General features: G+C 41.2%; 4 protein-coding genes across 4 annotated transcripts in view; 2 read left to right on the top strand and 2 right to left on the bottom strand.

The window, feature by feature from the left end:
- Positions 1-14,161: 14,161 nt before the first annotated feature.
- On the top strand, positions 14,162-15,055 carry LOC308100024 (serine/threonine-protein kinase pim-3-like; the record flags this gene model as incomplete). The annotated part of the gene is made up of 1 exon (XM_080448925.1): positions 14,162-15,055. The coding sequence occupies one exon, from the start codon at positions 14,162-14,164 to the stop codon at positions 15,053-15,055; it is 894 nt and encodes a 297-aa protein (XP_080305051.1).
- A 9,803-nt stretch (positions 15,056-24,858) lies between these two features.
- Positions 24,859-32,031, bottom strand: LOC308100902 (uncharacterized protein). Its single transcript, XM_080450080.1, has 3 exons — positions 31,988-32,031; positions 26,844-27,235; positions 24,859-25,408 (listed from the first exon to the last, which is right to left on the bottom strand). The coding sequence occupies exons 2-3, from the start codon at positions 27,185-27,187 to the stop codon at positions 25,177-25,179; spliced, it is 576 nt and encodes a 191-aa protein (XP_080306206.1). The 5' UTR covers positions 27,188-27,235; positions 31,988-32,031; the 3' UTR covers positions 24,859-25,176.
- Positions 32,032-36,276: 4,245 nt separating this feature from the next.
- On the top strand, positions 36,277-37,653 carry LOC308100903 (MARVEL domain-containing protein 1-like). The gene has a single exon (XM_080450081.1). The coding sequence runs from the start codon at positions 36,586-36,588 to the stop codon at positions 37,150-37,152; it is 567 nt and encodes a 188-aa protein (XP_080306207.1). The 5' UTR covers positions 36,277-36,585; the 3' UTR covers positions 37,153-37,653.
- Positions 37,654-50,479: 12,826 nt separating this feature from the next.
- The window catches only part of LOC308100899 (uncharacterized protein), a 15,766-nt gene continuing 2,037 nt past the window's right edge, over positions 50,480-64,208 (bottom strand). The window contains exons 3-6 of the mRNA XM_080450075.1: positions 59,483-59,608; positions 58,803-58,880; positions 57,259-57,372; positions 50,480-52,043 (exon numbers count right to left, since the gene is read on the bottom strand). Of these exons, the coding sequence (XP_080306201.1) occupies positions 51,635-52,043; positions 57,259-57,372; positions 58,803-58,880; positions 59,483-59,608 (727 nt within the window). The 3' untranslated portion in view covers positions 50,480-51,634. The remainder of the gene's footprint in view (positions 52,044-57,258; positions 57,373-58,802; positions 58,881-59,482; positions 59,609-64,208) is intronic.

Raw genomic sequence — 64,208 nt, 5'->3', positions numbered from 1 at the left:
TTAACTACTGTAAGTGATATTTTTAGGTTGTTGTTAAAAAGGTTAAAGTACTATATTGTGATAGTAATCATTGCTACAGAGCGTTTGTTGGGTCACAGGGGTCTCTCCAGCTCTTTAGTAAACAGAATATAGTACATTTTCAGGTAGGTGTCAACATTTAAGCCAATCAGGAGAGAGCACTGAAAATGCATTAACTGTTTAATAAAGAGCTGTAGAGACATGGAGACTCCTTTTACTGAACAAACACTCTATTAGCCTGGTTCCAGACCATAGGCCCCACCCACTCTCTGAGCTTCAGTCTGATAATCAGGCTAACACTCTATAGCAATGAGTACCATCAGAATATAGAGCTATTTAACACTTATTTTAAGTACATTTACTTAAGTACACTTTTGAGGAATTTTTACTTTACTTTATTTCCCATTTTCAATACTTTTACTTCTACTCCATTACACCTCAGAGGCAAATATTGTACTTTTACTCCACTACAAATGTTGCAGATCTGCTATTTTCTAAAGATTTGTATACATGTTGAACTTTTACTTTTGGAACTTTGAGTATATTTTGATGCCAATACTTTTGTACTTTTACTCAAGTATATTTTGATTAACAGCCTTTTACTTGTAAGAGAGTATTTTCACACTGCAGTATTGATACTTTTACTAAAGCCTTTTAGTACTTTTTCCACCACTGTTGAGTGGTTAACTTAAATACACATTACCATGAATCCAACAACGCTACACATTGAGTCTATGAAGCTATCTATTAAATCTATGAAAACATTTAATCTGCAAACAGAATGTAATACAAGTAGTGGGGGTCCCTTCTTCATCTGTGTCTCAGCTAAGGGGTCCTTGGCCTGAAAAACATTGAAGACCCCTGACTTAGTGAACTAAGACCCTACAGTAGATGTATTGAGTCAAACTCAGTCATCAGAATACCACTAGAGCTACATAAGTTATCATCTCTGTTGGGCAGAAACATCTCCATATTTTAACTTTTTATGTTTGTAAATTAATGCCCTATATGTTGTCACACTACAGTGTCACACAAAAGGAACAAATATAGCAGATCTACAAGCTCAAAACCTGGCGCATCGCAACATGTTTTGATATTGTAGATCTGCTTTTATGTTGTTGCTATTTATGAATTTGAATTGTAGAAAATAACAGTTTTGGACATAATGATGTTTCCACCTGACAGCATCATTATATAATATTCTGCTGTATTTAACACTGCAGTAATATAACAACTGTTTAGTTTATTCTGCTCTGTATTTAACACTGCAGTAATATAACAACTGTTTAGTTTATTCTGCTCTGTGTTTAACACTGCAGTAATATAACAACTGTTTAGTTTTACTACAAAGACTTGATTGACAAAATGTAATATTGTCGGCCCAGATCTGATCTTAGTCTAAAGTCTCTCATCTTCTGAAATGTGTGCAGACAGCCTGGCTTTAACTGATACTAAATAATTGAACACATTTCTCTCCTCCTAGCATGACTACACTGTCTGTCTATCTCTTTTACAATGTATTTAAAATGTTACTCATCACATTGAACACTCTGGTCTAGCTCTGACACACAGTTCAGTTCAGGACCAACACAGCCTCATAAATCTGAGACAAATGTAGAATCAATAATTGTTTTATTTGTCACTAACTTATACTGTACAAGTATGTTGTTGCTATTTATGAATTTGAATTGTAGAAAATAACAGTTTTGGACATAATGATGTTTCCACCTGACAGCATCATTATATAATATTCTGCTGTATTTAACACTGCAGTAATATAACAACTGTTTAGTTTATTCTGCTCTGTATTTAACACTGCAGTAATATAACAACTGTTTAGTTTATTCTGCTCTGTGTTTAACACTGCAGTAATATAACAACTGTTTAGTTTTACTACAAAGACTTGATTGACAAAATGTAATATTGTCGGCCCAGATCTGATCTTAGTCTAAAGTCTCTCATCTTCTGAAATGTGTGCAGACAGCCTGGCTTTAACTGATACTAAATAATTGAACACATTTCTCTCCTCCTAGCATGACTACACTGTCTGTCTATCTCTTTTACAATGTATTTAAAATGTTACTCATCACATTGAACACTCTGGTCTAGCTCTGACACACAGTTCAGTTCAGGACCAACACAGCCTCATAAATCTGAGACAAATGTAGAATCAATAATTGTTTTATTTGTCACTAACTTATACTGTACAAGTACAAGCAGCAAAATGTAACCAAATGGACCCACACAGGTGCATTTGGTCACATTTTCCACAGAGTTACAGACCCGTAAGGGTCCATTTGGTTCCATTTGAACACTCTAAAACACTGTTCACACTGAGCACTATAACGATAACTATAACTATATCATTCATCATTGTATTTTTTTATAGTTGTTGTGAACTCTGCCATCCACTTGACTTAGAACCATTTTGAAAACTATATTTTTATAGTTATAGTTATAGTGTTCAGTGTGAACGGCCCTTTAGAGTTAGGATGTCAGTGGCAGGTTAGGATGTTCTAAATCTGTTTTGAAGAAGTTGTAAAGGTACAGGATGAAATGTGTTTAAAATGTTTCATAGTTTAACTTGTGTTTCTCTGTGATATCTTTCAGTCATGGCTGCCAAACTGACTGCCTCCGAGACCCAGGTCAAACAGCTCCAGTCCAGACTCGGTACCAGTGAAGGCCACATCCAAGACCACCAGACCAGACTCAGTACCAGTGAAGGCCACATCCAAGACCACCAGTCCAGACTCAGTACCAGTGAAGGCCACATCCAAGACCACCAGACCAGACTCAGTACCAGTGAGGGCCACATCCAAGACCACCAGACCAGACTCAGTACCAGTGAAGGCCACATCCAAGACCACCAGTCCAGACTCAGTACCAGTGAAGGCCACATCCAAGACCACCAGACCAGACTCAGTACCAGTGAAGGCCACATCCAAGACCACCAGTCCAGACTCAGTACCAGTGAGGGCCACATCCAAGACCACCAGACCAGACTCAGTACCAGTGAGGGCCTGATACAAGTCTTGAAGGAAGAAAGTGAAGGTATAATTTGAACAGGAGATGTTCAGTGAATGCAGCTAGGAGAGGATGGTGTTGAAGAGTGGTGGAAAAAGTACAAAAAGTCAGATAATTCAGAATTTACTTGAGTAAAAGTACAAAAGTATTGTTATCAAAATGTACTTAAAGTACCAAAGTAGAAAGTACTCCTTATGTAGAATGTCCCATTTCACAAGTTTTCAAATGTATGAAAACTCTTTTTGAAAATATCTACAAGCTCACAATGCGTCGCACCGTGACGCATTGTGAGCTTGTAGATCGGCTATTTTCAAATGGCCCAAATGTATAAAGGGCTGAAGTGGGTAATGTATGTTTTGTAATAATAATCAAAATCTACAAAGTAACTAGTAACTAAAGTTGTCATATAATTGTAGTGGAGTAAAAGTACAATATTTGCCCCGGGATGTAGTGGAGTAGAAGTAGAAGTACTGAAAATTGGAAATACCCAGGTAAAGTAAAAAATACCTCAAAACTGTACTTAAAGGTTGGGTAAGTGATATTTTTAGGTTGTTTTTTTGTTGTTGTTAAAAAGGTCAAAGTACTATATTGTGATAGTAATCATTGCTACAGAGCGTTTGTTGGGTCACATGGTCTCTCCAGCTCTTCAGTAAACACAATATAGTACATTTTCAGGTAGGTGACAACATTTAAGCCAATCAGGAGAGAGCACTGAACATGCATTTTCTGTTTAATAAAGAGCTGGAGAGACATGGAGACTCCTTTAACTGAACAAACACTCTATAGCAATGAGTACTATCACAATATAGAGCTATTTAACACTGTTACTGAACACACACTCTATAGCAATGAGTACTATCACAATATAGAGCTATTTAACACTGTTACTGAACAAACACTCTATAGCAATGAGTACTATCACAATATAGAGCTATTTAACACTTATTTTAACCAAAGTAAATCACTTACCCTACCTTTAAAGTACAGTACTTGAGTAAATGTACTTTTTGTTGTTGTTCAAAAAGAAACAGCAGGAGTATTTGTGATGGATCAGACTTAATGCTAATGTTGTGGTTTCAGCCCACCATGCTCAGCTGTCCACCGTAGAAACCAGGCTGACTGCTGCTGAGGGTCAAGTTCAGGAACTGTTGAGTAAGTATGTTTAACACACATTAAGATTATAGATTCAGGAGGGTTGTATTAAAAATAAATACATTCAAAGACTTCCTACTTGATTGAAGCTTTGAATGATCTAACCCCTCAGTGTATCAGAAGCGAACGGCCCTGTGTCAACAACACAGCCGTCTGTGCCTTGACTTCTGTGCACTGACTGCGCTCGCCAGGCTCCCCCCCCCCCCCCCCGCCCCCTTGGCAAAAACTCCTCAGGAAAAGGCTGTTCGCATTTCAGAATGCCTGTCCCACTCTTACTGAACTTAGTAGGGGTCTTCAACAGGGGGTACGCGGACCCCTAGGGGGTCCTCAGAGTTACTAGAGGGGGGGAGCCAAATCATTGTGCGATAGGAACATATTTTTACATGAACCACTTGAACCCTAGCATCCCTTTTCTGAGGGGAACATTAGCAGAACATAGCAGATCTACAAGCTCTCAATGCCTCGTGCTGCGAGGCGTTGAGAGCTTGTAGATCGGCTATTTTCGTTAAAGAGGTTTTGTTTAGGGGGAAACATTTGTATTGAGTGGCAGTGGTGTAAAGTAACTAAGTACATTTACTCAAGTACTGTACTTAAAGGGATATTTCACTTTAAAAATAAAAATTTGGTCACTTTATCGTCTAGGCTACTCAGGCTTTTGGGAGCACCCGAGACAGTTTTTAAGTTGCTTGATTCAGTATTTGGATATTTGATATTCATTTTATCAGACACGCCCTATACAAACCCATTGTGATTTCAAACTCCATTTTAACCATGTTAGATTAATTGGAAACACCCGTCCTTGGTTCTGGTGACTGATGTTGTCCTTCTAATACGTGAGGAGACAGTGTTTTTTCAATTACTTTTTTCATGTATTTTTTACATGTTTTGGGAAAATGAAAATGTTTTATTACAATAAAAATAAAAATGAAAAAAATGAAAAGAGTAAACGAAAAAACACGCCCCCTCACTTATTAGGAGGGCAGGATGAGTCACCAGAACCAAGGACGGGTGTTTTTGATGAATCTAACAGGTTAAATATGGAGTTTGAAGTTATAATGGATTTGTATAGGAAGGGGGCGTGTCTGATAAAATGAATATCAAATATCTAAATACTGAATCAAGCAACTTAAAAACTGTCTGGGGGGCTCACAAAAGCCTGAGTAGATGATAAAATGACCAACATTTTTTTTTAAAGTGAAATATGCCTTTAAGTACACTTTTGAGGAATTACTCTACTGAAGTATTTCCCATTTTCAATACTTTTACTTCTACTCCATTACATCTCAGAGGCAAATATTGTACTTTTACTCCACTACAATTATTTGACAGCTTTAGTAACTACTTACTTTGAAGATTTAGATTATTATTACAAAACATGCATGAACCACTTCAGCCCTACATATACATGGCCTGTATATACATTTCGGCCATTTGATTATAGCCGATCTACAAGCTCACATTGTGAGCTTGTAGATCTGCTATTTTCAAAAGATTTGTATACATGTTGAACTTGTGAAATGGGACATTCTGCATGAGTACTTTTACTTTTGGTACTTTAAGTATATTTTGATGCCAATACTTTTGTACTTTTACTTAAGTCAATTTTGATTACCGGACTTTTACTTGTAACAGAGTATTTCTACACTGCAGTATTGATATTTTTACTTAAGTAAAAAATGTAATTGTTAGTAGTTTTTCCACCACTGTTGAGTGGTTAACTTAAATAGACATTACCATGAATCCAACAACGCTACACATTGAGTCTATGAAGCCATATCTATCTATCTGCCATAAGGGGTGGCCATAGCTGAGTGGTTAGTGAGCCCGCCTAGGGAGCCAGAGGCCCTGGTTGCCCCAGGTACGATTCCAGGCCACGCCAGCAAATGTGTCGATGAAATGAAATTTGTCCCTGAGCAAGACTCTTAACCCCTAATTGCTCACAGGCCCTCATTGGAAACAAGACCACAAGGACTTTCATGAATGGACCTGTTAAAGGAATGATCCTTATCCTAAGCTCAAAATGCGTGCGACACATTGTGAGCTTGTAGATCAGCTAATGTATGTTTTGTAATAATAATCAAAATCTACAAAGTAACTAGTAACTAAAGTTTTAAAATAATAGTAAAAGTAAAAGTAAAATATTTGTCTCTGAGATGTAGTGGAGTAGAAGTAAAAGTACTGTAGATTGGAAGTACTCCGGTAAGTAAAGGTACCTCAAATTGTACTTAAGTACAGTACTTGAGTAAATGTACTTAGTTACTTTACGGCACTGGTCATCAGAATACCACTAGAGCTACACAAGTTATCATCTCTGTCTGGTAGAGACCTCTTATCTCCATATTTTAACTTTTTATGTTTTTTGTTTAATTAATGCCCTATTTGATCATACTACAGTGTCACACAAAAGTAGCAAATATAGCAGATCTACAAGCTCAAAACCTGGCGCATCGCAACATGTTTTGATATTGTAGATCTGCTTTTATTTTGCTGCAACTTTTACATTTGAATTGTGGAAAATAACAGTTTTAAACATAATGACGTTTCCACCCGACAGCATCGTTATATAATATCCTGCTCTGTATTTAACACTGCAGTAATATAACAACTGTTTAGTTTTAATACAAAGACTTGAATGACAAAATGTAATATTTTCTGTCCAGATCTAGTCTTAGTCTAAAGTCTCTCATCTTCTGAAATGTGTGCAGACAGCTTGGCTTTAACTGATACTAAATAATTGAACACATTTCTCTCCTCCTAACATGACTACACTGTCTATCTGTCTCTTTTAGAATGTATTTAAAATGTTACTCATCACATTGAACACTCTGGTCTAGCTCTGACATACAGTTCAGTGGTTCTAAAACTCCAGATTGGTTCAACAACTCATAACTCTGACAGTTTACACATTTAGAATCAAGAAGGTTTTATTTGTCACTAACTTATACAAGTACAAGCAGCAAAATGTAACCAAATGGACCCATACGGGTGCATTTGGTTACATTCTACATATAATTACAGACCCGTAAGGGTCCATTTGAACACTCTATAAAGCACCGTTCACACTGAACACTATAACTAGAACGATAACTATAACTATATTGTATTTTTTTTTATAGTTGGTGTAAACTCTGCATTCCACTTGACTTAGAACTTTAAAACTATATTTTTATAATTATAGTGTTCAGTGTGAACGGCCCTATAGAGTTACAGACCTGTAAGGGTCCATTTGGTTCCATTTGTACACTCTCAGAGTTACAGACCTGTAAGGGTCCATTTGGTTCCATTTGTACACTCTCAGAGTCACAGACCTGTAAGGGTCCATTTGGTTCCCAACCATCAATCATTAGCTGGGGTGAGGTTTCTATCTGTCTCCTACTCTGTTGTTTACATGTGTATGATAATGATGAAGACCAGTTGTGTTGGAGTCCTCAAATGTGTTTCTGGGTGGGGAGGAACTTGAACTTGTCCCAGAGTTCAAGTACCTCGGAGTCATACTAGACTCAACCCTAACTTTTAAAAAACATGTGAAGAAAGTCACAAATACGATTAAATTCAACCTTCAAAATTTTAAACAAATTAGACCCTTCCTGACAGTTGGAGCTGCCAGATCGTATCTTCACTGTATGATCCTATCACACATTGAGTACTGTTTTACAAACTGGTCTTGCACAGGCGTGACGATCCTAAAACCCATCGAACAGCTCTACAAAAGTGCGCTCAAGGTGTTTGACAGGAAGCCTCACTCTTATCATCATTGTAACATACTCAGGAGGCTCAATTTTTTTAGCTTCGACAATTTCAAAAAGTTCAAACAGGTTGGGGTCATATACAAGACCTTACATGGTCTGTGCCCGCCCCCCCTAAGGGAATTCATTAAAAGGAAGCCTGAAAGAGGAATCAGTACCAGAGCAACCACTCGAGGAGATTGTGAAGTGCCGCACCGGCAAACAACCTTCGGTCAAAATGTCCTCTCAGTACAGGGTTGTGTAGCATGGAATGGCCTTCCTCTACATATAAGGGATTGTGCTACATTTCCATCTTTTAAATTCAATGTGAAAAGATGGTTGCTTGAAAACCAAAGCTGCAACCATCTGTGATCATATTTTAGGTTTTTTTAGGCTATGTGATGTAATGTAATTGTATTTCACCGTTTGTCTGTTTTCTGATGTTATTGTTTTTCTGTTTTTCTGTTTTGTGTGAGGACTGCGGATGAAAATTAGCATCTTTGCTAAATCCGGTGTATTTACGTTCATGTGACGTTCATTAATATGCTCTGTCCTGTCTAAATAAACAAATAAAGTAAAGTATGATGATGATGATAATATTATTATTATTATTATTATTATTATTATTATTATTATTATTATTTATTTGTCTAGATGTAATACATTTGATTGGCTTAACCACATGAACCTATAGTGTCTTCAAACATTCTGACAAATAGCAGATCTACAAGCTCACAGTGCATTGCGTTGTGACTCGTTGTGAGCTTGTATCTGCTATGTTCAGTGAAGAGATTTGGTATTGAGGGAAAAGAGGAGCAGAGTATAATACAGTAGGGTTAATAGTATATTATTATGATTTTATAATATTATAAATATGATAATGCTCTGTGTTGACAGACAAACCAAAGGTTGCCTTCTCTGTTGGTTTGGGTGATGGAACAGTTGGACCATTTAGTTCTGAAACCACTCTGATCTACAAGAGAGTTCACACTAACATCGGCAACGCATACGATCCATCTACAGGTAGGTGGAGATTACATTATGTTAATTAACTTTACACAATCAATTACCACCAACTAATTACACAACTCATCTATCAGGCTATCAGACATAAATAAATTACAGTAATCTAAATAAATCTTCAACTGTGTAATTCCCATTGACATTAACAGGCAGGATGAGAGAACTTTAATATCATTGTTTTTAAAACAATGTTAAAAAAGTGTCATCATGATCAATGAATGAAATATTGGTTGAAACCACTGGCTTCTGTCCACAAGATTGATTGATTGATGTAATACTTTATTAGTCATAAATGTAAACAGCATGTGGTACAGTAAGACATTAAAGCTAAAACACAAAGAAGTCCTTTGGACTTGTTTCCATTGTGGTCCTATATGATAAGAGGGTTTACTAACACATTATTCACTGTGTGTGTGTGTGTGTGTGTGTGTGTGTGTGTGTGTGTGTGTGTGTGTGTGTGTGTGTGTGTGTGTGTGTGTGTGTGTGTGTGTGTGTGTGTGTGTGTGTGTGTGTGTGTGTGTGTGTGTGTGTGTGTGTGTGTGTGTGTGTGTGTGTGTGTGTGTGTGTGTGTGTGTGTGTGTGTGTGTGTGTGTGTGTGTTTTCTGTCTCAGGTCTCTTCTCAGCGCCTTTGAAAGGAGTCTATCAGTTCAGATTTACTGCAGTTGGATATTTCGGTTCAGAGCTAGTGTACGTCTACATGTATAAAAATGAGCAGACACTCATTTCTAACTTTTCAATCAATAATGGTAACAGTAAAATATATGTGTCTAATGGAATGATCCTAGAGCTGGAGCAGGGAGACAGAGTTTACATGCGTTTACCTGGTTCCTACAGGCTCCATGATAACACATCCAACCACGTCACATTCAGTGGTGTTCTGCTCTATTCTATGTAACACTGGGACTGATTACTTTAAAGCATTGGTTCTCAAAGTGGGGTCTGGGGACCCCCAGGGGGGAGGGGTTCCAGGGGGTCTCCAGCTAAATGAGTTAATATAGTGTCACAATCATGTTAACCACTTTATCCATATATTATACATTGGACATTCAAAAATAGCAAATATACAAGCTTGTACATCTGCTAATATAAAAAAAATAATTGAATAATGTTGTTTTTTTAAACGCAAATCTTCTCTTCTGGGGGTCCCTGGCACAACACATTTTCATATGAGGGTCCTTAACCAAATACATATTAATGTAGGGATCCTTGACGTAAAAGTTTGAGAACCAGTGCTTTAAAGAGCTCCCATAATGTTCATATTCAGCCTCTCAATAAACTCATATTCAAAACTTAAACACTGTTGTCAGTGTCTATTTAGTTTTTCTGATTATTTTAATATAATACATCTAGAAGACCAATGATGATGTGTTTATATCCATATATGGAACATGCAGTATTATGAGAAAAAAAACATTAATGTGCATCACAGAATATTAATGGATCATTTATCTCACAGACATAATGTCTGGGTTATTTATCTATTATCTATTTATTGTATTAGTGAGAGACTATTTATTTCATTTTGTATTCAGTGTAGGTGTAGATACTTCACTTCATTCAGGGGTGCAAAAGCCTTTTGCTTACATCTTTTTTTTTTTTTTGTAAGCTCAAAGATGAGCTTACAATGGGTTAAAACATCTCTGGGGTCAATACAAACAGACAAAAAGAAAACCAGGAAAGATACAAAAAATAAAAAAGGGGGATATTTATGCCTACATAATTATGTTCTGGAAACAGTGCTGCCCTAAATGCAGTGTTATTACCACTAGGGGGCACTAGACTTCAACTAAAGAGGGACTGCTGTCTTTGCCTCTAAACCAGGGGTCTTCAAGGTTTTTCAGGCCAAGGAAGGACCCCCTAGTTGAGAGAGAGATGAAGCAGGGACCCCCACTACATTGTTTACTATTGTGTTGCAGATTAAACTCTTTCATAGATTTCATTGATAGAGTCATTGACTACTATCATTTAACCACTTAAACCTTCAATACTTAGTACTTGGTCTGCTCCTTTCCCCCCCCCCTACATCAAACTTCTTTGGTGAAAATAGCAGATATACAAGCTCACAATGCCGTTGTGAGCTTGAAGATCTGCTATTTTCGGCTAACGTTCCCCTCAGAAAAGGAATTCTAGGGTTCAAAAGGTTCCAATCTCACAAAGATTTGGCGGCCCCCCTGTAGTAACTCTGAAGACCCCCTAGGGGTCCCCGGACCCCCTGTTGAAGACCCCTGCTCTAAACTCATTCATGAACATTCCCTTGCCTGTCTTGAGGCCATTTTTATGTATGAAGTTATAATATTACTTATTAGTATTTTATTGTACTTTTCATACTGCCTTGTGTCTGACTAAAGTGGTGCTAAAGCACTATAAGTGGTTCTTTGGCTCATAATCATATAGAGGAACCTCTTTTGGTGCTACAGTATCCTCTGGTCCTGGACCCACCAGGGGACCAAATGGACCAAATGGACCCTGACAGACAAATGGACCCTGACAGACAAATACATATTAATTTGGGTCCTTCATTATTGCTTAAACAATAATTAAAACATTAGGAAACAAGCCCAAATAAGCAACTACACTACACAAAAAATAAGCCCAAAAAATCGCACTCCGCAACTACCAATATTTACAAGCAACTTTACAGAAAAACAAGCCCAAATGTCGCTTATAATAAGCAGACATGGCAACACTGAGGCTAGACTCTCCACTCCATACACAATATATATATATTAATAGCCAGTAGCCACTGTGTAGCTAAATCAATGCACTATGCTACTACTGCGTTGACTGCACTTCTCACAGTCAGTGTTAATGCTAAAGTATTTCACTTCATTTACAATGTTTCTTATGCTCTAAACCTTTTGCCTATAACCACATTTAAAACGACATAAAGACATAAAATAAATATGAACAACTGATTGAAATGCATAAATAGTTCATTAAAATCACAAACAATTCATTAAAGATACACAAGTAATTCATAAATACAAAATTGACAAATAAGGGTTAGAATGGAAATGGTTTGATATTGTTTAGAGTCAATAGTAAAACTGTAGCTGTAGAAAAAAACATCCATATAAGGCAGGAAGGTGACATTACTTCCCCTTTAAGAACACACTGTGTGTGGAGGCTGTTATTAATGAAGCTGAAGAGACAGAACGTCAGAAAGTAAATAAATTGATCACAGAAAAAGAAAAAACTGTTTTAAAGAAAGATAACGTTTGATTCAAACCTAAAGAGTGTCTAACACCATTGTGAAGAATTTGGTCAGACTAAGGAGCAGCACCTACCCAGTTAGTGTTTGTGTTTCTACAGAACAAGTGTTTTGGTGAGTTGATCCCTGCACAACATGTCTGTGTTTGCACTTTTAAATGTACAAACGTTTTGGATTATTTTGAAGAGTGTATTGTCTCCATTTTTGATGGCAAGATGTCAATATTTATTCATGAAAAACGAAGCTGTGTATTGTGTAATCAAGGCTGCTGATCTGGGCAGCCAGGTGACAGCAATCAGCCATCCATTTGGGTGTAGTTGTGTCCTTTCAGTGTTGTTCATTACTGCCCTCTTGTGTTTACTTGGGGTAATTCTGTTCATACGGTATAGTCCAGTTATAATATAGCTTATACAGTCATTTGAGATAATCTGCTCCAGAGCCATATTAAGTATTATAGTGACGTGTCCTTCTGGTAGTCTAACCTCCATAAGTAATGCACTTTTGCTTTTAACTTAAAAATATTATTTAATCATTGTGACGATATGTATTGCCTGGTTACAATTTTAGGTTTAAACACGTAGGCCCTATTCAAATTCTTTCTCAAATAGCCGATTTACAGGCTCAAAATGCAATGGTTGTGAGAGATTGTAGATCAGCTATTTTTTAACATTTGTGAGAATATTTGAACATTTTGTGAAAATGTTCACTACAAATAGTTACCATCAGCATAATCCTCACCATGTCACCATGACTCTGCCATAACCATATAAGGAGTTCCCAATGCAGCTACATCCAAATATGGAGTGTGTTGTCTAATCTCAATGTGTCGTCATAATAAGTCAGCTCCATATATGGGCACAAAAGGGGACATGCCCATATATGGGCATATACTGATATCAGGGATCTCCATATAGGCCTATGGGCATAAAAGGGGTGTGCCCATATATGGGCATATACTGATGACAGCAGGGATCTCCATATATGGGCATAAAGGGACATGGACTGATAGATACAGAAATCTCCATATATGGGCATATCAGTCGGATCGGAGGTGCGATGTAGGTATGAGGGCCGTGTAGCGGCCCGAACCTCTAGTGACGGAAAAGAATAGCCAAATACAATCAAGCTCATATATTAAAAAAAATTATGCAAAAATCAGCCTCATGGTGGCGCTATAAAAGGCCAATGTGAAACATTGCCTATCTACAACTGTCTACTCTACAAGCTATAGAGAGGCTATTTGCACAATGTTTACCTTTTGGGGGCGGGGGGATTATTTCTCTAAATTGTGCCCAGAATATGGACGCCGAGATAAGAGTGGGGAATAGGCTACCTGTTAAAGCCATTCCAGGATTTGTCTGCTGCAGAAATTCAGAATGCATGATCACCCACTGACGCACATACATGTCTTTAGCCAACTTGGATGAATGAATCCAAACTTCTTTCATTTCAATGAAAGAGAGAACAGCAGAGAAATAATCCACTAGGTCGACATAGAACCGCACTCGCACTGGCAGTGATCTACCATGTCCATGTGATGTTAACTTGCCAATAACATTAGTTTCGTCAGGAGAGTCAAGTGTCATCAAAATTCAGCGGATCCAGCAGAGCCACATATATATATTATACATATATTATAGAGAAAAACGTGTGCAAAATTTGCAAAGGAGAATGTTACGTTTTAAATGCCAGATTAAATCACAGACAAGACAACAAAGATTGTGTGAAAGTAGCAAAACTGTTAATCTTTCCCACAGCTGCGGGAAGTCTGCGCAAATTGGGGTTGCCAAGGAAACCGTTTGTATATGTGACATCAGACCAGACGTTAAAAGCTGCAGAATCGGCGTAGTCAACAAACAGTGTGTGCACGTGTGATGTCACGGCCGGGGGGGAGTGGCTGAGAGAACTGACTATAAAATGCACTTGCAGGGCTGAAGATGTCAGCATTTGAACTATACAGAGGAACAGAGGAGGGAAGGTCAGTGGTTGGTTGGCCACCAAGTTGATTATGGATCATTTGAGAATCCAGCAGCAGCTCCAGCCTGTCAAGGTGGAAAAGGAGCCTTTTGAGAGGGTTTACCAGATGGGCTCGGTGCTCTGCAAAGGGGGATTTGGCACTGTGTACGCGGGCAGCAGGATATCCGACGGCACCCCGGTCGCAGTGAAACACGTCTCCAAGAAAATGGTGTACCACTGGGGAACGATCGCTGACGGCTCCACGGTGCCCCTGGAGGTCCTGCTCCTGAACAAAGTGAGCGCCACGGGGTTCCGCGGGGTCATCCGCCTGCTGGACTACTACGAGCAGCCCGACCGCTGGCTCATCGTCATGGAGCGGCCGGAGCCGTCCAAGGACCTGTTCGACTTCATCACCGAGCGGGGCCACCTGGACGAGGACACGGCCCGGGGCTTCCTCCACCAGGTGCTGGAGGCGGTCCGGCACTGCCACGCCTGTGACGTGGTGCACAGGGACATCAAGGACGAGAACCTGCTGGTGGACCTCCACACCGGGGAGCTCAAGCTGCTCGACTTTGGCGGCGCGGCGGTCCTCAAGGACACCGTGTACACGGATTTCGGCGGCACGCCGCAGTACAACCCGCCCGAGGCCATCCGCCACGGTAGATACCACGGCCGCTCGGCGACGGTGTGGACGCTGGGCGCGCTGCTGTACAGCATGGTGTTCGGGAACTGCCCGTTCGAGTTGGACGAGGAGATCCTCAGGGGAGAGCTGCACTTCAGAAGGAGGGTTTCTCCCGAGTGCCAGGATTTGATCGAGTGGTGCATGGCCCCGAGACCCTTTGACCGGCCCACGCTGGAGCAGATCTACGACCATGCCTGGATGCGGGCCGTCGCTGTCATCGTCCCCTCCTCCGAATCGGCAGAGTCCTCACAGGAGGAGGAATGAGCGGCGTGCCTGTCACAGACCTGCGCAGAGCAAGTTCTGTCAGGGAACTCAGTGCAGTTGTTGGTGGCCTGCCGTTGGACCGCATCAGCTCCACGTTCACATCCACTCATCCACTCATCCACTCACAGTCATTTCATTCTCAGACCGCTCTATTTAAGCTGGAAGTCTGCACTTCTCATCCTGCTGGTTTTTGCTGCACACTGCTGCTGCTGCGCTGCTGTTCATGACTGTGCTAAATTGCTGCTCACCCTTCACCACCCCAGCTACCACCTGTCGTTTTGGATATGCTGTTTATGTACGGGGGATTCCGGGGTCCCTATGGTTGGGAAATGTTCTTTATCAGAGTACCTAAAAGCAGATCCAATTAATTGCCAAACCATAATAAATATATTGCTAATTTTATATTCAATAAATATATCTTAGCCCCGCCTCCTCCATATGAAGCGACACTGATGGGGGGAGGGGGGTCTGGTGTTCATAGCATAGACATATAAAGGTAGACGCCTCCTCTGGCTCTGAAGCGTCGGCATCTCGGACGCACTTCCGCTTCCTCTATGCTTCCGGGGGGGCAGCTGGAAATTTCCTTGTGCGTCACAGAAGGGGGCGTTCAGTAGGCCAATCAGAGGCAGGTGGGGGCGGGACAACTAGATTCTGACAAGTCCTGGGAAAGACGCGCTGTGGTTGGCCAGTAGTCAACACGCTGTGATTGGCCAGTGCCCGTTCCCCCCGGAAATATGGCGGCCACCATACCAAACGGGTCGCTCCAACGAACTGCAGAGACCAATGAGGTATCTAGGTTTCTATATCTATGGTTCATAGAGTCAGATTCACAGACTTGATGAAAAGGCCCTCAGCATCCTCTTTACAAAGCCCTCCCCTGTCAGCAGAACCTATACGTCTGCTGGTCGTATAGGTTGAAACAGCCCTCTTTTCTATTCCTCGTTTTGTAAGGGATTTATGTTCTTTCATTATTTTATTTTTTGTAAGGGATTATTTATAATTTGTTCAAAAACGAAATAGGATATTTGTAGTAATTTTCTTTTCTTTTTGAACAAATTATAAAATCATAAAAAGAAAAGAGTTATTATTGTAGTCTTTTTCCTTTTTCAAATGAATTATGAATAATTATCATAAGATTGCTGGACTGTGTGCCATCATGTAATCCCTTCAACACTCAAATTAACCAGGATAGTTTGCTGAGATAAGATAATAACTGTCAGTAACTTTGTCCATCATGCAGCTCTCAACTGAGCAGTTAGATAGGATTTGTATTGTTATAAAAAACTGCACATTCTACCATCAACTTTTCATTCATGCATCTTCTCATAAGAAATATAATTGAAACAACATGCTTCTAATGACTTATACCATATATATATATATTATATAATATCTACAAGCTCACAATGTGTCGCAAATGCAACGTATTGTGAGGTTGTAGATGTAGAGGTTGTAGATCTGCTATTGTTACAGAAGGTTTTTACTAGTTTACTATATTCTGCCATTAGTTTAGTCTATCTTTCACAGTGTGACAAATTGTTCTAGTCATATTTTAGTTAATTAATTAGTCTACTCTAATACTTATATACTGCCCTTTATGCCATCTGGCATGTAGGGCAACAACAAAAGATTTCCACTCCTGTCTGTTCAGGGACAGCAGACTCTAATTGCAAAATTACTCTTCAGATGATGGTAGCCACTGTCAATGTCAGGGTAAAGGATAAAGGATAATAATATAATATAATGTATTTGGGTAAAGTGATGATAATGTAATGTATTTAATATAATAATAATATAATATAATGTATTTGGGTAAAGTGATGATAATATAATGTATTTAATATAATAATAATATAATATAATGTATTTGGGTAAAGTGATGATAATATAATGTATTTAATATAATAATAATATAATATAATCCTGAAACAAGAGGACATTTTGACCATAGAATAGAATAAAAAACAGAGGTTATGGCGTCTCTAATTCTATTCTATGGACTGTGTCGCCCTCTAGTGGACAAACTCTACTCTCGTCTACTCTAGGTATAATATTTATTACTATGACGCAGTGACTAAAAAAAAACTATTTATGGATATTTAGTCCATTTAATCATTTTAGAAATGGCATCATCATAATAAGATGATGATTTGTATTGTTGATTCCTCCTCCACTCATTTGTTTTGAGCATAAAGCAGCTGCTAGCTGCTAGCTAGCCGCTAGCTGCACATAAACAGACCTTAGGGCTACACTACATTTAAGAACTACATGTTCCATCCACCATGGGTGGCTAAAAAAAACTACAATCGATTACTACATTTCCCATACACCATGGGTAGCGATGAGGACTACATTTAAAGAACTACATTTTCCATCGACAATGGGTAGTTAGAAAAACTACAATCGAGTACTACATTTCCCATACACCAACATGGGTAGCTGTGTGGACTACATGTAAGGAACTACATTTCCCAGCCACCATGGATGACTAGAAGAACTACACTAGAATGGACTACATTTCCCACACACCTAAGTGTCACGCTTCACATAGAATGCCACATGAATGCTTCCGTTTTCTCTTCAAAATAAAATACTTGACGTGTCAAGCCTCACACAGAACGCAACGCGAGTGCTTCCGCTTATTTTTTCAAAAAATACAACCGTTTTAACGCTTACAAATACAAATACTACGACGGTGTCGCGCGCTGAAAATAGCCGATCTACAAGCTCACAATGAGTCTCATTGTGAGCTTGTAGATTTGAACAGCTTCATGTAGAAACCAGCGCCATGTTGCGTCATCTCGTGTTTAATATTTTGATGATTAAAGTGATTTATTGACGACATCCACTTGTATTTACTCATTATGTCCACACGAGGGCGACAAAGGCCCTTGAATACAACCAGATGAACGGAGTCAGAAGTATTGTAGTATATAAGTAGTAAACATTTATAACATTATTAGTTCAATGGATTTACAATAATGTTGTTTTTACAGTTAGTTAGTTAGTTGGTAATATAATGTATTTAATATAATAATAATAATAATAATAATAATAATAATATAATATAATGTATTTGGGTAAAGTGATGATAATGTAATGTATTTAATATAATAATAATATAATATAATGTATTTGGGTAAAGTGATGATAATATAATGTATTTAATATAATAATAATATAATATAATGTATTTGGGTAAAGTGATGATAATATAATGTATTTAATATAATAATAATATAATATAATCCTGAAACAAGAGGACATTTTGACCATAGAATAGAATAAAAAACAGGTTATGGCGTCTCTAATTCTATTCTATGGACTGTGTCGCCCTCTAGTGGACAAACTCTACTCTCGTCTACTCTAGGTATATTATTTATTACTATGACGCAGTGACTAAAAAAAAACTATTTATGGATATTTAGTCCATTTAATCATTTTAGAAATGGCATCATCATAATAAGATGATGATTTGTATTGTTGATTCCTCCTCCACTCATTTGTTTTGAGCATAAAGCAGCTGCTAGCTGCTAGCCGCTAGCCGCTAGCTGCACATAAACAGACCTTAGGGCTACACTACATTTAAGAACTACATGTTCCATCCACCATGGGTGGCTAAAAAAACTACAATCGATTACTACATTTCCCATACACCATGGGTAGCGATGAGGACTACATTTAAAGAACTACATTTTCCATCGACAATGGGTAGTTAGAAAAACTACAATCGAGTACTACATTTCCCATACACCAACATGGGTGGCTGTGTGGACTACATGTAAGGAACTACATTTCCCAGCCACCATGGATGACTAGAAGAACTACACTAGAATGGACTACATTTCCCACACACCTAAGTGTCATGCTTCACATAGAATGCCACATGAATGCTTCCGTTTTCTCTTCAAAATAAAACACTTGACGTGTCAAGCCTCGCACAGAACGCAACGCGAGTGCTTCCGTTCTTTTTTTCAAAAAATACAACCGTTTTAACGCTTACAAATACAAATACTACGACGGTGTCGCGCGCTGAAAATAGCCGATCTACAAGCTCACAATGAGTCTCATTGTGAGCTTGTAGATTTGAATAGCTTAGCGTAGAAACCAGCGCCATGTTGCGTCATCACGTGTTTAATATTTTGATGATTAAAGTGATTTATTGACGACATCCACTTGTATTTACTCATTATGTCCACACGAGGGCGACAAAGGCCCTTGAATACAACCAGACGAGTCAGAAGTGTTGTAGACATGAACACATTGTTACATTTATAACATTATTAGTTCAATGGATTTACATTAATGTTGTTTTTACAGTTAGTTAGTTAGTTGGTAATATAATGTATTTAATAATAATAATAATAATAATAATAATAGTATTATAATATAATGTATTTGGGTAAAGTGATGATAATATAATGTATTTAATATAATAATAATATAATATAATGTATTTGGGTAAAGTGATGATAATATAATATATTTAATATAATGATAATATAATATAATTTATTTAATATAATAATAATCCTATCCTATCCTACTACTTTAATTGAAATGACCTCCAAAATATGTCCGGGGTCGTAGAATAATAATATAATATAATGTTTTTGGTATTTTGGGTAAAGTATTTGGGTAAAGTGATGATAAAGTATTTAATATAATAATAATATAATATCATGTATTTAATATAATAATATAATTTAATGTATTTGGGTAAAGTGATGATAATATAATGTATTTAATATAATAATAATCCTATCCTATCCTACTACTTTAATTGAAATGACCTCCAAAATATGTCCGGGGTTGCTCAACACATGATCACTCCATTTGCCCCGAAACTTGCCACAGACTGTTGATCAGAGCTCTGGCTATAATATAGGCTTCTATATAGTCTAAGTAGCCACTTAAACTATATAAGTAGCCACTTAAACTTATACTTGTATTGCATGAATAGTCTTTGACTCAGGTACATACTGTTACTTGACATGTGGAGTCATAACTTGGGGGACTAATGAGTCAAATGAAACAACAATTTACAGTAATCAAGAAAGGTATTAATAAGCCCATCAGGTGTCAGAACTATACCAGATTAAAAGTCACTTGCACACTTGTTGTTCCAACACAGCAAGCAAACAACATCTCAACCATGTCTGATCTTCCTCAGGTGAAAATAATTAAAGTCACCCCTGACCCTTATGTAGGATACTGATGACATCAGGGACCTCCATATATGGGCATGAAAAGGGACCAGGACTGACAGATACAGAGATCTCCATATATGGCCATACTTCTGTTCTGTAGCCCAGGAATTGCACAAATTAGCAGGTAACGTAGTATAGGGCCTGCGAGGCCGCTTTGATTTCAGCGCAGATCGAGGCTACAAGCTCACAAACAAGCTTGCAGATGAACACAGATCTGCTTTCTTTTCGGCCCACGAAACCATCGTAGACAGCGTATAAATTAAGAGTAGACATTTTTCACCAGAGTGACTGCCTATGTAGAGGTTAAAGTCAGGTGGCGCTGCATTGATTTGAATAGTCATTTGCAGCCAATCAGGAACGAGGTAACAAAGACATATTTAAGATCTGCACACCTGCTCAGCGTGCGGCGGTTTAGCTCAATCGATAGTGACCTTGAACGGAAGAGAACAAGAGCAGACTCACTAGGTTAGTTATACAGTATATTCTTTGTCAGTGTGACATAGATTAAATCATCTACACATTTCCAGCTATTTAGTAAATCAATGTCAGCACAGTTGACGAGGACGAGGAAGATGAGAGGCCCAACTTGTGCACCTTGGGACATTCCCCCGTTAAGCTCTGCCCAGTTGGAGTGGTGATAAGGGTTTTTATGCCATTGCTCATGTTTGATATTTCTTTATGGCAGTGTTGATTTTCACAGCAAATTTTGTTTTGTTTTGGTCAGACTTTTGAATAAAATTCAATTTATTTTTTGTCATATTTTACTCAACTGAAGTGTTTTAGTTTTTGTCTAGTTTTAGTCGACTAAATCTACAGTTGATTTAGTCGACTAAAATGTAATTTGGCGGTGCCTTGATGCCGTCGTAGTGGCTGATTTTACACTTGGTTGAATGCTGAAAATAGCCGATCTACAAGCTCACAACGTGGCGTGCTGCGGTGCGTTGTGAGCTTGTAGATCTGCTATTTTCAGAGCGAAACACCCGAGCGCAACCAAACAAAAAATGACTTGTCTTTTAGTTCTACTGGATCTCTTCTCCACTAGATCCCTCACTAACATTTTAATCTAGTTTTTATTTGTTGACGGAATTGTCAATATATTTAGTCATAGTTTTAGTCATCATAGAGTGAAAATAGTTTTTATTTAGTTTTCATCAGTGAAAAAAGGTAGTCGACGAACATGTTTCGTCATAGTTTTAGTCGACGAAAGCAACACTGCTTTATGTTGGGAAGAAGTAATCAAAGCCAGTCGGTGTCAAGTGGTTTGTAGAAAGCATTTGTCTTGCAGGCTGTGTCTCTGGCCACATATACCTCACTGCATGTGTGAGAGTAGCAATCCATTTCCCAAACTGGAAATAAATGTTAGAGGCACGAGCACAGGCCTGAATGGTGTCAAAACTTGGTTCATCAGGAATACAGAACTCCACTGTGTTCAACTGTCACACAATGCAGAAAGTCCAGATTAGCTGCTGTAGACTCAGATTCAGATTAATTGTATTTGTCATATTCCCTGTGTACTTGCATACTGTACAAAGACAATGAAATGCTGAAACACTGAGGTAGTGTGGGGCAGAGGAGGGCTTGCAGAGCGATTCACTTTCTTAAATGGGGAAGATGCTAGTCGTTTGGTGTAAGTCTTGCAGGGGTCATCCCTCATCTATAGACGTCCACACACTGTCTACCATGTCATTCATTTCATCAGCTATACTGTCCGAGCTGGCTGCCCTCTGTGTCACCCTATGAAGACAAGTCAACTAGGTTAGACACAAAGCTGACTTGCCCTATGGGGCCTCCCAATGGTCCTAGTCTATTAGTATGGGGCCTCCCAATGGTCCTAGTCTATTAGTATGGGGCCTCCCAATGTCCTAATCTATTAGTATGGGGCCTCCCAATGGTCCTAGTCTATTAGTATGGGGCCTCCCAATGGTCCTAGTCTATTAGTATGGGGCCTCCCAATGTCCTAATCTATTAGTATGGGGCCTCCCAATGTCCTAATCTATTAGTATGAGGCCTCCCAGTGTCCTAATCTATTAGTATGGGGCCTCCCAATGTCCTAATCTATTAGTATGAGGCCTCCCAATGTCCTAATCTATTAGTATGGGGACTCCCAATGTCCTAATCTATTAGTATGGGGCCTCCCAATGGTCCTATTGTATTAGTATGGGGCCATCTCATTCACAACGATTCTGTTTCTTGACCAGCAGGTGGCAGTAGTAGCAGCTGCTACAATATATAAGATATGTACAAGTACATGCCTTTCCCCCTTTCTTCTCCCAAGTTTTGGTTGTATGGGCCGTTTGTAACGTTTTGGACAAAAAGTAAGACTTGACACCAGGACATATACATTTGCAAAAGGCCAGACGGAAGGTGAACAAGCTAATGTGTGGTCCACCCATTGATTGTATAAAACAGGACCCATTGAAGAAGATTCAGAATAATTAAATTGACAACCAAATGGTTCACATAGAAAAGAATGACAAACATTTTCAAGACGGCAACTGTGGATGTAGCTATTCCAAGTCATTTAATCAAACTGCAACCAAATCATCAAGACATTGATTGGATGATTTGGTTTTTGACCTTTTTAAGAGAATTGTACAAGATTGTCAAACACAACCAATTACATAGAACAATACCTAACATTTGCATGAACTAAATGTGATTAAACAAAAATGTACAAAATAATTGGCATCAAAATATACTTACAGTACCAGGGTACTCAAATTCGAAAATTGTCACGCTTTTTAAATAGCAGATCTACAAGCTCACAACGTGGCACACTGTAGATCAGCTTTTTTCGAATAGCCGAAGTATGATGTAGGACTTAAGTGGCTAATGTATGTTTTGTATTGATAATAAAACCTGAAAAGCAACAAGTGACCAAAGCTGTCAAATGCTGTAATTGTAGTGGAGTAAAAAGTACAACATCTGGCTCTGAGATGTAGTGTAGTAGAAGTAGAAGTAACAAAACTTTGATAGAAAATTACAGCATAGCGAAATGTAGTGTTTTTGGACTGCCAGGCAAGTTTAAACGTCTGCAAGTTGATTTTCATACCGTACTGAAATAGGCTCTGTGTATAACTGTAGTTCCAGGTTTCCGGAAGGTGGCATACCCCGTCTCCTGTTCCGGTTCAGTGTCCCATAACTTGGTACTGCAGCAGATTTGAACAGGAAAGACAAATAACACTTCTTTGTGTGTGTTCCTGTTCAAATATGCTGGCGAGACAAATATCAAATGAAGCTATGAAGGGAAACTGATCTGGAAACGGGTATGGCACCTTCTGGAAGCCCAGGACTACAGTTATGCACAGAGCATTTTACAGTCGTATCTAACGAACCACCTGTATGCTTTGGTAAATGGACAGCAGTAATGTCATGTGTACGATGATAATCAAAAGCTAAACATGTCAGAACACTGGACTGGTTTGGTCCTTAAACACTGTGATGACCCTGTAACTGCACAGCACTCCTGTTCTAGCTGACAGATATCCATGTTGCAACAGCTGCGCGTCCTCTTTCTTTTTATCGCTTTTCCCAACATAAAAGGGGTTTTATTAAAGCAATGTTGAACTTTGGCAGAACCGTGAGCGTACTGTATACAATAGCTACCTGTATATATGTACGTCACAATATTGTCCATCATCTTTATGCTGCTTTTGTGCCAAACCAGAAGTAGTGATTTTGTGACCTCTCACTGAATGGCAACAAACCCAAACAAGATTCTGCCAATACATTAACCACTTAAGTCCCATACACTTTGACATACGACCAATTGCAAAAATAGCTGCATCTACAAGTTCACAACGTGTTGCATCGTGATGCGAAATGAGTTGTAAATTAGCTATTTAGAAATTTTCCAAAAATCAATATAGGTCAGCAATATCGGTGTAATATATATCTATTTTACCAACCGGCAGTTTGCTAACAAACTGCAGATTTTGACAGGGTGATATAAAGGCATTTCTCTAGTGCAAAAAAAAAAAAAATATATATATATATATATATATATATATATATATATATATATGTCACCAATATCACTGTAAAATCTATTTTAGTTGGCAAAATAGGTGGGAAAATAATTGCATACCAGGACTGGTCTTGTATCATACAGGTAGCTGCATAACCAACATTCAAGTGGAACATGGCTTTATGTTCAGGTATTTTAGCTATTTGTCTTCAGCAGAAGTAAATAGGGCTTCAGTGGTTTATGTGTGCATACATAGCATCTGAACAACGTTACAGTACAGTGTATCTTAATAGTGTTACAGTACAGTAACCTGTATCTGAACAGTGTTACAGTACAGTAACCTGTATCTGAACAGTGTTACAGTACAGTAACCTGTATCTGAACAGTGTTACAGTACAGTAACCTGTATCTGAACAGTGTTACAGTACAGTAACCTGTATCTGAACAGCGTTACAGTACAGTAACCTGTATCTTAACAGTGTTACAGTACAGTAACCTGTATCTTAACAGTGTTACAGTACAGTAACCTGTATCTGAACAGTGTTACAGTACAGTAACCTGTATCTGAACAGCGTTACAGTACAGTAACCTGTATCTTAACAGTGTTACAGTACAGTAACCTGTATCTGAACAGTGTTACAGTACAGTAACCTGTATCTTAACAGTGTTACAGTACAGTAACCTGTATCTTAATAGTGTTACAGTACAGTAACCTGTATCTTAACAGTGTTACAGTACAGTAACCTGTATCTGAACAGTGTTACAGTACAGTAACCTGTATCTGAACAGTGTTACAGTACAGTAACCTGTATCTGAACAGTGTTACAGTACAGTAACCTGTATCTGAACAGTGTTACAGTACAGTAACCTGGCCGTTTCAAGTATAGACACAGTTCAAAACGAGACAGAGTTCCACCTCTCTGGAGGTCTTAGGTTGTCAAACGTCAATGCAGGATGCGGTGGAGGTATCTCTCTGGGTCTTTCTCTCTCCCTCTCCTTAACCCTGCCCTGGATGGTCTCTCGGCGGTCCCCACTGGTCCCTGACCGTCCGTGGCCCCTGCACCTCCTCCCTGCGTCCATGCTTGTGGCTCTGGGCTGCCGTGTGCTCCTCCCTCTGAGGTACTCTCCTCCACGGGGGCCTTAGCCTGGCTGCTTGGCGAAACGTCACCGCCGATCCTGAACAACAGAGAGACTTATTTAAACCTTATTGTAATCAAGAGGCTTTAAAAGCCACTGAGTTCAGGGCAGGTATATGGAACTCAAAGCCGCTGAATGGAACAATCTAACCCTGACATTGAGTTCAATATACCTGCCCTGAACTAATATACCTGCCCTGAACTCAGTGGAACATAAAGCCGCTGCTGGATGGAACAATCTAAGCTTAACATTATGTTCGCAATTTCATGAGGTTTACGTAAGTTTTCTGAAGATCTCACGTATTTGCTTGGCTTTACTCAGCAGGCATTTGTGTGTGTGTGTGTGTGTGTGTGTGTGTGTGTGTGTGTGTGTGTGTGTGTGTGTGTGTGTGTGTGTGTGTGTGTGTGTGTGTGTGTGTGTGTGTGTGTGTGTGTGTGTGTGTGTGTGTGTGTGTGTGTGTGTGTGTGTGTGTGATTCTAATTCTAATTAGAATTCTGCATGCATGAGCATGCAGAAGCTTGCTAGGGCTGTCAACGATTACAAACTTAAGTTTAACGATTTAATTGTGTGTTTGGCATTGAACATTGGAACGAATTATTTAATCATTTTATACATTTGAAAATAGCAGAAATAGCCGATCTACAAGCTTACAATGCATCACAAATTGACATGTTGTAAGCTTGTAGATCTGCTATTTCTGCTTTTTTTTAACTCTTTCAGTGCCAAGAGTATTTTCATAAAGTACTCCCCCAGTGCCAGCAATTTGCGTTTTTTTTTGTTGTTGTAATTTTGTAATTTTTCATTCAAATAAATGATCTGATTGGGTTTTTAAACCCATAATACAGTTCTACCAGTAGAGAGCAACAAATCGACACATTGATGACCTCGCTGGCTCACTCACCCCCTCCCAAACAGGCTCACGTCATATCCGGTCATAACCGGATGTTGACATTTTTTCGACAATCGTTGATTGGGCTAAATTACGATGCGATACACGACTACGATGACTGATCGTCACCCAGACCAAAGAGAGTAGACGTGGACCTCTCCGTTCGCTTTTTATACCGTGTGAAAAACCGTGACTTTCCCTATTCTAGCCGAAAATCACCGGAGAAAAACAACGTGACCCGGAAATGAATTTTTTTTTTTACATCCGGCTCCGGGTGAGTCTGAAGGAGTCAGGAAGCGAAAGTGATCATGAAAAATAAACAGAATAGCGCGACCACAGTCAAAAGTAAAAACTCGGGATTTCTCGTGCTGGCACTGAGGGTACTCGGGAAAAACTCGGGATATCTCGGGGCGTGGCACTGAGAGAGTTAATATATATTTGAAAATGTGTGAACCATTTTCAACATGGAAACAATTATGATTATGCTAAAAATAATTGTGATTAAAACGATGATGTAATAATTGTGACAGGCATAAAGCTTGGATGCACAATCAGTCATGGACCCTCCCAGGCCAGCGTTTCTACCTGAGGTGATTGAAGGCTTGCAGCCAGCGTGAGCCCAGTGCGTCTCTCCCCCCCCCCACGGCTCGGAGGCCCCGCCGCCGGCTCCGGGCCCTCAGCCCTATCAGCGCCTGGGCCAGCTCGGCCTCGTCCCCGTGGCCCCAGACCAGCTGGGCCCTCTGCTCGGCGTCCTGGTCCCCCGCCGCTCGGAACAGCCTCTGGAGCTGCCACAGGTTCACGCCGCCGAAGATGTTCCCCGAGCCGGCCTTCCTGCCTCTCCGCTCGGCGGCCAGGCGCCACGTCACCACGGCGGGGGGGCCCGCCGCCACCGAGGAGGACGGGTGAGAAGAGGCCTGGTGGGCGTCCATCGTCCAGAACCAACGCACCGGCTCTGCTCTGCTGGGGAGTGAGTGAAGCTACATAAAGACATTTTAACCCATTAAGACCTGAAGCCGATTCTACATGTCTCCTAAATCTCAACAGTTTTCTGAAAAACGTATGTTTCTATATCAGTGGTGCTCAATCTTTTTCATGTCCAGGACCCCCAAAATGATATGTATTTGGCCGCGGACCCCCATCAAAATATTTTGTTCCAGGGACCCCCAGAAGCAAAGATTTGAGTTAAAAATGTTCGCTTTAAAAATATATATATTCAAAGATTTGCGCACATTTTTCACGATTTTTCAAAAATAGCAGATCTACAAGCTCGTAGCGCGGCACTCGGTGCCGCGCTATGAGCTTGTAGATCTGCTATTTTTGAATAGCTCAAAGTGTAAAATAATGCTTTTTAGCTCAAATCTAAAAATGACACAGTTCCAGGTCTTAATGGGTTAAGAGGAGGTTAGTAGGTTCTGTTCATCATTGATAAGAACGGCTGAATGGACCTCCAAGCTCACAATGAGGTTGGAGGTCAAAAGGGGGTGGAGCCTGGAGTCAGCAAAACCAGCTAACTCCACCCCCCCTTTGATGGAGTTAGCTGGTTTAGCAGAAAGTTTGAGGATCCAATGGAGTAGAGACACACGGCCGGAAGCGGAAGGCCTACAAATCCACGCCCACTTTTGACACTCGGGGTCCGTTAGAACGATGAACTGCAGCTCTCAATGCAATCTCTATGAGAGGCATTGTAAAATACCGTCATTTCACTGGTTAACTACTGAGGCTGTAGCGATTTTTTTTGTGTTCTAATAATCTGTCCCATTTGTTTAATTTGTCCTTTTTAATGTCCCATATCTTTCATATCGATATACTACCCACAATATACTATAATATACTCCATCAGTATGTCAAAACCGCTAGCATCGGAGATCCAGACTTTAAGTGGTCGCATGGTATATACGTCACGGACGCATCCCTTGAGGTTTTCAATACCCAGAAAACTGGCGAAAGTGGCCGTTTTCAATAGGTTTTGGTCATTATCTCTGGAACAGAAGGTCCAATCTGCTCAGTTCAAAGCTTGTTGGATGCGTGACTTTGAGGACATTAAGCACGCAATGACACATTATCTGGTTATGTTTTTTTTTTAGGGGAGGCGAGATCTTAGTTGGGCAGGCGACCGCCTCTCCTGCCTCTACAGTGGGTACGCCACTGGTCGGCGCTCGGCGCTTGTAAAGACAGTGATGTCACTGAAATGCGACAACTTGTCTGTCTGCTGTCTACCCTCTGCTGTGTTAGCATTATGGGTAACTCGTTAAAGTGGCAAATTAAATGTGAAACACATCAACTATTAAGAAAACAAGAAGATATGTTGACAAAGACACTCCATACATTTGGAAACATATTTTTATTTAAATCAATATCGTCTTCAGTTAATGCAGGATAATTTTAAAAGTAGGCTAACTTTCATATCCTCTCATAGGGAATGCATTGGCAGCTGCAGTTCATCGTTCTAACGGACCTCGAGTAGCGGCGCTGTCTCAAAAGTGGGCGTGAAATTTGTAGTCCCCGTGTGTCTCTATGGAGTTAGCTGGTTTTGTCAGAAGCGCTTTTTAATACTTTTCATTGGTTCAATATTTTTAACCAACGCACAGACGTAAAGGGTGTTCAATGGCCCTGATTTATGAAAAAATAAATAAAAGCTGAAAAACGGAGTTAGCTGGTTTCTGCCAGACAGCGACGATATGCTGTTGGTACCACTTTCAACCTTGCATCAAAAAACAAAAACAAAAACTGTCCACAATTGCCAAAATAGCAGATCTACAAGCTCACAGCGTGCTGTGCGCTTGTAGGGCTGCAATTTTCGCTGTTCGCCTTAGGACAAAGCATATAGGGTTGATAGTAAGTGGTGATGAATACAAGTATAAATGCTAGTAGAATTCCTCCACCCCAACGCGGTCAGGACAACAAGCCTTTTCATGGAAGATGAACGACCACATAACATATTTCATGGAAAATCTGACTTGTACGTTTGATGGTGTAGGTGAGTCTCAATTTTTAGAACAGGACTACAGGTTGAGAGAGAGGGAAGTTATAGTGTAACTAACTATTATGCAACAACAGCATGATAGATGTAAATGTATGACAGAGGAGGAGATAGCTAATTGTGCTGGGAAAAACCTACTGTATACAGTAGTCACAGAGTGACTATCTGCTCCATCTCTCTGCTCTGATTCTTTAATCCTACTTTAAATTAGGAACTAGGAGAGCTGTGCTTTAAAGCCCATTAAACTGCAGATGGTTGCTTGCTCTCTTGTTGGTTTACGTTACAATGTAACATAACAATGTAACGGTTCCATGGTTTGAAGTGGGACGGTGACAGACAGGTGTTTGCCGAATAACTAGGATGGTGATTGCTGTTTTTTCTGGTCATGTGGGTCAACAGCTGTTGGACTACAACAGCTCTAACTAATCTAGGGTCAGGTAGATTATCATGCTTTCTTCTTGTGACCCCGCAGGCCTATAGATTTGACAAAATTCAAGATCACTGCAACTAATTAAGAGTTGCAGATTGCATCTGAAACTGGTTTACGACGGACTTTCATTAACTTCGATTTGGTTTGACATGTGTAAAGGCTTTAGATCAACCTTTTTGACATGAAGTGCCATGTTTTCATTTTCTTGATAGTAAGTGTCAAAATTAAGTTTAATTATGACACCACATCAAAAATGTAATATTATAATATCTGATTTTGAATGACCATAGGCTATACACAACCTTCAGAAATATGTTCTTTCACATCAGGATGTAATGATCATTAGACTCAATGGAGCAATAACCCACCATATCTCCCACACTCCCTCCTCAGTCAAAGTTTGAATGTAGAGTTATGTGCAGGATTTCATTTGTATATAGATGTGAGGAGACTTAACCCTTGTGTCACGTTTTGATTTGAGCTAAAAAGCATTATTTTACACTTTGGCTATTCAAAAATAGCAGATATACAAGCTCATAGCTTGTAGGAACTAGGAGAGCTGACAGCAAACATTTCTAACTCAAATCTTTGCTTCTGGGGGTCCCTGGAACAACATATTTTGAGATGGGGGTCCGCGGCCAAATACATATACATTTTGGGGTCCTTGACATGAAAAAGTTTGAGCACCACTGACATAGTAAAAAAAACAGTTTTTAGAAGACATTCTAATAACAGACATTTTATAGAAGGTCTTAATGGGTTAATTTAACCGACTAAACCCTTTTTTGAATTTTTCATTTGAAATGAAAAAAACTCTCACTCACACACGTGTGCCAGGGTGCCAGTGATCGCCCTCTCCCTCTGCCAATGTTGGCACCCGTGCCTAAGGTTCCCTCGCCCTGTTTTAGATCATTGCTGCTATTTGTTTCAAAAAGCTTTTGAAGCGACCCTTACCTGCACGGCTTATAACGATTTATACACAGAAAATGAACATTTACATATTGTGTAAGCTAGTCTTCCATGTTGTAATGTGAGAGACACGACTCTGTTTGTTTACACATGATTTCTTCTTAGTTGTGATGGTTTTTATTTGACACTTGCTTTGGCAATATATAAAACCAATGTTTTCTCCTGCCAATAGAGCTCCTTTAAATTGAATTGGATTATTGACTAACCCCATCTGTGACCTCCCTATGGGGGGGGGGGGGCAACATTATTGACATGAGTTTGTGCAGTGGTGTAAAGTAACTAAGTACATTTACTCAAGTACTGTACTTAAGTAAAATGTTTTTTTACTTTACTGGAGTATTTCCAATTTTTTCAGTACTTTTACTTCTACTCCACTACATCTCAGAGGCAAATGTTGTACTTTTTACTCCACTACAATTATTTGAAAACTTTAGTTACTAGTTACTTTGTAGATTTTGATTATAATTACAAAACATACATTAACCACTTCAGCCCTATATACATTTCGGCCATTTGGAAATAGCAGATCTACAAGCTCACAATGCGTTGCCATGTGACACATTGTGAGCTTGTAGATCTGCTATTTTCAAAATATTTTCATACATTTGAAAACTTGATACATCAGCTATTTGAAAATAGCAGATCTACAAGCATCTGCATATACCTTGAAAAACAATGTGAGTACCTTTTTCCACCACTGCCTATTCACAACCCTCTGCATGCTATATTATATTATATTATATTATATTATATTATATTATATTATATTATATTATATTATAATATAATATAATATAATATAATATAATATAATATATTATATTATATTATATCATGCAGCATGACATAATATTCGGGTCAAATCGGAACATGTCTGTATTAAGTATTGGTATCACAATGTACTTACAGTACCAAAAGTAAATGTACTCATTATGCAGAATGTCCCGTTTCACAAGTTTTCAAATGTGTAAAAATCTTGTGAAAATAGAAGATCTACAAGCTCACAATGAGTCACGATCGGCTATTTTCAAATGGCCTAAATATATATGTCTGAGTGAAGTGGTTCATGTTTTGTAATAACAATCAAAATCTACAAAGTAACTAGTAACTAAAGTTTTCAAATAATTGTAGTGGAGTAAAAGTACAATAGGCCTATTTGCCTAGGTGTAGTGGAGTAGAAGTAAATGTATAGACAAATGGAATTGCCCCAGTAAAGTAAAAATACCTCAACATTGTACTTGAAGTACAGTGCTTGAGTAAATGTACTCCGTTACTTTACACTGGTCACGCGAGGACTCGACGTAATAACAAATGAATCAGTAACAACAATGTAATAGATTATAGACTTACCTCCTTCTAGAGGAACTTCTATGATAAAGGAACAGATCTCTCCTACAGCATTGTTCTTATACACGTTATAACGTTACTCTCGTCCATGTGTGTGTGTGTGTGTGTGTGTGTGTGTGTGTGTGTGTGTGTGTGTGTGTGTGTGTGTGTGTGTGTGTATGTGCTAAAGGTGTGTGTGTGCGACAGACAAAGTGTGAGTCCACTATCATGACCTGTAATCTGATCCGGACTGGCGGGTGTCCGTTACCACGGGCGACCGACTGGCCAATGAGAGCGCTCAAACCGTCCGTTGACTCCGTTCCCTCCCCTTTGTGGGCGGACACGGACTTTATCCCCGCTGACTCCCACCAATCACCGGGGGGCTGGGAGGGCTTTGCTCCGCCCCTCGGCCACGTATGTATGCCCGCTGAGTGTCCCGTGCCGAGAAGAATAGCCCAGATCTACAAGCTCTCAACGCGTCGCGTTGCGACGCGTTGAGAGCTTGTAGATCTGGGCTATTCTTGAGTCGGCCCGGCGGAGTGGAGGGACTGAGGGAGGGGAATAATCCATTGACGTCAATCGGGACAGAGGAGGGAATCGAGCCTCCCGGCGGGACGTCCCGCGTCAGGCTGCAGGTCCATGTATGTGACGTCACAACATGTCCCTGTGAGCCAGTGGTGGAAAAAGTACTCAAATTCTTTACTTAAGTAAAAGTACCAATACTGCAATATAGAAATAATCTGTTACAAGTAAAAGTCCAGAATTAAAAATTTACTTGAGATTTACTCATGGAGCTCCATGCGGATTATACTAGGGTCAGTCCACTCTAGGTGGACACGCACTGACCTTTTGCACCTTAATCCCTTGTATAACGCACTGACTTTTTTTGGGTCTTTTTTTATTGTGCTCCTTAAGCACCTTAACGTCCTTGTCTATCATGCACAGTATAAGTATAACATGCACAGTACAATACATTGCTGCTATGCTCAGGCACCTTAGTTTAGTTTTTTTAGTTTTATTTATTATCTCAGGTAATTTGTAAATATGTAGATAACTTGTCTGGCCTTCTGTTGCTCTCTTGTTTTTGATCTCCTTCCCACCTGCCCCCCACCCTCTTCTTCTCCCCCCCCCCTCTTCTTTCTATGGAAACTAACGTTGCGATGGGAACGATGTACAAAAAAGAATTTCACCCACTTTTTTACCTTGTAAACCTGTGATGTGACAATAAAACTGATTCTGATTCTGATTCTGAAGTACAAAAGTATTGGCATTAAAATGTACTTAAAGTACAAAAAGTAAAAGTACTAAAATATTTGAAAATAGCAGATCTACAAGCTCACAACGCGTCGCATCATCGCGACGCGTTGTGAGCTTGTAGATCGGCTATTTTCAAATAGCCTAGGTATAAAATAGGGCTAAAGTGGTTAATGTATGTTTCATTATATCATAATTTATATCTGAAAAGTAATTAGTAACTAAAGTTTTCAAGTAAATGTAGTGGAGTTAAAGTACAATATTTGCCTCTGAGATGTAGTGGAGTAGAAGTAAAAGTATTGGAAATTGGAAATACTCAAGTAAAGTACAAATACCTCAAAATTGTACTTAAGTACAGTACTTAAGTAAATGTACTTAGTTACTTTCCACCACTGGCTGCATGTCCATGTATGTGACGACACAACATGTCCCTGTGTGAGCAACACGTCTCTACACACACTACACACTGTGACGTGTGAGAGGATCACTAATCTATATGTTTAGCTGATTTGATAGACCTGTTAGTATCCTGGGAAGGGGCCAACCACTGTATATACATTTATTATTTAAGAGATAAATCAGGCTGGATTTCCAGGCTATGTTGAATTAAATAAAGTCACTGAAAGTCAACATAAGATGAACACGATTTTTGTTTTTTAAACAGACTTTGACCTGCTCTATATAGGCCTACCACAGTGGTTCTCAACCTTTTCAGGCCGTGACCCCCCCCACAATAATCATATTTGAACTGAGGACCCCCTAAAATAATCACATTTCAACTGGGGACCCCCCAAAATAATCACATTTCAACTGGGGACCCCCCCAAAATAATCACATTTTAACTGGGGACCCCCCCAAAATAATCACATTTTAACTGGGGACCCCCCAAAATAATCACATTTTAACTGGGGAAACCCCCAAAATAATCACATTTCAACTGGGGACCCCCCAAAATAATCACATTTTAACTGGGGAAACCCCCACCCTGATAAGCACTTGGAATTGTAGGAGTTGAGGCATTACATTTAGTTTGACTCTGTTCCACAGATAAATAGTGAACATTGCTGATCTACAAGCTCACAACGCCTCACAGCGCCACAGAGGTATAATATAACGCACAACACGAGGTGTTGGGAGCGTGTAGATCGTCTGTTTTCTCTATTTTTTGCCTCTTTCCTATTTGACGATTTGGCCATTGTCTGACCAGTTTTTATAGCATAGTTGATGTTGATGACTTTGAATGCAGCAATGGTATTAAAAAGGTGTTAAAAGTCCTTAAATTGTCACTTCACTGTCGGGGACCCCCCAAAATCGTGTGGGGACCCCCCTGGGTCTCTCAGTTCAATTTAATCCAGAAGGGTTTTTATTATTGTCAAGTGTGAAACAAAAATAATTAAACTCATAAATCTAAGTACAATATGTATACATTTAAAATCTAGGCCTGCCACCTTAAACATGAAGACATGTGTAAACAGAGCTGTGTGTAACATTGCAACTTTGCAATCAAATGGAACATAGGCTATGTATATGTATAGGCTATAATGCTTAAAAACAAACGTGAAAAATACAAGGCTATATAGCAGGGGTCTTCAACGTTTTCAGGCTAAGGACCCCCTAGCTGAGAGAGAGATGAAGCAGGGACCCCCTACTCTATATTGTATAAAACTGTGTTTCAGATTAAAGTTTTTTTTTACTTAGTCTGCTCCTTTTCCCCTCTACACCTATAGCCTCTTTGCCAAAAATAGCCGATCTACAAGCTCTCAACGCCTCGCAGTGAGAGCTTGTAGATCTGATATATTTGGCTAATGTTCCCCTGAGAAAAGGAATTCTAGGGTTCAAGTGGTTCATGTAAAAAAAACTAAATCATATCACACAAAGATTTGGCGGACCCCCTGTAGTAGCTCTGAGGACCCCCTAGGGGTCCCGGACCCCCTGTTGAAGACCCCTGCTATATAGTATAGGCAATTTTACAAATGTATTTAAAGATCTCTCTCTCTCTCTCTCTCTCTCTCTCTCTCTCTCTCTATTCAAATCAAACATATGTATAACATTACAAAAGCAATTCTGAAACAAAACAAACATCTCTCTCTCTTTGTCTGTGTGGCTCTCTGTCTGTCTCTGTCTCTCTCAGAGGGGCCGTTGTTGTTATCAATCCAGTAGTATATTATGAAAAACAATGACCTTAGAAAAAATACTGTGACCCCCCCTCTGTCTCCTCCCCCTCTCTCTCTCTCTGTCTCTCTCTCTCTCTCTCTCTCTCTCTCTCTCTCTCTCTCTCTCTCTCTGTCTGTGTCTCTCTCTCTGTCTCTCTCTCTGTCTCTCTCTCTCTCTCTCTCTCTCTCCTCTCTCTCTCTCTCTCTCTCTCTCTCTCTCTCTCTCTCTCTCTCACTCTCTCTCTCTCTCTCTCTCTCTCTCTCATCTCTCTCTCTCTCTCTCTCTCTCTCTCTCTCTCTCTCTCTCTCTCTCTCTCTATTCAAATCAAACATATGTATAACATTACAAAAGCAATTCTGAAACAAAACAAACATCTCTCTCTCTGTCTGTGTGGCTCTCTGTTTCTGTCTCTCTCTCAAAGGGGCCGTTCATTTGGCATTGCGGCAAGCCAAGGTAAACATCATGTTTACATCGGGAAAGCAAGATGTGAAAAAAAACAATCAAACTAATACAGTAGCCTACATGTAAAAACAGTATAAAGACATGCGTAAACAGAGTTGTTTGACATTGCAACTATCAATCCAGTAGTATATTATGAAAAACAATGACCTTAGAAAAAATACTGTGACCCCCCTCTGTTTTCTCTCTCTCTCTCTCTCTCTCTCTCCTCTCTCTCTCTGTCTCTGTCTCTGTCTCTCTCTCTCTCTGTCTCTCTCTCTCTCTCTCTCTCTCTCTCTCTCTCTCTCTCTCTCTCTCTCTCTCTCTCTCTCTCTCTCTCTCTCTTGGACAACCCTGGAACTACACTACAGAGATGTTTTAGATGGTTCAACTCCAGCTTCCTAAAGGAGGAGCAGGCATTGAATTACAGACCTCCCCTTCCTCCGTCTCCCTGCCCCCGACGACACACACACTACAGACGCTGCATTCACACACAAGAGGAAACGGAAAAGACGAAACAAGAAGAAAGAAATTTCATTTCAAAACCCCGGGGTTGTTGTAAAGAAAGAACAAGCAGTTCTTTCTTTTTATCAGACTTTCCCCCAATTCTGCCCCCACATTTGAGGCAACGACACAGACTTTCCTATTTTCTCCTGTTCCCCCCCCCCCTCCCCTTTTTTTCCCCAGCTGTTTGCAGCTGGCAGAAGGCACCCACCACCCGCCCTGTTTGGGAAAAAAAAAAAGGGGAAACCGAGAGAGCGTTGAACGGATGAGAGATGGCACCCCAACCTCCCCAGCCGCCGCCGCAGGTGAGAAGGAATTTCCTGGGGTTCCTGAAGAGTTTCATGGGGATCATCCGCGTCCTGCAGATCCTGTGCGGAGCCGGGCTCTGGGTCACCATCGCCGCCAATAAATACGAAGGATCCATCCACTTTGTGCTGTTCGTGGCCGTCCTGTTCTGGCTCCTCACCCTCGCCCTCTTCTTCATCACCCTGCTGGACAAGCAGGACCTCGTCCCCATCCTGGGCGGGGAGCGCTGGATGCTCACTAACTTCGCGCACGACGTCGCGGCCGCCGCGCTCTACCTGCCGGCGATAGGCGTGATGATCTACAAGACCAAGAAGAACTCCTATTGCAACCTGGAGCAGTACAAGCACTTTTGCCTGTATAAGGTCTACCTGGCCGCCTCGGTGTTCGCCTGCCTGGGCGCCGTGGTGTACCTCGTCGGGGCCGTCTACGGGGGGTGCAGAGTGGGGTGCAAGTGTCGGGGGGGATCCCCCCCCACCCCCAGTGCACAGACACAGCATGGCAGGAGAGGCATTCCGGTGGGACAACAGGCATGATGATGCCCCCTTTCTTTTCTACAAGACAGAGACAAAGACAAAGAGAGGACAAAGTTTTGTCTTCTTGTAGTCCGTGCTTCAGGCTTTTAAAGTTGTATGTATGTGTAGTAGGCTAATTTAACACTGTTCATTCTTTTCAGTGGTTAAAGTATATATATTTTATGTATGTTTTTATATGACAGCAGGTATTCCAGTTATTATTGAAGCGTGACAGACTTGTGCACTAAACTAGTGTACATCTCTTTGACAGCTGGTTTCATCTAATTCAAACATCCCAAAGCTTATGTTTTGTAAACTTGTCGAGGCATGAACGTTCTTTCTATCAGCGCCTTCTGTCTACCAGAATGCTGTCCAAACAATGTTTGAGCCGCAGCAACCCAAAACATGATGGTACTATATGGTAGGCACTGGTGTTTGTTTTTTTTGGGGGGAAAAAACGTGCCCTTATTAAGTGTTCTTTATGTAAAACCAAATGCAAAAGAATAAACGCCACCAAGTCAGTGCTTTAGTGAGAGGTCTTATTCTTGTTTGGTTTCACTGCTACAGCAGGCTGAAGAAACGTCACCTGTAGCAGTGGTTTTCAACCTTTTTCATACCAAGGACGCCTAAATTGATATACATTTGGCAGCGGACCCCCCATCTGAAAATATTTTGTGCCAGGGACCCCCCAGAAGCAAAGATTTGAGTTGAACATTTTCGTATATATATATATATATTCAAAGATTTATTTAAGGTTTATGTCCAACTGAGAAAAGGACAGACGAGGCTCTCAATGCGCTCCGTTGCCGTTAAGTGTCCTCTCCAAATGAGACACAGATTTAGAGAGTCGAGACTGTGGAGCCCTAAGGAACTTCCTGTCAGGAGATAAAAGACCCACAGCCAATCAGCAAGGATGATTTATTTGGCACATGACCCACATGAAAGACACGGATTGGCAGCCCTATGTCTGTGTGCGCTTCTATGATGTCATCGCAAACAATAATGTGTAGTATGTGTTAGAAGTTAGAGAGAGCGTGTGTGTGTGTGTGTGTGTGTGTGTGTGTGTGTGTGTGTGTGTGTGTGTGTGTGTGTGTGTGTGTGTGTGTGTGTGTGTGTGTGTGTGTGTGTGTGTGTGTGTGTGTGTGTGTGTGTGTGTGTGTGTGTGTGTGTGTGTGTGTTAGTTTGGGAAGGGGCCTGTTCTTACCGGAAACATTCTGCTGGGGAGGTTGTCTGGTCTTCGGCCAGTGAAAGGAAAGCCAACCAAAGGGAGATGAGTCAACGTCTAGCCTGATCCAGAGAAAGCGTAGACACACTAACTAGTAGACAAGATGCTCAGACATCCCGCGAAGCCACACTATATCTATATGTGACATATTATTTTGGTTCCTGCCTGCCAGTCAGCTCTATACGTCTATGTCTGTCCGTGTCCCACAGTTTTGGGAGTTTACACTGTGAGCACTTGTTGTTGTTGCTGACAGGAATGTGTTGTGAAAGAGGCAGCGCTGTTTTTAAAACCCGATTAAGACCTGGAACGCGTCTGTGTCACTTTTTGATTTGAGCTAAAAAAGCATTATTTTTAACACTTTGGCTATTCAAAAATAGCAGATATACAAGCTCATAGCCGCGCTTTGAGCTTGTAGATCTGCTATTTTTTTTTTATCATGAAAATGTGTGCACATCTTTGAATATATTGTTTTAAAGCAAACATTTGTAACTCAAATCTTTGCTTTTTGGGGGGTCGCTGGAACAACATATTTTGAGATGGGGGTCGGCGGCCAAATACATATCATTTTGGGGGTCCTTGACATGAAAAGGTTTGAGAACCACTGATATAGAAACATACGTTTTTCTTCAGAATACTGTTTTAGAAGGGATTTAGAAGATTTAGAAGACATTTGTAGAATGGGCTTCAGGTCTTAATTGGTTAAATCTGCAAGCTGCAAGTGTTATGTTCTCTGCCGACAGAGAGAGAGAGGTAACTGTAACTGTAAACTGAGAATTCATTCTGAAATCTTTAGAGATGTCTCACCTACAGTATAATAACATGCCCAAAATAGAGAGGGACGCAGCTTTAAAGTGGTGAACGGAGAGGAAGGCTATACGGAGAGGGTGGTTTTGGACTCAAAAGGTGAAGAAGACACAGTATGCGTGTCTTTGCTCAAAGACATGGTTTTTGGGCTCCATAGTAAAGGAAGGGGTCAGGCTAATGTTCAACAGCTGCAGGGACATATAAATCTAAACACATCTGAGGGGGGACCCAAACCCCCCCAAACCCACCCTCCGCATTCTCCCAGAGACATTTCCATAGATGTGGTGTCCTGTCCACATGTGGAGAAACAGACCCATGCACCATTCTGGATAAACAAACAGTCAATATTCAGCTTGATGTGGATTACTGAAAGATACTTTTGTGTCACTTGAATTACTTTGTTGGTTACAATCAACCTCATGAACCCTAGCGTCCCCGTTCTGGGTTTGGACATTCTGTGAAAAAAAAGCCGATCTACAAGTTCACAATGCATTGCAACGTGACGCCTTGTGAGCGTGTATATCGGTTATTTTGAGAGAAGAGATTTGGTGCAGAGGGAAATACAAGCAGGCCTCGTATAGAGCCTTGGGGGATGCCACTCAACTAAGTAAGTGTATAGGGTTTATGTAGCCAAAAACAATGCTTAACGCTGACTGAGTCTTTTCCAGCAAAGAGTTGTGAGCACATATAGTGTATAGCTACCTTTATATTGACTATTCACACTTGTGTTTCTTCATGTTTCATGTTAGAAAATGTGGCCATTTAGTGTGCATCCATGTCCATAAAGACGATCACTAGTAGGGCAAGAACAGGTAATAACATGAATTTGGGCTCAATAGCTTTGTTAAGACTTTCACAAATCTGATCCTGAGTGTCCAGTGTCCACACTGTTATTTGCAACACGTGATCAGATCCGAATTGTTTGTATTCATATCATCAACCTATCTGCATTGGTTGGCGTGGTAACAATAACGACAATAAGGTGTGAGAAATCAGAAACACACTGGGATTTTTACATGGAAGCACCATTAGAATGGTGTCTGTGTTTTTTCACTTACGGGGACAGAGAGAGAGGGACATTGTGAAGCTAATAGCAAGGCAACTTGGCAGAAGGGCACTTAAACACACATAAAGCCAGGCGCTATGCTGAAGTGCCAGCTGAATGATATTTACTTTGGCTACTCAACCAAAGAGACATTTCCTGTATGCAGTTTCCCACCCGTCTGCAAGCCTTCCAACAGTCCTCCTATCCCCTCTAAAGCTCTAACGGTCTTCCTGGCCCTCCCCAAAAGCATCATGCATTTTTCGTCCATGGAATTATTTAAATTATCTGACAGACAGAAAGTCCAGTGTTTTGCGTTCTGAAGTTCAAATGAAGTAAGATTACTGCAAGGACACGAAAAACATTGTAATCTGTCAGGGTCTCTAATTCAGAACTCCTTTTCATGTTATCATTCATGTTTTTCTAAACTGTCTGGAGTCTGATCTGACCTCAACATACAGTGCATGTTGATTCAGTTTTAGTCATATAGTCTTTTGGATAAAATTCCATTTAGTTTTAGTCATATTTTAGTCATCTGAAATGTTTTCGTTTTTGTCTAGTTTTAGTTGACTAAATATCATGAGATTATAGACGACTAAATCTACAGTTGATTTAGTCGACTAAAATGTATGTTGACGGTGCCTTGATGACGTCGTAATGATTTTACACAACAAGCTCACAACGTGTCGCAGCACGATGCGTTGTGAGCTTGTAGATCTGCTATTTTCAGAGCACAACACCCGAGCGCAACCAAACATAAAATGACTTGTCTTTGAGTTCTACTGGATCTCTTCTCCACTAGATCCCTCACTAACATTTTAGTCTAGTTTTTGCTTAGTTTTCGTCAGTGAAAAAAGGTAGTCAACGGACATTTTTGGTCATAGTTTTATTCGGACGAAATCAACACTGCAGTGCATAGATCAATCTGCCATCTAGTGTGGGCATCTAAATAAACAAGACTTTACATATAGGCTAAAACAGGGTGCCGTTTGCAAAGTGAGGTGTGTTTTGGCTTTCATAAAACACACCCTCTGGGACTGGAAGTGTCATTTGTGTTTACTGTAACATGCATTATGATTCCTGCACCGCTCCAGGATAACTTCTTCTCACTCCTGCCTCCAGCTGCTTGACATTCATGAGCACACAGACCAGACCCTGTTAACCACACTTTCATCACAGACTTGCTGAGATGCACACATTCCACTGTAGGAAAGGAAGGGGGGGGGTTGGAACAGAGGAAGAGTGACACAAAGAACAAGTGATTAGGAGATAAAAAAAACAGGATCCAGGGAGAAACAAAAATAAAAGTAAAAGGCGGTCAGATCCCAGAAGGAACTTTGTATCACTAATGACATAATGTCCGGACGGTGTGTCAGGCATGAAAGCGTCTCAGGATGAGGTCATGCCTGTCTTAGTTTGTTTGTGACACTGATGGAAAATAAGTGATGTTTGGTTGTTGTGTTGTTGTGTGTGTGTGTGTGTGTGTGTGTGTGTGTGTGTGTGTGTGTGTGTGGGGGGGGGGGGGTTTGAATGGCCACTCTGTCCAACGGTTTTGTATGCAGTCAGTGGTGGGAGCTATTTATAGGAGCCTGAAAATACCACCACTTCCTATTCTCTGCCAGTTGCAAGCAGATGGTGAGAATGTGTTACAGAGTGGAGGAGTCCGTATTTAAACTCTTGTTTAGTATACGTTTTAAATCTGAGGGCGCTGGGGTAGCGGGGGGGGGGGACAGTCACCTTTTACCATTTATGATGGTTGGGAATGTCTTCTCTGTTCAGTTTCACCTTAAAATAATGCTGGTTATTCTCGTACCGTCCTGTATCTACGTTGCAATTTTAACGGAATAGCAAATGATGGTTTATGTTTTCCAAATTTACACTTTAGTTATGTCACTATAGACAACAAGCCAAGGGACTGCCATGCACCACCAGACACAATACACACGATAAGGAACTTTATGAGAAGCAAAACAAACTGTTCCTTAAACACAGACACTGTGTGCTTGATAATGGCTCAGGCTTTGCACAGTAAAATCCGTAGTGTTCATTTAGCTCTGTGTGTGTGTACAAATGTAACCAAATCTTACAAATGTAACAGTATCAAGACAGTGTGTCCATTGTTCCAAGCCCTTAAGGTAGATCGAGGTGCCATGCCAGTGTCCATGACAACACGTGGTTCTCAAAGTGAGGTCCGGGGACCCCCAGGGGTCCTTGTGATGGTTCCAGGGGGTCCCCAGCAAAATGAGTTAATCACACACTAATTAGTTAGTCACAATGATTTTAACCACATTAACCACATTTAATACTTTGGCTATTCAAAAATAGCAGATATACAAGCTCATAGCATGTCACTTTGTGCCCAGGCTGCCTCTAGTCGTGGCTTCCTCTGAACACGGAAAAGTAAGGGCAAACCTAAGGATTGTTTTCAATGTGGCTGATGTAACCAACATTTCTACCAACAAGAATGTGATTAGTGGATTAATTATTATATATATATTTTTTATCTCGTCTCCTGCTGGCAGGGCCGGACGGGGCTATCCACAAGTTTCCTAGGGCAACCCTGTCCATTGCTAGCTATATTTGGCACACCATCAAATCCTTAACAATTCTCGAATCGAAAGTTAGAGATCATCGCTTTTGCAACTCTCTTGGCGAGAAGAAGAATATTACTAGCTTGGAAATCTCCAAAACCACCCTCTCACTCAATCTGGCTAAATGATGTGATGTACTTCTTCTTCTTCCAAAATGTAATTCTCTCTCAGAGGAACCACTGAAGCTTTTTTGAGGCATGGAGACCTTTCATTGAATATTTTAATAACCAGACCTCTCCAGAATAGAATGCTCTGTGGGCTCACTGGGCTGTAAGTGTAGAGGACATTGGATTTCAGTGTCTCTCCCATGGGTGTATATGACACAATGACAATGGCTGTGACCCATGATGTGACCCGTGACCCTGCTTGTACTTTTAATTTGTTAGTACTTATTTTCTGTTACGTCGTTGTCTTGTTTTGTTGTTTTGCTTATTTGTTGTTTTTTTGTTTGGGAGGGATTGCATGTTGTCTTTTGGTTTGTCTTGTGATGTGTAAAACAAAAAAAACTGGGGGTGACTTTACATGCAATGACTTTTGTCATATGCTATCCCCAATAAAAAAGTATTATATTAAAAAAAAAAAGTTTCCTAGGGCGTTGTGGGCATCACTTCCTGTCGATTTGATCAGGTATCAGGGATCAAATCGACAGGAAGTGATGCCCACAACGCCCTAGGAAACTTGTGGATAGGTTCCATGACCCCAGGACAATATTTCGTGGATATGCTGCTGACAGGTTTCGCTTCATCAGCAGGGTGAGGGGTGCTGCTACTAAACATGCTAACTGTTGTGGAAATTCAACATTTCCTCGGTGAGGGAATGAAGAGTTGTTACTAATATGCATTTTAGTAGATTTATTCAATACAAAAGATGACAATAATATGACAATAATAATGTAATACAATAATGAGAAATATATCAACGAGAAAATAAGAGTAAAGAATAGAAAGGAACAAGGGAGAGTGATAGAAGCAGATGGAAGAAGGAAAGGTGGACAGGGTGGCTCCGGTTGCCTCGGAAAGGCAACGGGAGTCTGACCCCGATGTGGATGTTGTTGGGGCAGCATACAGATCCTACAAGGACACATACACATTGTTAGCATCATTCTGAGGACTGACATTCCTCTGTCTGACCAAAAGATGTGTTCTCTCAGCACCTCAGTTTGGAAGGTCTGTTCTGCCTGACTAAAGGTGCTGCTCCCCTGATCAACTATGAACATGTGTTCCATCCTCAGTGGTGGAAAAAGTACTCAAATTCTTTAATCAAGTAAAAGTACCAATACTGCAATATAGAAATACTCCGCTACAAGTAAAAGTCCAGAATTAAAAATGTACTTGAGTAAAAGTACAAAAGTATTGGCATCAAAATGTACTTAAAGTACCAAAAGTAAAAGTACAAAATGTTTGAAAATAGCAGATCTACAAGCTCACAACGCGTCGATCCATCCTGTAGCGACTGGGAATGGAAGGCCTACTGCTACACGCCGAGGCCATAGTCACGGCCTTCATAGACAGAACACTGGCGCCTGATATTGACTCAGTTTGAGCCAGTGCCTTCTTTCTTCGTGATGTGAAGTTGTCTCATGTTCTTGGTTGACTTCTAGATAATTATGTAATGAGGGTTATACTGTGGTGGTGGTGTTTACACGTACTGTATGTACGTTACAAATTTGTATTATACAATAAATAAGAAATCCCATTTATGACAGCTGTAGCTGAGCTGTTGAATAAACTCCATCAGGGTGGTATTGCCCTGGGCCTGTAGCAGTGTGAAGGTCTTATAGAACCCAGTGAGTCCTGGAGTGTGGAAGTCATGGAGCTCCAGCACCACCAGCTCCCGTCCAGATTAGAGATAATTATGATATTCATCATCAACATAGAAAATGGCTGCATGTCTTAAGCTGGGCTCACACTCCAGGATAATAACCAGGCAGATTTTAAAAACTCCCCCAATAGTAAGGAGTACAAAGAGTACATAGTAAGGACACACACACACACACACACACACACACACACACACACACACACACACACACACACACACACACACACACACACACACACACACACACACACACACACACACACACACACACACACACACACACACACACACACACACACACACCAGACTCCTTACATTATTTCCCCTCATTTTACAGCTCAATTTACAATATATCGGCACAATATAGGCTTTGCTTCCACCTTGTGGTGACAATGGACAATTGCAGAATACATAAACCTGTCCAGACATTAAATGAGTGATTTGCTTGTAGAAACAATGGCCCTCATTTATCAACGCAGCTTATAAACCGGCTTATATTTTTCCATATATTCGGCCGTACACCAACGTCGAAGTCACATTTATCAACGAATCCTACACAGCTGATCCAGCCTACATTTGGTCCCAGGCTTGATAAATGTCACGGCTGGAACCTAGCGTCATTTAAATAACACGCCCTTAAATATTCTCAAAACGCCCCGACCAAAGACATCAAAAGCCAATGAGAAAGAGTTTCCCCCGCCTGCCACGCCACACACGCACACGCCCCCCCCTCTCTCTCTCTCTCTCTCTCTCTCTCTCTCTCTCTCTCACTCACACACACACACACACACACACACGCCCGCCCAGCTGTGTTTTTCATGTATTGTAATCGTACCGTAGCGGTACAATCTTTGTCACGTAGGCTTGTAGCCTACATGAATGACATATTATGATACCAATCACATCGCCATGAATGGAATACGTTTGTATATTAATTTATTTAACCCATACCGAGCAGTGCACAAGCAGTCATGTAGGATATTCCCCGTGAGACGGCTGTGGTTTCGGTCCGTCCCGTTAATAAGAGATTGGAGCGTCGGGTTTATATCCTTAACCCATCCAGGTTGTAGACTTCAAAACTCTCTATGACATAACTCCATAACTAAGGACAAGCTACTGTAAGTTTGTACACCTCACTGTCCATGAAAAGATCGTCGGCAGTCCCGACCGCGGGACTCCCGAGTCCCGACGCAAAAGCGCTCGTATATTTTGAAAATAGCAGATCTACAAGCTCACAACGCATCGCGATGCGACCCGTTTTTGAGCTTGCAGATCTGCTATTTTAAAATAGCCAATGCAACTGAATGACTGTTAAAGCAGTTTGTTTAAATTACTTTATAAAATGTTATATTTTCACAGGGATTATTTATTAGTGTAGATATACATTTAGGAGTGGATTATGTGTCCAGATGCCTGTCAGACAGTCAGACAATGCTGCTCCGCAGGTCTAGAATGGAATAAACGGGCGCAGCCAACGTCAACAACTGGTCTCGACCAGACGTGAGATCTCAGCGTACGGTAGGATGAAGCCCACGTCAGGATATATTGATAAATGCCGAAAGGTGCGGTGATCTCGCCCTACGCCCATTATTTGGGCTGCACCGCGTTGATAAATGAGGGCCAATATAACTACAAATCCTACTGGCGTTTATAATGAGAAACAATAACAAAAATACATGTTGATGAGTTGTACTTGTTCTTAAACATCATTCTGGAACGCAGAATAATATTTAAACTCAATGTGGGTCTGTATTTTAGTGAATTGTTCTGGAACACACTGAGGTCAAACACAAAGGTCAAATGTCACACTGAGGTCAAATTCAAAGGTTTAAGGTCACACACCGATGGGCACGATGATATTTATAATCTTTTACAACAGTGTGATAAAGTTAACCTTATTCCCAATGGATATTATCCATTGATGGCTAATAGATATAGTGAAATAGGCACAGTAAAACAACCCATCATCACAGAATTGTCTTAAAGGGATATTTCACTTTCAAAAAAACTTTTGGTCATTTTATCATTCTACTCAGGCCTTTGTGAATCCCCCAGACAGTTTTTAAGTTGCTTGATTAATTATTTAGATATTTGATATTCATTTTATCAGACACGCCCTCTTCCTATACAAACCCATTGTAACTTCAAACTCCATTTTAACCATGTTAGATTCATTAAAAACACCCGTCCTTGGTTCTGGTGACTCATCCTGCCCTCCTAATGCGTGAGGGGGCCGTGTTTTTCCGATTACTTTTTTCGTTATTTTATTTAAGTTTTTTATTGTATTTCATTTGTTTCATTTTCCCAAAAAAATATTTAAAATAAATGAAAAAAGTTATTGAAAAAACACGGCCCCCTCACGCATTAGGAGGGCAGGGTGAGTAACAAAGGCCTGAGTAGATGATACAATGACCAAAAGCTTTTTTTAAAGTGAAATATCCCTTTAAGTGTATGTGTTTGTATTACTAAGACCAAATGTCTCCACAAATATATAGTCAGGTGGCTTAGCAAAATTACTGATACGGAGCAGATAAAAGCACCACATTTAGCAAGATTTTCCGCCATTTTGCATTTCTTCAATACACACTTTTTGTTAATATTCTTACAGATTTTGTCCAAAACTCAATAAATTGGTAGGTCATGTGACCAAGGTGTATCAGTCAGATCTGGTGGCGTAACTCTCTAATAAATGGCTCTGGGGCAGTGTAATGATGCCTGACATGATTCTCACAGTAGGAGGCGCGACACGTCACACAGATCCTGATGGTTTCTCGGCGTGTGATGCTGGAGCAAACATCACAAGCTACATCTCAAGTCCCTGGGGGTCCCTGGCACTAAATCTTTTCAGATGGTGGTCTGGCCTGCTACATTTGAATTTTGGGGTTCTTGACATTGAAAATGTTTGAGAACCACTGCATTAGAGGAGTAATTACCAGATTGTCCTACTTAATTCTAACTTTCAGACCGGTGCTGGGCTATACAAGAAACTAAGGCTGAGCCAATCATCAAGGACAAAGTTATTACTGTGCTTCACAATAGTGTTACATATCGCTGCTGGCGGGCAGAAACCGCCGATCTCCATATTTCACCCCCCCCCCCCCCCCCCCCCCCCCGGAAATTAAGCAGAACTTCGTCATGCTACAGTGTCACACAAAGGTAGCTTGTAGATCTGCTATTTTTGCTGTGTGTGTGTGTGTGTTTTTTTTAATAAATATTAAACCAATGAAAAGTATTGATAATAAGAGCTTGTGACTTTTTCTCTCCATTTTCTGAAGGTTTCCACCTGACAGTGACGATATATCTCTGGTCAGCACAATAGGGCTGATCAGAGCACATTTAAAAAAGCACAGTAATGACCATTGCAATGAATGCTAGAAATGGTTTCGGTCACCGGTCCTAGTCCTGACTTTATGCATGTGAGATAAACGTGTCCTTGTGCACAAAGATGTGACATGTCATTACAGTCAAAAGCTGTAGGACATGTCATTACAGTCAAAAGTAATTATCAGAAATAAAACACGTTTTTGTACATATTAAATATGTATTTACAATATTAACATATTAACATATTAACATATTTACATATTTACATATTTACATATTTACATATTTAAATATACACAGACTGGTATTTTTTGTTAACACACTAGTAGACATGTCATGAACGGACATTTCATTACATCATATACACACATAAGTTCTCTCTAATCTCCATTCTCCCAGTCTTTTATATTCATTGATCTGAGTGTGTTCCTGCTGTCCTGCAGTCCTCGGACAGTTTGTCTTATCTCTTTTATCTCTTACAGTTTATTGTCTTATCTCTTTTATCTCTTACAGTTTATTGTCTTATCTCGGACAGTTTATGGTCTTATCTCTTACAGTTTATTGTCTTATCTCTTTTATCTCTTACAGTTTATTGTCTTATCTCGGACAGTTTATTGTCTTATCTCGGACAGTTTATTGTCTTATCTCGGACAGTTTATTGAAGAAGCCCGGATGTGGGGGCGACAACTGTCCATGATATGTGTCCGTGGGGGGGGGGGTACACACTGAACTGAACTGAAGGACGACATAGCGACTCCTAGTCTGTGTGGGGGGGGGGGTACACACTATACGGACCTGAAGGACAACATAGCGCCTCCTAGTCACACTATACGGACCTGAAGGACAACATAGCGCCTCCTAGTCTGTGTGGGGGGGGGGGGGGGTACACACTATACGGACCTGAAGGACAACATAGCGCCTCCTAGTCACACTATACGGACCTGAAGGACAACATAGCGCCTCCTAGTCACACTATACGGACCTGAAGGACAACATAGCGCCTCCTAGTCACACTATACGGACCTGAAGGACAACATAGCGCCTCCTAGTCACACTATACGGACCTGAAGGACAACATAGCGCCTCCTAGTCACACTATACGGACCTGAAGGACAACATAGCGCCTCCTAGTCACACTATACGGACCTGAAGGACAACATAGCGCCTCCTAGTCACACTATACGGACCTGAAGGACAACATAGCGCCTCCTAGTCACACTATAAGGACCTGAAGGACAACATAGCGCCTCCTAGTCACACTATACGGACCTGAAGGACAACATAGCGCCTCCTAGTCACACTATAAGGACCTGAAGGACAACATAGCGCCTCCTAGTCACACTATACGGACCTGAAGGACAACATAGCGCCTCCTAGTCACACTATACGGACCTGAAGGACAACATAGCGCCTCCTAGTCACACTATACGGACCTGAAGGACAACATAGCGCCTCCTAGTCACACTATACGGACCTGAAGGACAACATAGCGCCTCCTAGTCACACTATAAGGACCTGAAGGACAACATAGCGCCTCCTAGTCACACTATAAGGACCTGAAGGACAACATAGCGCCTCCTAGTCACACTATAAGGACCTGAAGGACAACATAGCGCCTCCTAGTCACACTATACGGACCTGAAGGACAACATAGCGCCTCCTAGTCTGTGTGGGGGGGGGGGGTACACACTATACGGACCTGAAGGACAACATAGCGCCTCCTAGTCACACTATACGGACCTGAAGGACAACATAGCGCCTCCTAGTCACACTATACGGACCTGAAGGACAACATAGCGCCTCCTAGTCACACTATACGGACCTGAAGGACAACATAGCGCCTCCTAGTCACACTATACGGACCTGAAGGACAACATAGCGCCTCCTAGTCACACTATACGGACCTGAAGGACAACATAGCGCCTCCTAGTCACACTATACGGACCTGAAGGACAACATAGCGCCTCCTAGTCACACTATACGGACCTGAAGGACAACATAGCGCCTCCTAGTCACACTATACGGACCTGAAGGACAACATAGCGCCTCCTAGTCACACTATACGGACCTGAAGGACAACATAGCGCCTCCTAGTCACACTATACGGACCTGAAGGACAACATAGCGCCTCCTAGTCACACTATACGGACCTGAAGGACAACATAGCGCCTCCTAGTCACACTATACGGACCTGAAGGACAACATAGCGCCTCCTAGTCACACTATACGGACCTGAAGGACAACATAGCGCCTCCTAGTCACACTATACGGACCTGAAGGACAACATAGCGCCTCCTAGTCACACTATACGGACCTGAAGGACAACATAGCGCCTCCTAGTCACACTATACGGACCTGAAGGACAACATAGCGCCTCCTAGTCTGTGTGGGGGGGGGGGGGGGGGGGGGTACACACTATACCAGGGGTGGGCAACTTTGTAGATGGTGAGGGCCACAAAATTTCCTCACTCACTCTGGGGGGCCGCATTGTTTATCGGCAGGGACCCCCCCCCCCCCCCCCCCCCCCCGTTTTGGGTCCGGACCAAAATGCCAGGGCTGAACTTTGGTCCCAGCCCGCCCCTGTTTATCGGCACTCTCGCCAGTAGTACCCCATTACTCAAAAAGCCCATAATAGTCACATATGTGATAAATAAGGGATATTAACTATTATTATTTGTTATAACTTATCTGTTATAGCTTACTATCAACTTACTACAGCTGTACTGCTAAACAAAACTTCACATTCCTGAGTATGCCTTTCAGAGTATTGCTGTATTAAACCTTGGCTTAAAAATATACAAAAATGAACACTAGAATTAGAGTTAAGAACTCATATAGTGCCAATGACGTCTTTTGACGGCCGTTTTCAGTGTGCCATTAGTGCCAATGACGTCTTTTGACGTCTCCTAAAAAAAAAAATATTTTCAAAATAAAATTTTTAATTTTTTTTTTTTTTTTTTGGTTATTTTTTTTTCTTTTTAATCTCGAAGGAACTAGGAGAAAACGATTTTCAAAAAGTTAATTTTCCATCCACTTCAATGTTAAAATTTAAACGGAGAATTTTTTTTCTCCGTTTGACCCAAAATGCCTTTGGCATATGGATCAACTAGCTTGAAATAAGCCTGGCAGTGAATGAGTAAGGCTTCTATTAAAATAAACGAGAGCGCGCTCTACTGGTGGACTGTTGTAATTAAAATGGTTCATGGAAAGTTGCATGTTTGGAGCAGTTGAAGGCAATAGTTCACCATTTCGGATATGTTTAGATTACTTTGTTTTTCTTTGTGATAAAAAAAAAAAAACATTTGAAAAAAAAAATCTAATATTTTTTATTATTTTTTTGGCCTGGGGCCGCATTGAGTGACGGTGCGGGCCGCATGCGGCCCGCGGGCCGCCAGTTGCCCATCCCAGCACTATACGGACCTGAAGGACAACATAGCGCCTCCTAGTCACACTATACGGACCTGAAGGACAACATAGCGCCTCCTAGTCACACTATACGGACCTGAAGGACAACATAGCGCCTCCTAGTCTGTGTGGGGGGGGGGGGGGGGTACACACTATACGGACCTGAAGGACAACATAGCGCCTCCTAGTCACACTATACGGACCTGAAGGACAACATAGCGCCTCCTAGTCTGTGGGGGGGGGGGGGGGGGAGAGGGGTCACAGTTCTCTCTGACCTCCATTCTTCCATAGTCATTTATCTTCATTGATCAGGACCATGGTGTGTTCCTGCAGTCCTCGGACAGTGTAATGATCGCCGACATGCTTATCACAGTAGGATACATTACATGTTACACAGGTCTTGATGGCTGGGCGTGTTTTGCTGGAGCAAACACCACAAGCTGGACTACAGCCTGTCTGCTGGAGAGCCTGCAACATCCAGTTCAATACTACATTAACAGAGAGCTCAGGACGGGTTGGGTAGCTCTTCTCACACTGGAGGCACACGTACTCTCCTGCAGGGCCAGGCTGGGACCAGTGTGTATTGATGCAGTGCTTGCAGTAACTGTGTCCACAGGGGATGGAGACTGGGTCCATCAGGATGGAAGAACACATAGAGCATCTGGCATGGTCTGCAGTCAGTAGACTGGAGGTCAACTCACTGGGGAGAGGAGGGTGAACAGAGATAGAAAGTTAGAAAGAACAAGATATGGGTGCATAGTGAAAGACAGAAACAATACAGTCTATACTATAAAGCCCTGTTCAGATATACAAGATTCGCAGGCATTGTGTCTTGTTATGGACCGGCTCCCAGACCACAACAAAAAAGGGAAACAGGCAAGGGATAAATGCAAAGATGTATGATTTTATTAAATAGAAGAAGTAATAATTTAAGTTGATAAAGCAAACGTCTCCAACAGAAACCTGGCAGGGAAACTAAACTGCCAACCAACTAATAACTGAATCAAACAAACAATATGCCCTGTGTGGCCATGCTCGAGTGTGGCCCAGGTGGAAGAGAGAAAGAAGCACTGGGAAAGGTGGCTGTTTTATAGTGATTGGAGGCCCTGGCCAGCTGCCTCCAATCCTTGATTGCCACCACTCTCAAACCAGATCCCAGCACACTGGCTGCGGGTACATGGACAGTTTCATTCGGAATGAATACACTTCTATTCGGAATGAATGAATGGATGAATTCATTCAGAATAGAAATGCTCATGTAAACACCTCAATTGGAATAGAATATTCCATTCCAGTCTGACCCGAATGAATTTTCATTCGGGTTAGGAGGGGTGGTATAGACCGTTTGAATCGGGATATACCAATCGGAATTGACCATGTAAACACTTTATTCCGAACGCTCCTCTCTGTTTGGAATACATGCATTCCTTTGCGCATGTCCGTGCTTATAGTGCTGTCAGAATTGTCCAAAAATGACCTATCAAATCTCTAATTCGGCCACGGTCGCTCCTGCGGGATAAAATGAATGATTCTATTCTATAGCGTCATTTAATAAGCCATGGTTAAGCCCAGACTTGTCCAGGAGAACGGACGCTCCAAGGATTGCTGGCCTAGGCTACACACTTATATGGATCTTTTTCTAAACGGGTATTTTAGTCCTCAGTTTTTAAAAAGAATCCCTGGCCACATGGCAAAGATTTTTTTTTTTAATCCCTGTCCACGTAAACACAGAATAGAAACGCATTGATCAGCTGCAAGTTTCAATTTTAAATCAGATTTTACATTTATTTTATATATGAGGGGCCAATCCAAATACGTATACATTTTTAATCACATGTTAAGGCCCAATACTGCAATAGCTGCATTGTTTTAATAGCATACGTGAACAAAAATAAATGAAAACTACATTATTAGGGCGCAGCTGCAGCGAAAACCGTTGAGTTTTACTTAATCAATTCATTACGTGGGCAGCCGGAACGGTCGTCCCAAAACACTACGCCCCACGCACCTTTTGAGCGGGCCATCCACGGCCGCTCCATGGTCGCTGGATTTTGACCCGGGGCGATTGTGTTTTAGGGCGACAGACTCCGCATTCTCCGTGTGCGCACCGCGCGCTACTCGGCGCAGAAAGAGGGTTTTCGTCACAGTGAATGAGTTACAGCATGTTTCAAAGCTTTTTCATAATAATACAAGAAAAACGTGACACTCGGCATAAGCTACTTTCTACTCAAGTATATTTTGATGCCAATACTTTTGTACTTTTTGCCATAAATGAGCGTGCCTTGTTTCATAGACTGTAGTGTTGCTCTCTCTCTCTCTCTCCATTTATTATTATAATGACTATGAGCGGTCCGGTGTTTATATATTATTATTTATTATTATAATGACCATGTGCGAATGCGCGATGACGTCATCGTACCTACATGAGAAATGTGACAAATAGTATAGGCTAGCCAACGTTTTACCGTGTCTGGTACCAATAAAAAAAAATAAACTGGTCTGAACTTGTAGATCTGCTACTTTTGCATTAAAACGGCGATAACAAAGGAACACAGGCTTGTACCGCATACAACGCTGCCTGGCCAGGAGTCGGTGCGTTGCTTACCGGCCTGTCTACGACCGACAGACACAGACCTCCGCCGCGGAGGCACAAGGGGGCTATTCATTGCCTCCTCCCATGCCCACCAGGGGAAGCTCTGCTCCGGGTAGTGGCCCCTGGTCCATGCCCGGGCGTAGGCGGGAACCACTTTGCGCATGTCAAAAGTTCAGAATGAATGCTTTGGTCATGTAAACAAGGAATACTTTTATTCAGGTCCCATGTAAACAGGTGAGTGGATCAGATTCCTCTATTCGGAATGAGTTCATTCGGAATGAATTCATTCTGAATGAATACATGATGGTCCATGTACCCGCAGCCACTGTGAAAGACATCAAGATTAGCAACGTGCACACAAACCCTGACATAGGCCATAGGGCCGTCACAGTCAGCATATTTTATTTGGAGTCATGTGTGAACGTGTGCGAATTTTGAGTGGCGGTAATCTAGTTTCGGCATTCATGCCTGCTTGGGATCTACAACATTGCAGGCAAAGACTTGCTTGCATATTCTGAGTGCGACTTGTGTTCAATATATCGCCGCTGTTAGGCAGAAACCAGCCATCTACATTTTTAATTATTATCTTTTATTAATCAGTGCTATAGGCCTAAACCTTTACGTCTGTGTGTGGGTTTTACAAATATTGAACCAATGAAAAGTATTAAAAAGCGCTTCTGACTAAACCTCCTAATTCCATTGGATCCTCAAACTGTCGGAAAAAACACCTGACTCCAACTTTGGAGATGGTTGTTTTTTCCATCATTGATTAGAATGACAAAGTGAAATACTTCAATGGAAGTGACATAATTACAAGTCATTAAAATCGAGCAAACAATCTATCATATTTACAATGTTATAAGTTAATGCTTGATCATTCACCCATTTAAACAAGTGCAATAACAGTCATTCAGATCTATACATTATCAGATCTAGCTCTGTTAAGACATACGAGCGCGTACATGCGGAAAGGAATTAGCTGGAATATTGTTATGGAGGGAGAGTGCAGTCATCTAAGGATATAAACCCGACACCTTCCCCACAGCTCAGGTAGCCTCGGTCCCAGCCTCACTCATCTACGAAGAGAAGAGCCTGCCTGGTCACGACCTAAAGCAGCGAGTGTCTAGGAAGTCCTGAGTGGACAGGATTTCCGTTTCCCCCGGAAACAATATTTTTTGACCAATCACAACACTCGTTTCATTCACGGAGAAGGTTAACAGATTTGTAAAGCATCAACGTCATTTCCTTGGGCGGTACTTCCGCCAAATTCAACCATTTCCGGTTGTCAACTTCCTAGACAACCAACATCCCAGGTCTTGCCCAGCGTGCAGCTCAGGAGCTCGATCTTCACGTTGTGGGCGTCTTGCCAGGCTATCTCTCATGAATGTGGTGTCACTCACGGCCCGGACTCACGGGGAACAGCACTCTTAATTTTACAAAACAGCAGCAGTCTACGTAGATCTCCACTTACGTGGGGGTTAATGGATTAAATAAATATACAAAACGTATTCCATTCAGGACGATGTGATGGTAACATTGTTGATAAAGTTTATACCTTCGCAGAATATGGTAATCCCACTGTGCCTAAAAATGCACACACACACCGTTAGGCTCGTATGTATGCAAGTAGCTTGCGTGCGTGTGTGAGGACGCAGAGATTATTGGCTAGATAAACTAGCCAAAGTGACAAGTTGACTCCATAGCATATAGGTCTACACTTACAAAGGATTTTCTGCTATGATCACGTAGGTCTATCAATATTTTAAGGAATTAATTGTGACAAGGGATGGGACAAAAAGAAGATTTTCAACTCTATTTTCGACTCGTGCTCGTCTCGATTAAAAACAAAATACATGTTTTATAATTTATTTTAATATTCCCCTCTGTCATTGCATGGTGACTGCTATACCTCCTACACTTAGGATGTTCTGTTATGATCGAATTGTCTGAATAATGTATGAATAAACAAAATCACGTATGTGCTGAGGAAATATGTTTAAAGGGCAAGACCACTTTGGGTTGTGTTGTTACCCAAGATGCAACTCCAAATGTGGACAAGAAATCAAAAATAATTGCTCCATTGATTAGAAATTGATAATTCTAAATATGCTCCTCATTGACTTACAATTAACTTTGAGAGGTATTTCAGCGTATACTGTAAGTCAACGAGGAGCATATTTCGAATGATCAATTTCTAATCACTGGAGCAATTCTTTTTAATTTCTGGTCACCTTTGGAGTTACATCATGGCAAGGTAACTACACAACCTAAACCTCTAACAAAGTGGTCTTGCAAAGAAAAGAAATGCAAGATTTATTTTTAGCAAGGCAACAATATGACCAACACGTATCGCCCAAAAAAGTCTTCATCAGGGTCTGGGGGTTCATCAGTTAACAGTACTTCTTTGAAAACCTTTTTTGTTCATAGTTTTTTATTGAGTCAGAGAAAAAAAGACTCAAGTGCGCGCCTAAGTGGTCAAACCCGGTATTACGGTTTGATTCAGTTTTTAATTAAATATCAAACCGGTTTTACATTTTTCATATCGGCACAAGCTTGCACGGACCATTTCTATTCCTTTCATGATCCTTTTTTAACCCAGCACCCCAACAGCTAATGTGTGCATTCTATCAGCATTTTATTATAATCAAAAATCAATAAGATAGTAAAGTTTGCTTTGCTCTCTTGACTGAAGGCTTACGCTTACCAAAATGTACAGCCAGGTGCGAGAGAGGCCAGCAATGAAGTCCACAAACAATAGAAGAGGCTCTCGCACATTGACAAAAATACGTTGATGCTCTTTGGACGCAAAAATATATACAGTATTAGGCTATTTAATTGCAAAAGTGTAAACATGTGAAAAAAGATGACATAAGGAGCGGACGTTTTGGTCCTCAGACCCATCTACACCAGTGTTGATGTCACATTTTACACTTTTAGCCTAAATGATAGGCTATGTTTTTAATGCTGTGTTTTTAATGAATACATCTTAATACGCTTTTGTGTGGACTAACATATTTTTTTAAACGTGGCCTTTTAGATGTGGATATTAAGAGAGAAAGATAAGCGTTTAAAAAAATACTCGTGTAAGTGTGGACAGCCAGCCTACAGATGGATCCTCGTGAATTCTCATCACCAATGCCTTGTCTCGCATGCTTACAGTAATATCTCACGTGAGTAGAAGTACTGTACTCACTGTGCGAACTCCTGTCCTACTGCCTATGCCAGCAGCTTATGTTAATTCGTTTCCCAAAAATGGAACGGTATCCATATCTGAACACAGCTTAACATTTTAAAGTCTTCAGTGATGACCAAGCTTCCTCACCTCAGCTCAGGAGAGATCTTCCGTCTTTTGGAGTTCATGGGTCGATCCATGGACTTGCCACTCTTCATGGACACACAGCTGGGAGAGGGACAGTCTGATCTCTCCTTCTGGAGCCTGAAAACCATGCAGCTGCACGTTAGTTTCTCCAGATAGACTGTTGACACAACAATGTTCAAATGCGTCTGTCATCCAGTCTGTGCAACGGAAGCGCTGAAAATGATACAGGAGTAACACAAATCGTCACCTTGCTAAACTAATGGCCTAAGTCATTTTTTGAGGAAAATGATATTTTTGCCTAAGTCAGCTCCTCATGACACTGGCCACCTCTGGTACAATCGCCCATCTCCTAATTGAAAAGGATCATGCTGTTCACTCCCCTGTCAGTATAATGGCCTAACTCCCTAGTGTGACTTAGGCCAAAATCTACTTTTTTTTTGGCCCAAGTCACATGGTTTTGTGACTTAAAGGGATATTTCACTTTCAAATAAAATAAACATTTAAAAAATATATTAAAAATAAATGAAAAAAGTAATGGAAAAATCACGGCCCCCTCACACATTAGAGTGTCCTACTAATGTGTGAGGGGGCCGTGATTTTGCCATAACTTTTTTCATTTTTTAAAAATATAAATGTTTAATGTTTATTTTATTTGAAAGTGAAATATCCCTTTAAGTCAAATTATTTACTGATTTAGGCCATTTTGTATTTTTTTTGGCCTAAGTCAGATTTAATCCTATTTAAACCTATAATTTGTTATAAACATTTTGGGTGAAATGATTAAGAAATATCATATAGTTTTGTTTTGGATCAGTTTTTTATTTTTACTGAAAAACTTTAAAAAATGACTTAGGCCATTAGTTTAGCAAGGCGACGAAATGCAAACTTCCTACTCTAAATCAAATTAGTCAAAGCCTATAGCTTGCTGCTTAGCAGAAACAAAAATAGAAGTCAATCATCATCATACAGTATTTCGCTGCGAGCAGGCCACAGGCCTCAATTACTGAATATCTTTTGTTTTAGCATGTACTACAGTATAACAAATATATTTGTAAAACAAAAAATAAAATCATCAACAACAATTAACTACTATTATTATCAATAGTCATTATCCTATATTAAAATTGCCTAATGGGTGGACGGTGGACGTCACAAACGTAACATGCAGACTTGCAAGGCGCACCATTGCTCCAATTCGCACCAAACTTGCCACAACCACTGTTCAGCGGTCTGACATGACAATAGTCACACCAGGGGCCATATCATATCATATGCAGGCCACAGGCACACTGTTGAATCCTCACCAAACTTGGCACAAATGCTGTTCAGGGGTCTGGCATGACTGAGAATCATCACATAAAGAAAAGAAAAACTAAATTGCACATACTGTATGGGGTACTTCAGCAGTGTTGCAGCAGTGTTTAACACTTCAAATGGCAATACCTCGGTGACCCTTGCTCTGATCAGCGAAATATAGGACTGGATTTGAAGGCCACGTAGCGGCCTTCAAATCTGGTTCATTAAATCAACTGTCTTGATTTTCTCACCATGATGAGTCTTGATGAGGACCACCTTCTTTGAAGTTACAAGGGTGATCCAGGGACCAGTCACTTTTCACGGACCCACTGAAACCAAGCAGAACTTTATATTGGCAACCAATACATGAATAACAATAACAATAATGATGATGATGTAATTAACAATATGAGTATAATGCATATAGCTTGAACTCAATGGACACCATGGCCAAGAAATCTTAAGACACATCTTTTTAGCATTGCTTTTACTTAGATAGCTGCATTTCTCTTCCCACTTTTAATTGTTCCTGTCCATTTTAATGCATTTTATGTATTTGTAATGTATGCATTTCATTTTTATGTTTTGTTTGCTATTAAGTTATTTCTTTAAAAAGTTTCCTTTTCATGTCAAGCTCATTGAACTGCACTTGTCTGAATTGTGCTGTATACGTGAAGCTTGATTGATTGATTATTTTCCGTGATGATTATCACGATTATTCATCATTCATGTTATTGCACTGTCACATAAACATAGCACTGCTTTCACATTATACAACAATGTATGACGCTTACGAGACATTTGTTTCCACATTGCTGATTATCTTAATGGTATAGTTAAAATTGAGGGACTCAATTACATATTCCCTGTAATCCATACTGACAGGCTCCGAAGGAAGAACTACAACCTGAGGTATTTTTTAGTTTCTCACCATGAGTCGTCTGGATGAGGGACATCTCCTTTGAAGTTGTCAGGTAGACCCATGGACCGGTCACTTTTCATGGACACGTAGCTATGTACAGGAGACCTGCACCTAGCTGAACCTCTCTGATGCAAACTGAAACCAAACAGATGTACGATGGATTCATTTTACGCTCTCAAGAGTTCAATAATTGTTAAACATCTGCATTAGGCTACTTAATTAAATCATTATTCCTCTATGGTAGTAGGCCTACCACATCAATACAGCATGGAATTGTGGACAAAATCTCATCCAACGATAACAAAATACTGAGTCTAAATCTCATCAAATGGTGGTTCCGTGGCACAAATGCCGAATAAATAATGGACCTTGATATGAAAAGGGTTGAAAACCACTGCTGTACATAGCAACAACTACCCAAAAGGGGTTGCCGGATTGAAAGGTATAGTTACTCGGTAAGTGCAGCATACTAGGTATAGTTACTCGGTAAGTGCAGCAACTGCAAATGTTTAGAAGAATTGATAATCATGCTTTAAAGGGATATTTCACTTTCAAAAAAACTTTGGGTCATTTTATGGTCTACTCAGGCTTTTGTGACCCCCCCCCAGGCCGTTTTTAAGTTGCTTGATTTAGTATTTAGATATTTGATAATCATTTTATCAGACACGCCCCCTTCCTATACAAACCTATACAAAAAAAAACAGACCGGAAGCGCCATGAAGGACGGCCGCATTCGTACATGCTCCGTAACATCGCAACGTTTTTCCATCTTTTTAGTATTTTTTAGCCTTCTCTTCTTTCCCTACACCGTCGCGTGTCTAAGGAGTTATGACAGACAAGCACTTATGGACATTAGCACAGCGATTACACACAGAATTCCGGACTTTTTTGCTGAAAACCTTCCACTCGGCTGGGTGGGGGGTGGGGTCCCCTTTGTTCCGGCTGGATCAACAAACCCCCGACGAAAAAGACCGTGGCGAAGAGGCACTAGAGCGGGAGTTCTCGTAAGAACAACAAAACGTGGATATAAACCTGCACTGCCTTCAATCCTGCTAGCGAACGTTAGATCTCTGTGTGAATCAAGAACAGTGACCACTATGGACGACTTACTGGCGCGCGTTAAATACAACGCAGAGACGAGGAGGACTAGTATTGTTGTGCTAACAGAGACGTGGCTAACGGAGTTAGCATCTGATTCTTCTATCACTCCTCCTGGCTTCACCGCGTATAGGAAGGACAGAGATCCTGTACTGAGCGGTAAGCAACGTGGGGGGGGAGTTTGTGCCTTGATCAACAACAACTGGTGCAAAGATGTTAAAATCCTAGACAGTCACTGCTCACCAGACCTTGAACTTTTAATCATAGCCTGCCGTCCTTTCTACCTACCACGCGACTTCAGCATCGTGATTGTAGCCGTTGTTTACATTCATCCTGGAGCTAATAAGGACACAGCTATGAGGGAATTACACCAGGCGATCAGTGCACAAGAAAATCGCCACCCGGACTGCGCAGTCATCTGCCTAGGCGACTTCAACCGGACAGACTTAAAAAAGGTCTTTCCCAAATTCCACCAGCATGTCGCCTGCAGTACCCGTGGTGACAATATTCTTGACCACTGCTACACGCCCTTCAAGGATGGATACAAAGCTCTCCGCCGCCCACCGCTAGGAAGCTCTGACCACGACGCCATCCAGCTGCTACCTGCCTACAAACAGAGGCTAAAAAGGGAGCCGTCGTTGAGAAGGAAATCCGAATCTGGTCTGAGGACACAGACGCTATGCTACAATCCTGCTTCTACCAGACTGACTGGGGGATGTTTAAGAACGCCGCTGGGAATAACATCAACGAACTCTCAGACTCAGTCACTGGCTTTATCAGCAAGTGCATAGATGACATAGTCCCAAAAAAGACAGTTCGGATCTATCCCAATCAGAAACCATGGATGGACAGCGGAGTACGTGCACATCTGCATGAACGGGACGCTGGTTTCAAATCTGGCGACGTGGAAACGCGCAACACGACGCGCGCGGCCCTAAACAGCGCCATCAGGAAGGCGAAAAAGGCCTACACAAAAAAGATGCAAGACAAACTCAGCAGTGGCGACATCAGGAGCACATGGCAGGCAGTACACACCTTGACAGACTGCAAAACAAGAACCAGAAGCGAGGTGAACCCGCCTGCCTCCCTCCCCAACGAACTGAACACTTTCTACGGCCGGTTTGAGATCAGCTCCAACCGCGGCAGCCAAGCGGGGCCATCAGCAGCACCAGCAGAGGAGAACCCTCCTCTAACCATCTCGGAGAGAGAAGTGCGTACAGCCTTCACACGGGTCAACATCCACAAGGCAGCCGGACCTGATGGGATTCCAGGCCGGGTCCTTAAGACATGTGCAGACCAGCTGGCGGGTGTCTTCGCTGACATCTTTAACCTCTCCCTCTCCCTGGCTGTGGTCCCTGCAGGGTTCAAAATGTCAACCATTGTGCCCATTCCCAAAAAGGCCAAAGTGACATGCCTGAACGACTGGAGACCTGTTGCTCTCACCCCGATCGTCAGCAAGTGTTTCGAGAAACTGGTGAGGGAATACATCAGCTCCACGCTACCTGCCTCGCTGGATCCGTGGCAGTATGCATACCGCAAAAACAGATCCACCGACGACGCTATTGCCATGGCTCTCCACACCGTCCTCTCGCACATGGACAACAAGCTGCTGAAGGACAAATATGTACGTATGCTGTTCGTGGACTACAGCTCAGCATTCAACACCATTGTCCCAGCAATACTTGACAAAAAGCTCAGACACCTAGGGCTACACCCAAGCATGTGCGACTGGATACAGGACTTCTTGTCCAACCGACATCAGGTGGTGAGAATGGGCAGCATCACATCCGACCCCCTGACCCTCAACACCGGAGCACCCCAGGGATGCGTGCTGAGCCCTCTCCTCTACTCCCTGTACACGTATGACTGCATAGCCACACATGTCTCCAACACCATCATAAAGTACGCGGACGACACGACAGTGATAGGCCGAATCGTCAACAACGACGAGTCTGACTACAGAGAGGAGATCAAATCACTGGCACACTGGTGCCGTGAGAACAACCTCTCTCTCAACGTCGACAAGACCAAAGAACTGATCGTGGACTTCAGGAGGCCGCGGAGAGACCATGCGCCCATCCTCATCGACGGTGCTGCAGTGGAAAGGGTCAGCGAGTTCAAGTTCCTCGGAGTACACATCGAGGAGGACCTCAAATGGGAGACGCACTCCACACACGTGAGGAAAAAGGCTCAGCAGCGACTGTACTGGCTCCGCCGCCTGAAGAAGCTCGGAGTAGGACGTCGCATCCTCAGGCTGTACTACAACAGTTCTGTTGAAGGCATCCTAACAGGCTGTGTCACGGCCTGGTACGGGAACTGCACTGCCCGAGAAAAGGTCAGCCTACAACGAGTAGTGCGATCGGCAGAGCGGATAATGGGAATCGAGCTCCCAGCGCTCCAGGAACTGTACAAAAAGCGGTGCGTGGTCAAAGCCAAGCGCATCATCAAGGACAAGCACCACCCAAGTCACAGACTGTTCAACCCCCTACAACGACCGCGACCGGGCAAGGGGCTCTACCGCAGTATCAAGAGTTCCACCACCAGATTTTGGTGTAGTTTCAATCCAGCCGCTGTCAGAATGCTGAATGGGGCATAAGCCTGGATGAGTTCAGCAGCCTGACAGCAGGCGGCGCAGACTTTTCTGGCTCTTCCTGAACACACCTGTGGATTATACCAGGGACAATTACTTGGACTTTAGCCCCCCCTCGGACACACCTGTGGACTACACCAGGTACAAATGACTTTTTGTTGCACTCCCTCATGGAGCTACATGCGGATTATACTAGGGTCAGTCCACTCTAGGTGGACACGCACTGACCTTTTGCACCTTAATCCCTTGTATAACGCACTGACTTTTTTTGGGTCTTTTTATTGTGCTCCTTTTCCTCTAAGCACCTTAACGTCCTTTGTCTATCATGCACAGTATAAGTATAACATGCACAGTATACAATACATTGCTGCTATGCTCAGGCACCTTAGTCTAGTTTTTTAGTTTTTTTATTATCTCAGGTAATTTGTAAATATGTAGATAACTTGTCTGGCCTTCTGTTGCTCTCTTGTTTTTGATCTCCTTCCCACCTGCCCCCCACCCTCTTCTTCTCCCCCCCCCCCCCTCTTCTTTCTATGGAAACTAACGTTGCGATGGGAACGATGTACAAAAAAGAATTTCACCCACTTTTTTACCTTGTAAACCTGTGATGTGACAATAAAACTGATTCTGATTCTGATTCTGAACCCATTATAACTTCAAACTCCATTTTTAACCTGTTAGATTCATCAAAAACACCCGTCCTTGGTTCTGCTGACTCACCCTGCCCTCCTAATACGTGAGGGGGGCGTGTTTTTTCAATTTTTATATTTTATTTAATTTTTTATTGTATTTTTTTTTTTCATTTTCCCAAAAGAATATTAAAAATGAAAAAAGTTATCAAAAAAACACGGCCCCCTCGCGTATTAGGAGGGCAGGGTGAGTCACCAGAACCAAGGACGGTGTTTTTGATGAATCTAACATGTTAAAAATGGAGTTTGAAGCTATAATGGGTTTGTATAGGAAGGGGGCGTGTCTGATAAAATGAATATCAAATATCTAAATACTGAATCAAACAACTTAAAAACGGTCTGGGGGGCCCACAAAAGC

This window comes from Gymnoscopelus braueri, assembly GCF_963280865.1.
Source record: "Gymnoscopelus braueri genome assembly, chromosome: 14".
Classification (NCBI taxonomy): Eukaryota; Metazoa; Chordata; class Actinopteri; order Myctophiformes; family Myctophidae; genus Gymnoscopelus; species Gymnoscopelus braueri.
The sequence above is the reverse complement of the archived record's forward strand: the minus strand, read 5'-3'. Positions and strand labels throughout refer to the sequence as shown.

Excerpts from the sequence above, each read along its gene's own strand:
- LOC308100902 (XM_080450080.1), bottom strand. The coding sequence starts at position 27,187 with ATGGACGCCCACCAGGCCTCTTCTCACCCGTCCTCCTCGGTGGCGGCG. Across the intron at positions 25,409-26,843 it reads CAAGCCTTCAATCACCTCAG|GATCGGCGGTGACGTTTCGC; the intron begins GTAGAAACGCTG and ends TCTGTTGTTCAG.
- LOC308100903 (XM_080450081.1), top strand. The coding sequence starts at position 36,586 with ATGGCACCCCAACCTCCCCAGCCGCCGCCGCAGGTGAGAAGGAATTTC.